Raw genomic sequence first — 72,089 nt, forward strand, 5'->3', positions numbered from 1 at the left:
GTAGAGGCCACTGATCCTCTGCATAGCTTTTCCCCCTATATAGCTTAGATTTGGACCCTATAATGCATTTGTGTTATGGCTCTCAGCTGAGATGCAGCACAATTCAACATGGTGATCTTTGATCATGTGACCCATGGGTCCCATTTTTATTTTTGCCCAGGGCCACACTTAGGCCCTCATTTACTATTGCAAACCTGACATGTTTTGTCGGGTTGTGCGCCAGATTCTGTCGCATTGCGCCAAAAATTCTGTTTGCACCAGAATTTGCACCAAAATTGAAAAAAAAAAAAACCTGACTAACTCCATTTTGCTAAGAAAACCCTAAAAAAGGGGCACGGCCGCTGGGAAAGGGGGCGTGGTCTCCTAAAGGGGTGTGGTCCCGACATTTAAAAAAAAAAAAAAAACATATTTACTAAGGTTTCCACATAAACACTGTTCTAAGCACAAAAATATTTGATTATTTATATATTTGTCAAAGGTGCAATATTGACTCCCTCCGCAATTGAAATATGAATGGTCATTTAGAAACAAAAAAAGCACTCACCCCTATAAAAAAAAAAAAAATGATAACATTTACCATAATACTCCATACCTCAGCTCTAATTTTGAGCTGGATTTGAGCTGAGGAAAACCCGACAGATCAGAGCATGTGTAAAAAAAGCAAAGTGTCAGGAAAGTGGAAAATGTAGGGAAACCTTAGTAAATACCGTGGAAAAAAAATTGTAGGGAATTAAGACCCACAAAGAAACCTACACAACACTCTTAGTGAATAAGGGCAGAATATCCCCATATAAAGAAATGTTGATATGACCTTTTCTGCCCCATGCCAAAATGCATCACTCATCTATCGATAAAGACTTACAATGGATTGTTTACATATGATGTTGTTTTCTTCAAACGATGACCCAATGATACCATATATAACTCATCCACCACAATCTTTAAAGGGGTACTCCGGTGGAAAACTTTTTCTTTTTAAATCAACTGGTACCAGAAAGTTAAACAGATTTGTAAATTATTTCTATAAAAAAAAATAAAAAATCCTTCCAGGACTTATTAGCTGCTGAATACTACAGAGGAAATTATTTTCTTTTTGGAACACAGTGCTCTCTGCTGACATCTCTGTCCATTTTAGGAACTGTCCAGAGCAGCATATGTTTGCTATGGGGATTTTCTCCTACTTCGGACAGCTCTTAAAATGGACAGAGATGTCAGCAAAGAGCACTGTGCTCGTGATTCAGCTCGTGAGAGCTCTGTGTTCCAAAAATAAAATAATTTATTCTGTAGTATTCAGCAGCTAATAAGTACTGTAAGGATTAAGATTTTTTACTATAAGTAATTTACAAATCTGTTTAACTTTCTGGCACAAGTTGATAAAAAAAAATTCCCACCGTAGTACCCATTTAACCCCTTCCCGACCTATGACATACCTGTACGTCATGGGTGGCAAGGTGTTCCCGACCCATGACATACAGGTACATTATGAACATTTTTGCCGCTACTCGCGGCATCCCGCAGCGCCCGGAAAGATGGTGGCTATCATCCCCCCCCAGCGATCGCTGCTATCAGCTGGTCAAATCTGACTAGCTGATAGCAGCGTTTCGCTATGAAAATACTTAGCAGCGCGGTGTGTGAGTCCGGATCACGGGGATTGGGACACACACCGCTCTGCTAAGTGTCCCTGACCCGTCCCCCGGCGTCACTTACCCGTCCGAGCGGTGTCCCGAGCGGTCCCGGCGTCCTCCATGCGGTCCCGGCTGCGCTGCGTCCCGGAGGTGAGTTTCCGGCAGCAGTGCGGCATCTTCATTGGCAGCAGTGAGATCGCCGTAAAGCGATCTCACTGCTGCCTCTGGGAGTTTCAAAACTGCAACTCCCAGCATGCCCAGACAGCCTTTGGCTTTCTGGGCATGCTGGGAGTTGTAGTTTTGCAACATCTGGAGGTCCTCAGTTTGGAGACCACTGTATAATGGTCTCCAATCTGTGCTCTTCCAGATGTTGCAAAACTACAAATCTCAGCATGCTCAGTCTGTCCAGGCATGCTGGGAGTTGTAGTTCTCTAACATCTGGAAGAGCACAGATTGGAGACCATTATACAGTGGTCTCCAAACTGTGGACCTCCAGATGTTGCAAAACTACAACTCCCAGCATGCCCAGACTGCCCAAGCATGCTGGAAGTTGTAGTTCGGCAACATCTGATCCTTCAGATATTGCCGAACTACAACTTCCAGCATGCCTGGGCAGTCTGGGCATGCTGGGAGTTGTAGTTTTGCAACAACTGGAGGCACACTAGTTGGGAAACATTGTCCGTTTCCTACCTCAGTGCCTCCAGCTGTTGCAATTGTTGCAAAACTATAACTCCCAGCATGCACTGACAGACCATGCATGCTGGGAGTTGTAGTTTTGCAACAGCTGGAGGCACACTGGTTTGGAAACACTAAGTTTGGTTGCAAAACACTTGAAAGTTTATTACTTAACTTAGTGTTTCCAAACCAGTGTTCCTCCAGCTGTTGCAAAACTACAACTCCCAGCATGCACGGACAGCCAAAGCTGGATGTTTGCCCCCTCCCCCAAATGTGAATATACAGGGTACACTCACATGGGCGGAGGTTTACAGTGAGTGCTGCAAGTTTGAGATGGCGCAAATTTTGCGCTGCAGCTCAAACTTCCAGTGGCAAACTTGCTGTGAACCTCTGCCCATGTGACTGTACCCTAAAAACACTACACTACACTGACACTAACCTAAAATAAAAAGTTAAAAATAAAGCTACATATAGACATACCCCTACACAGCCCCCCCTCCCCAAAAAAATGAAAAACGTCTGGTACGCTACTGTTTCCAAAACGGAGCCTCCAGCAGTTGCAAAATAATAACTCCCAGTATTGCCGGACAGCCATTGACTGTCCAGGCATGCTGGGAGTTTTGCAACAGCTGGAGGCACCCTGTTTGGGAATCATTGGCATAGAATACCCCTATGTCCACCCCTATGCAAATCCCTAATTCAGGCCTCAAATGCGCATGGCGCTCTCTCACTTTGGAGCCCTGTCGTATTTCAGGGCAACAGTTTTGGGACACATATGGGGTATCGCCGTACTCGGGAGAAATTGCCTTACAAATTTTGGGGGGCTTTTTCTTCTTTAACCCCTTATGAAAAGGTGAAGTTGGGGTCTACACCAGCATGTTAGTGTAAAAAAATAAATTTTTTACACTGACATGCTGGTGTTGCCCTATACTTTTCATTTTCACAAGAGGTAAAAGGGAAAAAAGACCATCTAAATTTGTAATGCAATTTCTCTCAACTACGGAGATACCCCATATGTGGGTGCAAAGTGCTCTGGGGGCGCACAACAAGGCCCAGAAGGGAGAGTGCACCAAGTACATTTGAGGCGATTTGCACAGGGGTGGCTGATTGTTACAGCAGTTCTGACAAACGCAAAACAATAAATATCCATATGTGACCCCATTTTGGAAACTACACCCCTCACGGAATGTAATAAGGGGTGCAGTGAGCATTTACACCACACTGGTGTAGGACAGATTTTTGGAACAGTGGTCTGTGAAAATGAAAAATAAAATTTTTGATTTGCACAGTCCACTGTTTCAAATATCTGTCAAACGCCAGTGGGGTGTAAATGCTCACTGCACCCCCTATTAAATTCCATGAGGGGTATAGTTTCCAAAATGGGGTCACATGTGGGGGGGGTCCACTGTTCTGGCACCATAGGGGCTTCCTAAATGTGACATGCCCCCCAAAAACCCTTTCAGAAAAACTCACTCTCCAAAATCCCATTGTCACTCCTTCCCTTCTGAGCCCTCTACTTCGCCCGCCGAACATTTTACATACGCATATGAGGTATTTCCTTACTCGAGAGAAATTGGGTTACAAATTTTAGGGTGATTTCTCTCCTTTTACCCCTTGTAAAAATTCAAAAATTGGGTCTACAAGAAAATGCGAGTGTAAAAAATGAAGATTTAGAATTTTCTCCTTCACTTTGCTGCTATTCCTGTGAAACACCTAAAGGGTTAAAACACTTACTGAATGTCATTTTGAATACTTTGGGGGTGCAGTTTTTATAATGGGGTCATTTATGGGGTATTTCTAATATGAAGACCCTTAAAATCCACTTCCAACCTGAACTGGGCCCTGAAAAATTACGATTTTGAAAATCTTGAGAAAAATTGGAAAATTGATGCGGAACTTTGAAGCCCTCTGGTGTCTTCCAAAAGTAAAAACTTGTCAATTTTTTTATGTAAACACAAAGTAGACATATTGTATATGTGAATCAATATGTAATTTATTTGGAATATCCATTTTCCTTTCAAGCAGAGGCTTTCAAAGTTAGAAAAATGCTAAATTTTCTAAATTTTCATGACATTTTTAGATTTTTTACCAAGAAAGAATGCAAATATCAGTGAAATTTTACCAATAACATAAAGTAGAATATATGTCACGAAAAAACAATCTCGGAATCAGAATGATAAGTAAAAGCATTCCAGAGTTATTAATGTTTAAAGTGACAGTGGTCAGATTTTCCAAAAATGCCCAGGTCATGAAGGTGAAAATGGGCTGGGTCATGAAGGGGTTAAGTGTAACTTTTATTTATATAAACTTTTCACATGTGGTTCAGACATGTCGAAGGTTTAGATTACACCGAGCCTCGTTCCTGAGACCCACTGCAATCTTTAGTCATAGCTGGGGGGAGCCCCATCTAATCAGACTGATGTGCTCGGTTATAGCCTTTAGGTGCATATCAGTGCATATGGATTGGCCGGCCAGTCAGGGAGTAAAACATTCGGTAGCCAGCTATAACTTACAGGACTGAGACCCAATGCAATGTAAGCTTTTGACATGTCTGGATGACATTTTTGCTAGTTTTGAGACATTTTGTTTTTACACAGTGCACTTTACGGTAAAACTGACCTATTATTGTACTGCTTTGGAGAAAAAAAACATGTTATATATAGTAAAATCTTCTTTCTCACTATGAGACTTTCCTATTGCCAGAAATGATAAGGATATGCAGTTTGAATGGTGTCCCCTGCTGTAGGCGTGATGTCACAGCACCTCTCCGCCAATCACTGGCTGCAGCGGTGTCCCATCCCGGCTAATGATTGGCAAGTGGCCCTGTCAATTCCCCCACTGCAGACATTATGCTCTGTGTTACCGGCCAGATTCCAGGGAGCTGCGAATGAAGCGACGGAAGGTAAGTTAAAGGCCCAGATTTATTAAACTGTGTGAGAGAACAGTGGAGTGATTTTCTCCCAGCAACCAATCACAGCTCAGCTAACAAGCTCTGGTAAAGTGAAAGCTGAGCTGTGATTGGTTGTTGTGGGAAAATCACTACATTTTTTCTCTCACACAGTTTGATAAATCTGGGCCACTGTGTTTATTATTTTTGTAGGCAGCCTGGGGACAATAGTAAGTTAACATTTTCTACTGGACAATCGCTTTTAGATAACAGAAAACCTTTTACTCACCTCTCTGATCCTTTGCCGATCTTATGCAGAAGCTCCTGTGTGCACCCTGGTATCTGTTTACTTGTTGCCAAAAGATGATCGCTGCAGCCAATCAGTGGTCTTAGTGGTCACATACAGTACTACTGGCATCACTGATGCGGACACAGTGGCACGTCAAATGTTTTTTTCCATTATTTATTACAGGGACACATTAAGTAAATTTTGGTATTTATATGCGTTTCCTTACCTTACACTTCTTACATGCAGGAAGAATCTCATACATATGTGTATATTATCTATAGAGATGAGCCAGTCGAGCCTGGTGAACCCACTCTTGCTCAGAACTTTAGGGAAATAGGTTCTTGCCAAACATTCAAACTTTTACAGGGTCAGCTCACACAAGCCTATTAAGAGCGCTATTATAGGGGAAAGGATGAGGAACACATGGGGGGAGATTTATCAAAACCTGTCCAGAGGAAAAGTTTCTGAATTGCCCATAGCAACCAATCAGATCGCTTCTTTCATTTTTCAGATGCCTTTTCACAAATTAAGGAAGCAATCTGATTTGTTGCTATGGGCAACTCAGCAACTTTTCCTCGGAACAGGTTTTGATAAATCTCCCCCATGGTGTTTTGGCATGATAGGATGAAGAAGTAACACTGAGATTATGTCAGGATAGCCCAGCATACTTTGCAGCAAGCAGCAAGCTCACATGACCCCAGGTTAGCCAATCATTACTTGCATTATGTTGCATACAGCTCCCAGGCCAATTAGGAGACAGCATAGAGGTGTGTTTAAGAAAGTGATAACACCCTATGCACTGCATTGCAGCTACCATCTTGGAGATGAAGCTGACAATTAAAGGCGTCATCCAGGAAAACACTTTTTTATATATATCAACTGGCTCCAGAAAGTTAAACAGATTTGTAAATTACTTCTATTAAAAAAAATCTTAATCCTTTCAGTACTTATGAGCTGCTGAAGTTGAGTTGTTCTTTTCTGTCTAACTGCTCTCTGAAGACACTTATCTTGGGAACTGTCCAGAGTAGAAGCAAATCCCCATAGCAAACATATTCTGCTCTGTGCAGTTCCCGAGACAGATGGAGATGTCAGCAGAGAGCACTATTGTCAGAGAGAAAATAACTCAACTTCAGCAGCTGATAATTATTATAAGGATTAAGATTTTTTAATAGACGTAATTTACAAATCTGTTTAACTTTCTGGAGCCAGTTGATGTATAAAAATACATTTTTCCCTGGAATACCCCTTTAAGCAGTGCACAGAGGAACTTACTGTGGAACTACTGATCCCAAAAAGCTATCACACTATAAATCAAAGCAAGTATAGCAAATTACTGTACAGTGGGCTGACCTCAGTGACCCGTCACCTGCTTTTATATCCTAACAATTATCCATAGGTGTCTGCAGCTCTTAGCATGACACATTACATTACACATTACATTACAGCTGACACATTCCTTTTACCAAAAAAATTGATGTATCTGCACTTAGAATTGTATTACATGTAGATGTAAGTTGTATTTGCTCCTGTACTTAAGAACTAAGAATTTAGACTTCAGAATGAGCTTAGTTCATATATAGATCCTTTTTATACTCTTTTACTTTCAATATATATATATATATATATATATATATATATATATATATATATGTGAATACATATTGGTTTGTTTCAAATTCCAATGCCTTCAGTATCGCACTAATTGTAGTATAATACTATTCTTGCGCAGTAAGCAACAAGAGTGGAGGGATTAATGCCTTTCTCTATTCTATTGATATAACCTTCTGAAGGTGAATCCCCTGTCGTCTCTAAGTCAGTGCGGAAAGACTTCTAACAGGAAATCTTTCAACTGTCCCACATTACCCACTAAATACCTAAAACAGTCAGATGTCAAACAAGCCTTTAAATAATGACAGCTAAATGACTTCAGGCACCATGCATCCAGCTGAAGTTGAGCTTTATAGATGCTCTCTTACATTATCTTGGTCTCTTAGCTGCCACTTAAACAATTGGTTTTGCCAAGAAATGCAAACTGCATGTCTTTAGAGACAGATATTTTACAGACAAGATACCCTTAAAGTAACACACCGTACGAAAGTTTTACACCATGTTATGCCTAGTGCAGAACCCTGAGGGAACAGTGCATGATACAGAGATTTATAGGACATCACCGGGAGAGTCCCTGTATCTTGCATGGCTCCCTCAGGTCCTGCAACAGCCATTACACAACACAACACATCTGCTTTACTCAGAATATTGTAGTAAAGCTTTCACAATGAAGTTATGTAGTAAGAGCTGTGGTAATGGTGCTATTTGCCCAAGTTCTTTTCAGTCATCCAAGACTTCAGTTGCTTACAACTGGAAGACATATGTTACATTTCATCAAATAAACCTTTGCCTAACATAAATTGTTATAAAAACCTTTGTCACAAAAATAATCTAGAAACATTATAAATCTATTTCCATCAGTAAAAAAGTCTCAGAACAGGAGACATGCCTTTGCCGTATACCAAATGGCAAACCAACTGAATAATGTTAGGAAAGCATTGGCTCCTAAATGTGACGTGTGCAACTTTATGGGCGCTCCAGCCAACTTACAACACTATTGTATGAACTGGAGACTTTTTCAAACATATTTTATTAAAAGGAATATAAGAATAAAAGGGCATTAGGCGTACAAAGACCAATATCAGCAATATATTATGGTCACAAATTGACAGATCAGAGATAAAAATGAAAATACAGTGCCGCAGTCGAAAGAAGACACAGTATTCATGATTTTTTTCAGTGGAATATTCTACCTTAGATAAGTCCTAGCAGAAGAAGTAGCAGGATCTCTGAACATAAATAGAGTAATGATATAGTCAACCATAACAATAAAGAAATAATAACAAGCAAGCTTTATGCATATAGCAAAAGCACATACTGTAGTATATCAGTATCATGAACTCTGAAAATAAAATTGATCTCATTTCTTGTAAAATGTCAGAGATTGTTGGCATTGTTGGTTGTAGCCATAGGTAAAGGAAACATTCCAGACTTGTTAGGATTAGCATGTGGACTCCTTTAAATAAGCAACTTTGAACAGAAGATTTTTTTCTGGAAAATAATGAAAAACATAGGTCATAGGATGTAAAGGAAGGTCAGCCGCCGAGGTAACAGAAATATAACCATTAAGTTGTTACCATAATAATGCAACCAAATATAATGTCGGCATACCCCTAAGTTCGTAGAGATACTGTATCAATTTAGTATGTCATTTATTAGCAAGATCATCCTCTGGCACAAGAACCAGAATCAGATATCCCTTTTAGATCAATGTCACGTAAAACCTGATAAATGTGTGATAAGGACACTTTAGTAGTGGAGAATCCCATAAGCGTATACATTCTGCTGGGTTTTACCATGGTGGCATACACCTACAGCAGAGAGTGGAAGAAAAAGCATATCTGGTTGTAAGGCCTTTGTTGGCTTGAAGGGAACTCATATTTAAGTTTTAGGTCTGCCTAACTGAGGCGGATCAGATGAAGGATCCATTAGATTTCTGAACTGAATGATCTGGCAGACTGACCAGACTTTCTAGTTAGGATCAATAAAAGGAAGGGGCAATGTCATAGCAGAAGGTACGTAGAGACACAGCAAGGCAATGCAGAAAAGCTTTTGAACCATTTTCCACAAAGCTAGTGTATATCCAATATCATCGCATTTATAAGAGGCCTGATAACTACCACGGCAAACAGCTGACAAAAAAGGATCCAGTCACCCATTCACGAACATGCCTGAAAAGAGTGGCCAAATGGTACAATTGAACATGAGGTATTTGCATACTACCCTCTGCTTTAGGAAAACAGAAAGTATTATATTGGTATTATTCCAGATGAAGTTTGTGAAGAGTGACTGGATAATGTGGCGGGTAATTCAAATCATTAGGAGACAATTGGGTACAACCAATGCTGATGCCCAGGTAAGTAAGATGTTAGTGTGCTACCTGAATTTGTTAATGTGGAAGATATTAGGAAGATCTATTACCAAGATCTAAGAGCTGATTTTTGTCTACATTTACCCGATAACTTTACAAAAATCTGTTGCGTCCAGTTTGTCAGCCAAGTGTGTTTCAGGGAAATCTAAAAACAGTAGGTTTTTTTTTAGCCAAACAGGAAATCTTGACAGTAGGTTGGCCAACTTGATCCCATTATAATGAAAAGATAAAATGAAGAAATGCTCAAGGGGTTATAATGCTAAGTTAAAAAGTAATGGTGAAAGTGAGCATCCTTGCCTTGTTTATTTTATGAAAGGGGGAGATATCAGAAAAAAACCTTACAAAAAAAAATCTACCTTTTATTACATTTAGCAGGTGAATGCAATCCCTTTATATTCCATAAGACAATTCTTATAATAGGTTAATTATGGGTAAGAGATGGGTGGGGGAGATGTGTGGATTCCCCCAGGGCAGCTGTAAGGTCCAGGGCAAACACACACGGCACCAAAATATAACAAGAATACCATGATACCAGTGTAATTCCACATTAGGCAAGCTTTAAAGGGGTACTCCGGTGGTCAAGGCTTTTTTTTGCTTGTGACTTACCCTGTTTGTGTTGGTTGGCCCTTTTTTACGGTGTTTGGCCTAATGTACTTCTGTTCTTTGTTTGCTTTTTATACCCCAGTTTGTTTTCTGGCTGTTGTTTCTATTTCCTTTTTGTAGCTTGCCTTGAAATTACGAATCCCAGCATGCCTCATGTCTTGCACGTTTGTTTGTTTTTTTCTTTGGGATCCGCCCTGCTTTTTTTTTTACCCTTTGGGTAACGCCTTGCACACGCCCACTTGCTATTGCTGCACAAACCCACATGGCTAATTGTGATGTCATGCAGCAGCTGCAAAACTCAAACCAGCAGGCACACGTTACAGGTGCGAAAAAAAAATCCATACACATACATTGCATGATGCATCAGCAAACCAGACACCCACACATATACACACACACGCGCACACACACACAAGCACACACACACACACCGGTACTAAAAACACAGCTGGATGAACAGAATCACCCACGCATCCAGGCCATTTGCCTGGGGATTGGATGGGCAGGCGGAGTGTCAGCTCGAATCCGCGATGAATGACCAGGCTCACACAGGCAACAACGGCTTCATGCAAGGGGATTGGACGAGCGGCAGGAGCGGCATCAAATAAACAGAAAGAAGCACGCATGCGTTACACACCACCGGCAATTAGTTTAGCAACATGGTAGGAGTTACTGAAGGGCTAACAGGGCTAACCAATCAGCAAAGAGGCTGATCGGAGCAACATACATATTCAATAGCTGGCTGTGAAAGAGGCCGCCCACACGCCGAGAGAAAGGACCAGGGAAAAAAAAAAAACAGTGACGTATTGGCCACCATCAACTCTGAACATGGCCGTTGTGGTGGCCGACAATAAAAACTCCTTCAAAAAACTACTGAACTTCCGGGGCCACAATCAGGTAAGAAAAACATACACTTGCAGGCCAAAAAAAAAACACATGCCGATTGCAAAAAGCAAGCACATAAGAAGAAGAGGTAACATAGTTAAAAATATTCACCACCGGAGTACCCCTTTAAATCTATAAACTAGAAAGGAACAAACAAAACATTGCCATCCAACCTGTGATGGCATTATACAAGGGGAAAAAATGGATCTATGGACTTCAATTTTTTCACAAAGAGAGTGCAGGCTTTCTTGAACCCTCCGTAATTGAGAAAAGGAGAGCATTACAATAGAACAGGGGAAGGAAAGCACCCTGGACAGCGCTAGGAAACTAAAGAAGTATATGCACAACCAAATAGTGAATATATAAGTACTCCAGGTAAGTAGGGAGCAGGAAGAAGCAGGAAGGAGAGAAGGAATTAACAAAGCTAAAGTAGAGCAAGTGGTGGGAAAATGAACCTAAAAAGGGGAAAAAGTTGTAGGAAAGGACAAACTAGGATACAAGGAAAGACAGAGAGACAAGGATGAAATCGGGAGAAACAGAAAAAAATAGAATTTGAAATGGAAATTTGACCAGAAAGAATATCAAGAAGGGTACAAAAAAATAAAATAAAAAATAAAATAAAATAAAAAACCCTACCGAAGACTACTTCTCATAGAGAAATACAATGGGAAGCAGTACACCATGCGTGGTGTCCCAAATGGAGAGTCAGGACATCAGTGAGGAAGTCGCCTATAGTGTGCAACTGTGCATCATTAGACAGAGGCAGAGGAGAGTGAAAAAAAAAAGTATCTAATGACAGGTACTCAGCTGTGAGCACATGGGAGCAAAAGCTTTACATTTGTTTTTGTCGAATTCAGCAGAAAAATCATTAAAGATCAATACTTTATGACCCCCCCCCCCCCTATGGTAGGGCTGGCTGAAACCTTTTTGAATTCTGTGATAACAGCCCAAATGAGATGTAGTTGTGCAGGTGGAATGTTTTCTGAGAGCCCTACTAGCCTCAGGTCACTTCTTCTGAATCTGTTTTCGAGTTCACCTGTTTTGTCTTGTAATGCCTTGGTTAATTTCATAAAGTTGTGCTGCTTTATGGCAAATAGTTCATCTTCATCATACATAGACACTTTTCTATTTCAGTGAGTTGAGAAGTATAGTGGGTTTCATCTCCCTGAATGTTCTCGAGAAAGGCTGCAATCATGGCATCCAACAATGCCCTAAATAAGGTGAGAGAATCTTTGTGACTTCTACTGCCAGTGCCTTGCATTATAAATTGAGCTCGAGAATCAAGGATTCTGAATCAGATTGGGGGAGAGCAGTCTCTAATAACTGAGATGAAGAGGAGTCTTCACTCCCCATGGTGCCAGCGCCATCTGGTCTCTCCCCATCTGGCCGTGATTGGCAGTAGGGACTAAAACTCCTGCACATCTCCTGGCCCGGCTGCGAGAGTCCCGGGTGGCTGCAGAGTTATGTCAGCTCCGGATCCCTTTGCTACGGCGCTGCAGAGTTCACTGTCATTTCAAATTTCTCGCCGGGTCCCGGGAAATATGAAATTACAGTGATTTTCTGATCACCGCCGGCCAGGGAGCGGAGTGCATTACCACCCGCTTTCCCTGGCTTGCACGACTACAACTCTCATCATGTCCTTACTGTAAGGGCATGCTGGGAGTTGTAGTAGGGCGGCATGGGAAATGCGTGGGCGGACGACAATAAATGTGTTAACCTATTTTTCTTTGTTTTTTTTCTTCTCATTTCAGATCCGTGTATCCTGTGGACTACTTCGGATTCAGTGGACTGCGTCGATGATCAGCGTTTTTTTTCTTTCTGTTTAATGTTAATAAAATGGTTAACGCGGACTTGTGGGATAGTGTTTTTTTGGAATACATTTTTTTTAAACGTGTTGTGTTTTTTTAAATTTACTTGACAGGCTTAATAGTGGAAGCTGTCTTATAGAAGGAGTTCATCACTAAGTCAGGGCTTAGCGTTAGCCCCAATTACAGCTAGCGCTAACCCCCAATCATTACCCAGGTACCCACCGCCTCAAGCGTGCCTGGAAGAGCGGGTACCACCAGGCCCGGAGTGTCAAAAATGGCGGTCCTGGGCCTAGGCGGTAACAGGCTGGTGTTATATAGGCTGGGGAGGGCCAGTAACAATGATCATCACCCACCCTGATAACGTCAGGCTGTTGCTGCTTGGTTGGTATTTGGCTGAAAATAAAAATAGGGGGGACCCTATGCGTTTTTTTATTTATATTTAATGGTTCCCCCTATTTTTATTTTCACAAATACCAACCAAGCAGCAACAGCCTGACGTTACCAGGGTGGGTGAGGACCATTGTTACTGGCCTTCCCAGCCTAAATAATGTCAGCCTGTTACCTCCTATGCCCAGGAGCACCATTTTTGATGCTCCAGGCCTATTGGTACCGCCTTTTGGTACCCCTGTGGCGGTGGGAGCCAGGGTAATAATTGGAGGTTAGCGCTAGCTGTTTTTGTGGCTAAAACTAAGCCCGGCTTAGTAATGGACTCCCTCTATAAGACGGCTCCCACTACTAAGCCTGTAAAGTACATTTTAAAAAATCACAACACATTTAAAAATATATATATAAATCCACATGTACAAGAAAAGATCAAATCCGGCACTGCTGTTATATTCCTATGTGTTCCAATGTCAAAGAATGCTGAATATGCTGATAGTCACTGACTGCCAAAATGTAGGGTCAATGTGGGCGGTGCTACACGCTTGTCAAGCAAATGCAATCTACACACAAAAAGATAAGAAAGGTTTGGGGAGCAGCTCACCGGATCCTAGTGCTTGGGGTGTCGGATGTCACATCGCAATCAGACGGCAGGAGGACGGGGAGGCTGTGATGGTATGGGGGGAAACACTCCCCCAAAAGCCCTCGTTAACCATTTTATTAACATTAAACAAATTAAAAAAACACTGGTCACCGTAGTCCTCCGAATCTAAAGTAATCCACAGGATACACGGATCTGAAATTAGAAGTAAAAAAACTAAAAAGTAAATAAATTAGTATGTTTAGGGGAAAAAAAGTGGTAAAAAATGTAATAAACACACACACACACACACATATATATATATATATATATATATATATATCACATTTTTTTCAAAGCTGCAAATTGGTGTTCTGAAGTAATTTATTGGTTTTTGCTTATGTGCGCAAAAAAAAATGGTATTCAAAAGTGATTTATGCAAGTATCACGCTCATGTGAAACAAGCCTTACACATAGAAGAGTGAATACATTTACTATTGTCCTGAAAGCTTACCATAAAACAAGAACACTTTTTACAACTGTAACAAATTGCACACACAGAAAATAAATATTAGAAAAAAAGTCTACTCTACTAAGTTACGATAGCATATCAAAAGCATATGACTATTTCTCTTGTTCAGTTACAATTTAATGCTTAGATTACACGCCTATTCAACCTCGTTGATGGAGAACTAAAGAGTTGTAGCACTATCCACTTTTTTTCATACTTTTATTGAAGAACCATCTCAACACATAATGAAAAAAAGTCAAAATCTTTTCTTCCTGCTCATTTAGTGATCTGAAACCTGATAGTTGTGGTGAAATTTCAACATGCTCTTATTTATGTGGGAATATGTTGAGCATGGACAGATAAGGTAACACTATCAGATTTTGCTTTGTCCGCGCAGATAGAAGTGCTATGCATACCTTTTTTGTTTGTGTTTCCATTACTTTTGGCCAGTCACATGAAAAAAAAACTGTTTGCTCTGTAACTTCATCCTACCTGTGATCTCCGAACACATTTCTTACTTTTTTCTTTTGTTGGAAGGCCTATGATTGAAATAAAACCAAAATTATTTTGTTTGACTATGCTGTACAAAAAAGACAACGTGGCACAAAGTGAGTTAGAAAGAACAATGAATCCCTGTTTTCAGGTATCTTCCAATCTTGGTACAAATGAGCTCAATACCTGGAGCAGAAACAGATAATGTATTGAACTAATTGGTTTGGAAAGGAAGTTACATGCCGAAACTATAGAGAATTTATTGTATTGTGCACAATTTGGGGAATCTTTTCTGTGCCTAATCTTCCTATATTATATTGATTGTGCAATATGTTAGTGCTAAAAAAATTATAATTATTAAATCAAGGCAGCATGATGGGGATTGCTAAGGAATTATTTGTAGTGTATTTTGAGGCATGCAAAGGGCACTTTAAGCCTCAAAATATGTGTGTTTTTGCCCATTTTCTGTTTAATTTACAATATAATACATTATTGTAAACACTAGTTCAGTAAAAAAAAAAGTGCCTGGTTGTTATTTTGGACACAATTTGGCTATTCTAAAGAATGTGTGGCCTTCATTGATGGCCATGAGAGTGAAGGGTATCAACACTAAAGCTAGAATCCCCCACCTGATTAACCCACAGACAAAAGAAAAAATACAAAACCCACAAAGTATAGCAGATTCCTTTAGTAAGTATTATGAATCCTTATATAACTTATCAAATGACCCCTTAACAACACAACCAGACCCTGACAAAATAGACCTCTTTTTGAAAAAATGCAACCTCCCTCAACTACCACAGAATTGCATTACAGAACTAAACAACCCTATCTCTCCAAAAGAAATATCAGAAGCCATTACCTCCATGAAACTAAATAAATCCCCTGGGCCAGATGGTTTTACGTCAGAATATTACAAAACGTTTGAGTCCATACTTCTCCCCTATTTGGAACAATTCTTCAATGAATCAAAATTGAATGGACATTTCCCTAACGAATCTTTAGAGGCGACTATAGTGACTCTTCCGAAACCAGGGAAAGATCCGTCATGGCCATCTAATTTTAGACCCATATCCTTACTAAATAATGATGTGAAAATTTATGCTAGGATATTAGCTAATAGAATTTCGCTAGTCCTGTCCCACATTATACACGATGACCAAGTAGGATTTATGATTAATAGACAAGCAAATGATGGAGTCAGGAAAATAATTGATTTAATTCACTGGTCAAACAAAAATAAACATCCATCCATATATTTATCATTAGATGCAGAGAAAGCTTTCGATAGGATCCACTGGACTTATGCGTCTAAAGCAATGAAATCATTCGGCTTTCCTGATGAAATTATAAAATCCGTCTTTGCCCTATACAGCAACCCGAGCGCCTCAGTCCTGGTCAATGGCATTCTTTCAGTCCCTTTTCAGATAACAAATGGAACTAGGCAAGGTTGCCCCCTATCTCCATTATTATTCCTTATCTCATTAGAACCATTAGCAAAAATGATAAGAGACAATCTTTCCATCAAAGGCATCCCTATATCTAAAGAAAGCCAGAAAATAGGATTATTCGCAGATGACATAATCTTATCTCTATCTGAACCTCTCACTTCTCTCCCGATAGTACAAAATATTCTACACAGATTCGGCGAACTCACATATTACAAAGTCAATGAACCTAAATCTAATATTTTAAGCATTCATATTGACCCACCCACCAAGGAGCAATTAATGAGACGCTTCTTATACCAATGGGACCCACCGAAAATGAAATATTTAGGCATAATCTTAAACAAAAACATTTCGTGCATGGTGAAAACAAATTTCTCCACCCTAAAGTCAGATCTCCAATCCTCTCTAGATAAATATACGAAAGGTGAATGGAGTTGGATGGGTCGTTCCATCATATACAAAATGTTTATTATGCCCAGGGTTTTATATGTTATGCGATCCCTTCCAGTTTACGTGCCAGCCAACATACTAAACAGTCTTAATAAACAAATGACATCATTTATATGGGGTCAGTCTAAACCCAGAGTCTCCCTAGTGGCATTACAAAAATCTTTTAAACATGGAGGAATGGGACTACCCAATTATCATGCCTATTATAAATCTATTATTATCAGGCAATCCCTGGAATGGCTAATACCCCTAGAACAACAGAAACCATGGGTTAAGCTTGAATCAAATATTACTAAAATAGAGAACTGGAGCACTACCCTATTAAATAAATCACGCTTCCAATTACTTAATAGACCTGGAATTCCCCCAACCCTCTCAATAGCGGGAAAAGTGTGGAGTTCGAGTATTATAAACATTGACAAAATTGAGGGTACCATGGACTCCCCGATACCACTCCAATCTCTCCAGGTCTTTCTCCCTAAACTGAACATTCTACATTGGGAGGATCTGGGCATTAAATACATCTCTGATGTACTTAGGAACAACAAAATGCTATCATTTGATGAATTACAGTCAAACTACAAAATACCCGAATCCGATAAAAAATATTACAACATTCTACAGAAGCACTTGCAAAAATTCCCTGAATCCTATTCTTCGCTCCCAAAAAGCCTCCATACTTGGTTCCTTGATCCTGTAAAGGAGAAAGAAAAGGGACTTAAAAACTTTTATTCCTATTTTAATGAAGACAAATGGTTAAACAAAAATTCGGGGATGGTACGATGGGAATCCGACTTGGGACAATCCTTCTCTGAATCTAAATGGCTGAATACATCCTTAAAGATAAAAAAAAGCAACAGTATGTGCTAATTTATGGGAACATCATTGCAAGTTTGTCAATAGATGGTACTACACACCTAAAAAATTATCTTTGATTTTTCCTCACCTGTCGCCACTATGTTGGAGGGATTGTGGGGAACAAGGCTCCCTAAAACATATCTTCCTCACTTGTCCGGCCATAGTTACTGTTACGCCGAGCGCTCCGGGTCCCCGCTCCTCCCCGGAGCGCTCGCTACACTTCCCTCACTGCAGCGCCCCGGTCGGTTCCACGGACCCGGGGCGCTGCGTTACCACCTCCGGCCGGGATGCGATTCGCGATGCGGGTAGCGCCCGCTCGCGATGCGCACCCCGGCTCCCGTACCTTACTCGCTCCCCGTCAGTTCTGTCCCGGCGCGCGCGGCCCCGCTCCCTAGGGCGCGCGCGCGCCGGGTCTTTGCGATTTAAAGGGCCACTGCACCGCTGATTGGTGCAGTGGTTCCAATTAGTGTTTACACCTGTGCACTTCCCTATATCACCTCACTTCCCCTTCACTCCCTCGCCGGATCTTGTTGCCCTAGTGCCAGTGAAAGCGTTCCTTGTGTGTTCCTTGCCTGTGATTCCAGACCTTCTGCCGTTGCCCCTGACTACGATCCTTGCTGCCTGCCCCGACCTTCTGCTACGTCCGACCTTGCTTCTGTCTACTCCCTTGTACCGCGCCTATCTTCAGCAGCCAGAGAGGTTGAGCCGTTGCTAGGGGATACGACCTGGTCACTACCGCCGCAGCAAGACCATCCCGCTTTGCGGCGGGCTCTGGTGAAAACCAGTAGTGACTTAGAACCGATCCTCTAGCACGGTCCACGCCAATCCCTCTCTGGCACAGAGGATCCACTACCTGCCAGCCGGCATCGTGACAGTAGATCCGGCCATGGATCCCGCTGAAGTTCCTCTGCCAGTTGTCGCTGACCTCACCACGGTGGTCGCCCAGCAGTCACAACAGATTGCGCAACAAGGCCAACAGCTGTCTCAACTGACTGTTATGCTACAACAGTTACTACCACAGCTCCAGCAATCATCTCCTCCGCCAGCTCCTGTACCTCCTCCGCAGCGAGTGGCCGCTTCTGGAATACGACTATCCTTGCCGGATAAATTTGATGGGGACTCTAAGTTTTGCCGTGGCTTTCTTTCCCAATGTTCATTACACTTGGAGATGATGTCGGACCAGTTCCCCACTGAAAGGTCTAAGGTGGCTTTCGTAGTCAGCCTGCTGTCTGGAAAAGCCCTGGCTTGGGCCACACCGCTCTGGGACCGCAATGACCCCGTCACTGCCTCTGTACACTCCTTCTTCTCGGAAATTCGAAGTGTCTTTGAGGAACCTGCCCGAGCCTCTTCTGCTGAGACTGCCCTGTTGAACCTGGTCCAGGGTAATTCTTCCGTTGGCGAGTATGCCGTACAGTTCCGTACCCTTGCTTCAGAATTATCCTGGAATAATGAGGCACTCTGCGCGACCTTTAAAAAAGGCCTATCCAGCAACATTAAAGATGTTCTGGCCGCACGAGAAATCCCTGCTAACCTACATGAACTCATCCATCTTGCCACTCGCATTGACATGCGTTTTTCCGAACGGCGTCAGGAGCTCCGCCAGGATATGGACTCTGTTCGCACGAGGCGTTTCTTCTCCCCGGCTCCTCTCTCCTCTGGTCCCCTGCAATCTGTTCCTGTGCCTCCCGCCGTGGAGGCTATGCAGGTCGACCGGTCTCGCCTGACACCCCAAGAGAGGACACGACGCCGCATGGAGAATCTCTGCCTGTACTGTGCTAGTACCGAACACTTCCTGAAGGATTGTCCTATCCGTCCTCCCCGCCTGGAAAGACGTCCGCTGACTCCGCACAAAGGTGAGACAGTCCTTGATGTCTACTCTGCTTCTCCACGTCTTACTGTGCCTGTGCGGATGTCTGCCTCTGCCTTCTCCTTCTCTGCTGTGGCCTTCTTGGACTCTGGATCTGCAGGAAATTTCATCTTAGCCTCTCTCGTCAACAAGTTCAACATCCCGGTGACCAGTCTCGCCAGACCCCTCTACATCAATTGTGTAAACAATGAAAGATTGGACTGTACTATACGTTTCCGCACGGAGCCCCTTCTAATGTGCATCGGATCTCATCACGAGAGGATTGAACTGTTGGTCCTCCCCAATTGCACTTCTGAAATCCTTCTTGGACTTCCCTGGCTTCAACTCCATTCCCCAATCCTGGATTGGTCCACTGGGGAGATCAAGAGTTGGGGGCCCTCTTGTTCCAAGGACTGCTTAAAACCGGTTCCCAGTAAACCTTGCCGTGTCCCTGTGCTTCCTCATGTAACCGGTCTCCCTAAGGCCTATATGGACTTTGCGGACGTTTTTTGCAAAAAACAAGCTGAGACTCTACCTCCTCACAGGCCTTATGATTGTCCCATTGACCTCCTCCCGGGCACTACTCCACCCCGGGGCAGAATCTATCCTCTGTCCGTCCCAGAGACTCTTGCCATGTCTGAATACGTCCAAGAAAATTTAAAAAAGGGCTTTATCCGTAAATCCTCCTCTCCTGCCGGAGCCGGATTTTTCTTTGTGTCCAAAAAAGATGGCTCTCTACGTCCTTGCATTGACTACCGCGGTCTTAATAAAATCACGGTTAAGAACCGCTACCCCCTACCCCTCATCTCTGAACTCTTTGATCGTCTCCAAGGTGCCCATATTTTTACCAAACTGGACTTAAGAGGTGCTTATAATCTCATCCGCATCAGAGAGGGGGATGAATGGAAAACGGCATTTAACACCAGAGATGGACACTTTGAGTATCTGGTCATGCCCTTTGGTCTATGCAACGCCCCTGCCGTCTTCCAAGACTTTGTTAATGAAATTTTTCGTGATCTACTATACTCCTGTGTTGTTGTATATCTGGACGATATCCTGATTTTTTCTGCCAATCTAGAAGAACACCGCCAGCATGTCCGTATGGTTCTTCAGAGACTTCGTGATAATCAACTCTATGCCAAAATAGAGAAATGTCTGTTTGAATGCCAATCTCTTCCTTTTCTAGGATACTTGGTCTCTGGCCAGGGACTACAAATGGACCCAGATAAACTCTCTGCCGTCTTAGATTGGCCACGCCCCTCCGGACTCCGTGCCATCCAACGTTTTTTGGGGTTCGCCAATTATTACAGGCAATTTATTCCACATTTTTCTACCATTGTGGCTCCTATTGTGGCTTTAACAAAAAAAAATGCCGATCCCAAGTCCTGGCCTCCTCAAGCGGAAGACGCCTTTAAACGACTCAAGTCTGCCTTTTCTTCGGCTCCCGTGCTCTCCAGACCTGACCCATCTAAACCCTTCCTATTGGAGGTTGATGCCTCCTCAGTGGGAGCTGGAGCTGTCCTTCTACAAAAAAACTCTTCCGGGCATGCTGTTACTTGTGGTTTTTTTTCCAGGACCTTCTCTCCGGCGGAGAGGAACTACTCCATCGGGGATCGAGAGCTTCTAGCCATTAAATTAGCACTTGAGGAATGGAGGCATCTGCTGGAGGGATCAAGATTTCCAGTTATTATTTACACCGATCACAAGAACCTCTCCTACCTCCAGTCTGCCCAACGGCTGAATCCTCGTCAGGCCAGGTGGTCTCTGTTCTTTGCCCGATTTAATTTTGAAATTCACTTTCGGCCTGCTGATAAAAACATTAGGGCCGATGCTCTCTCTCGTTCCTCAGATGCCTCTGAAATTGAACTCTCTCCTCAACACATCATTCCTCCTGACTGCCTGATTTCCACTTCTCCAGCCTCCATCAGGCAAACTCCTCCAGGAAAGACCTTTGTTTCTCCACGCCAACGCCTTGGGATCCTCAAATGGGGTCACTCCTCCCATCTCGCAGGTCATGCGGGCATCAAGAAATCTGTGCAACTCATCTCTCGCTTCTATTGGTGGCCGACTCTAGAGACTGATGTGGTGGACTTTGTGCGAGCCTGCACTATCTGTGCCCGGGATAAGACTCCTCGCCAGAAGCCCGCTGGTTTTCTTCATCCTCTACCTGTCCCCGAACAACCTTGGTCTCTGATTGGTATGGATTTTATTACTGACTTACCCCCATCCCATGGCAACACTGTTATTTGGGTGGTCGTTGATCGATTCTCCAAAATGGCACATTTCATCCCTCTTCCTGGCCTTCCTTCAGCGCCTCAGTTGGCTAAACAATTTTTTGTACACATTTTTCGTCTTCACGGGTTGCCTACACAGATCGTCTCGGATAGAGGCGTCCAATTTGTGTCTAAATTCTGGAGGGCTCTCTGTAAACAACTCAAGATTAAATTAAATTTTTCTTCTGCATACCATCCTCAATCCAATGGACAAGTAGAGAGAATTAACCAGATCTTGGGTGACTATTTACGACATTTTGTTTCCTCCCGCCAGGATGACTGGGCAGATCTTCTACCTTGGGCCGAATTCTCGTATAATTTCAGAATCTCTGAATCTTCCTCCAAATCTCCGTTTTTCGTGGTGTACGGCCGTCACCCTCTTCCCCCCCTCCCTACCCCCTTGCCCTCTGGTCTGCCCGCTGTGGATGAAATTTCTCGTGATCTTTCCACCATATGGAAAGAGACCCAAAATTCTCTCTTACAGGCTTCTTCTCGCATGAAGAGATTCGCAGATAAGAAAAGAAGAGCTCCTCCCATTTTTTCCCCTGGAGACAAGGTATGGCTCTCCGCTAAATATGTCCGTTTCCGTGTCCCGAGCTATAAGTTGGGACCACGCTATCTTGGTCCTTTTAAAGTTTTGTGTCAAATTAATCCTGTCTCTTACAAACTTCTTCTTCCTCCTTCTCTTCGTATCCCTAATGCCTTTCACGTCTCTCTTCTTAAACCTCTCATCCTCAACCGTTTTTCTCCTAAATCTGTTCCTCCCACTCCTGTTTCCGGCTCCTCGGACATCTTCTCTGTCAAAGAGATTTTGGCCTCTAAAAAGGTCAGGGGAAGAACTTTTTTTTTAGTGGATTGGGAGGGTTGTGGTCCAGAAGAGAGGTCCTGGGAACCTGAGGACAATATCCTGGACAAAAGTCTGATCCTCAGGTTCTCAGGCCCCAAGAAGAGGGGGAGACCCAAGGGGGGGGGTACTGTTACGCCGAGCGCTCCGGGTCCCCGCTCCTCCCCGGAGCGCTCGCTACACTTCCCTCACTGCAGCGCCCCGGTCGGTTCCACGGACCCGGGGCGCTGCGTTACCACCTCCGGCCGGGATGCGATTCGCGATGCGGGTAGCGCCCGCTCGCGATGCGCACCCCGGCTCCCGTACCTTACTCGCTCCCCGTCAGTTCTGTCCCGGCGCGCGCGGCCCCGCTCCCTAGGGCGCGCGCGCGCCGGGTCTTTGCGATTTAAAGGGCCACTGCACCGCTGATTGGTGCAGTGGTTCCAATTAGTGTTTACACCTGTGCACTTCCCTATATCACCTCACTTCCCCTTCACTCCCTCGCCGGATCTTGTTGCCCTAGTGCCAGTGAAAGCGTTCCTTGTGTGTTCCTTGCCTGTGATTCCAGACCTTCTGCCGTTGCCCCTGACTACGATCCTTGCTGCCTGCCCCGACCTTCTGCTACGTCCGACCTTGCTTCTGTCTACTCCCTTGTACCGCGCCTATCTTCAGCAGCCAGAGAGGTTGAGCCGTTGCTAGGGGATACGACCTGGTCACTACCGCCGCAGCAAGACCATCCCGCTTTGCGGCGGGCTCTGGTGAAAACCAGTAGTGACTTAGAACCGATCCTCTAGCACGGTCCACGCCAATCCCTCTCTGGCACAGAGGATCCACTACCTGCCAGCCGGCATCGTGACAGTTACCTTTGTTTCAGAAGTAAAAAGTATGATTTTGAAATTGATCCCTCATTGCTCACAACCTAAAGATGAATTACTTCTATTACTTCTGGGTCTGGAAGATCTCCCAAAAAACATACAAACTCCGATTGTACACATATGTTTGTCATATAAAATGTTACTAGCCTCCAAATGGAAATCAAAAGAGATTCCACACATTAACGAATTAATAAATACACTGCTATCTCATTATAACTATGAGCTAATATTTTTTGGTCAAAAGGGAAAAAGAGATGAGTGTACAGCCTCATGGGAATCCTGGATTAAGCTTTATAAACCCCCATAGACCCTTACTATCTAAACTAAGTTATGATACAATTTAGCTTACTACACACAAAAGAGCGGTTCTTCGAGTGTATAAGACGGCTGACCCTTGTGACACCTCGATTCTGAATTCTACCAAATACCAGACAACTGCCTGATTCAGCAATTTTGATTGATTTTGTAGAAGTTATGGAGACTCACTATTTTATTGTTTTATTGTTTTCCTTCTTATTGTTATTTTCTTGCTCTCAAATTTCAATTAAGGTCCCTTTGGACCTGATAGATCCTTTGTGAATATGCATGACACTGTTTGGATGAACAATTATGCTCCACCGGTCAAGGTTGTTATGCATGTTCATATGTAAACTCTGACACATCTGATGTCATAATATGTTATATGTTACATTTCTTATGTTTATAAAATTCAATAAAAACATTGTGAAACTAAAGAATGTGTGGCTTCATGTGTTTTGACACAATTTCTGCATGTAAATGTTAAAAACATTGCAAGAAAAGACTTAAAGGGATGCTCCACTGCTCAGCGTCACGAGCTCCCGGCACCGGCTCCAGCGTTCGGAACAGTTTGTTCCGAACGCTGAGCAGCGGAGTACCCCCTTAAGTTATATATAATGTAAGTACAATACCCCTAAAATGTGAGAAAAAAAATTATATATATATATATATATATATATATATATATATATATATATGGAAGAAAATGGCGCAGCACTCAAAAATTTTTATTAAAAACATAAATTTATTCTTTCATGTACAACAGAAAAAAAGCTAAGTTTCAGCTCCTCAATGGAGCTTTTTTGAAGCATGCTTTTTTCTGTTGGACATGAAGGAATAAATTTATAATTTTTTCTAAATTTTTTTGAGTGCTGCGCCATTTTCTTCTATTGCACGGACTGTGATCTGGTCAGGGCGCTGGCACTGTGCATCTGTGGTATAATAGTGCTGCATTGACCTTTGCAATTATATATATATATATATATATATATATATATATATCCAACAAAGAAATGGCGCAGCACTCCAACAAAATATCCAAAAGAAACTGTGAGTTTATTCACCACATGTTACCAACAGCAACGTTTCAGCTCAACACTAGAGCCTTTTTCAAGCATCGTGACAATCATCAAGTAAGGGGATTTTTATACCCAATCACAAATCATTTCCAATACAATCAATAAACATCAATAAAGTGCAAAATATCAAAATTACATACATACAGTGCAATACAAAGTGCATATACAATTCTTAATTTAAGAGTACTCATAAGTACATATGGTGTAAAGTGCTTATACAGACAAAATTTTAAAACCAGCGCTTGAAAATTCATATTACAATATAATTGAGCTTTAATATTTATCAATATCACCTGTAAAAATATTCATTTGTACCATGTGTGTGAAGAGAAGACTTACATGCTCCGTAAGTATCATGGTGCCGTCGGCCTGTGGCAAATCGCCGTGCGCATGCGCCAGATCCTGTGTTCACGTGACACAGTCACGTCAGCATCTGGTCACATGACTCATCTCTTAGGAAACCGCCGACACCCACTGGCATCAGCGTATTTCCAAAGATGTATAAAGGAGACTTGTTTACATCATGTGACCTGTTATCTGGATACCATTGACGCTTGTAGGTTTGTCAGTGGTAGACTAAGGTTTCTATCACTGCCTAAACTAAACAAAGATTCTTGGTCACTGGCTGGGCAAACAAGCTTACTCCTATCTCATACAATATATTATTTACACCAATCAATAATTATATTATATTCAACAAGGTATACTTAAAAACTCCCAAATTAACAACAATTAATAGGGGGTCTCCAAGTATGTGCACCACCGTCTCTCATTATACGGATATTGTGATGAAATTAATCAAAATTAAATCAAGAAAAATATAAAAAATAAAAACATTTTTTTATAAATGAATGAAAAAATAAAAAAATAAAAAAAAATAAAAAATACAAAAAAATTTTTTTTTATATTATTTATTAAATAAACATAAAAAATATAAATAAAAAATAAAAAGTAAAACAATGAAAGAATGAAAATAAAAAATAAAAATAATATTAAATAATAAGAAAGACTAAAGCATTTTTTTTTTTTAAAGAAAATATTCATTACCAATGAAACCAAAAAATTAATAATAATAAAAATTAAATTAAATATAAATATAGGGATCTTGCCTGTGTCGTGGTACTGGTCCGGGCATATGTGTCTAAACCTACCTGGTTTGTAGGACCGTGTTTGCATCCTTCCGTTAAGAGGATACCCACTACCGTCACTGGTGCAATACCACGTCTGATATCACATATGTACATCTCAGCAGGATTGCAACCAACTACAGCCTAAACGGGAGTGCGCTCGCTTTCCAGCAGCGCCAACAGACATTAGCATCACATACCCATCCCTATTAAGTGCACACACAATAGGCTTCATTTCCCAAAACATAAACAATAAATGAAAACTCAAAAAAAAATGTTAATAAAGGAACTATCTCCATATTAAAGAAACGGTAGTGAACTAATTAGTGACCTCCAAACTATTACAATATTATTAAGAAATGTATAATTACCACCCCTATCTATAATCTTGTGAAGAAATATCCAAAATTAGCCTGTGCCCCCAATGCCAGTGACACAAATCGTATTACATTGATGCATTAATATTTAATTCATTTCAGTGTTGTATAAAATTACAGACAATATCCAGAAAAGCTTTGGAGCGTACAAGTCCTCTCCCTTCTCAACCACTTGGCACACCAGACCAATCTGAAAAAATAAAAAAATACAAAACAGAATCAAAAACTTAAAACAGACAATTGTCACATATTATGCATCCATCAAGATAAATCTAAATACTTGGTCAGTTCAAATGGGAGAGTCAACAACCATATACAACATTAAATTCTACATTTAGGCCATTGGGCCGCAAGGAGTTTAATCTATGAATCCACCATAATTCTCTCTTACGTAATATAGATAATCTATCACCCCCATGTTTAGGAATGGGTACATGGTCAATAGCTAAAAAGTGGAGATCTTTCTCGCTATGACCTTTACCACTTTTTGTATTTTTTTTTTTTTTTCAGATTGGTCTGGTGTGCCAAGTGGTTGAGAAGGGAGAGGACTTGTACGCTCCAAAGCTTTTCTGGATATTGGCTGTAATTTTACACAACACTGAAATGAATACAATATTAATGCATCAAGGTAATACGATTTGTGTCACTGGCATTGGGGGCACAGGCTAATTTTGGATATTTCTTCACAAGATTATAGATAGGGGGTGGTAATTATACATTTCTTAATAATGTTGTAATAGTTTGGAGGTCACTAATTAGTTCACTAGCGTCTCTTTAATATGGAGATAGTTCCTTTATTAAATTTTTTTTTTGAGTTTTCATTTATTGTTTATGTTTTGGGAAATGAAGCCTATTGTGTGTGCACATAATAGGGATGGGTATGTGATGCTAATGTCTGTTGGCGCTGCTGGAAAGCGAGCGCACTCCCGTTTAGGCTGTAGTTGGTTGCAATCCTGCTGAGATGTACATATGTGATATCAGACGTGGTATTGCACCAGTGACGGTAGTGGGTATCCTCTTAACGGAAGGATGCAAACACGGTCCTACAAACCAGGGAGGTTTAGACACATATGCCCGGACCAGTACCACGACACAGGCAAGATCCCTATATTTATATTTAATTAAATTTTTATTATTATGAATTTTTTGGTTTTATTGGTAATGAATATTTTCTTTAAAAAAAAAATGCTTTAGTCTTTTTTATTATTTAATATTATTTTTATTTTTTATTTTCATTCTTTCATTGTTTTACTTTTTATTTTTTATTTATATTTCTATTTTTTATGTTTATTTAATAAATGATATAAAAAAAATTATTTTGTATTTTTTTATCTTTTTTTATTTTTTCATTAATTTATAAAAAAATTTTTTTTTTTTATATTTTTGTCGATTTAATTTTGATTAATTTAATCACAATATCCGTATAATGAGAGACGGTGGTGCACATACTTGGAGACCCCCTATTAATTGTTGTTAATTTGGGAGTTTTTAAGTATACCTTGTTGAATATAATATAATTATTGTTTGGTGTAAATAATATATTGTATGAGATAGGAGTAAGCTTGTTTGCCCAGCCAGTGACCAAGAATCTTTGTTTAGTTTAGGCAGTGATAGAAACCTTAGTCTACCACTGACAACCTACAAGCGTCAATGGTATCCAGATAACAGGTCACATGATGTAAACAAGTCTCCTTTATACATCTTTGGAAAAACGCTGATGCCAGTGGGTGTCGGCGGTTTCCTAAGAGACGAGTCATGTGACCAGATGCTGATGTGACTGTGTCACGTGAACACAGGATCTGGCGCATGCGCACGGCGATTTGCCACAAGCCGACGGTGCCATGATAGCTACGGAGCATGTAAGTCTTCTCTTCACACACATGGTACAAATGAATATTTTTACAGGTGATATTGATAAATATTAAAGATCAATTATATTGTAATCTGAATTTTCAAGCGCTGGTTTTAAAATTTTGTCTGTATAAGCACTTTACACCATATGTACTTATGAGTACTCTTAAATTAAGAATTGTATATGCACTTTGTATTTCACTGTATGTATATAATTTTGATATTTTGCACTTTATTGATGTTTATTGATTGTATTGGAAATGATTTGTGATTGGGTATAAAATCCCCTTACTTGATGATTGTCACTATGCTTGAAAAAGGCTCTAGTGTTGAGCTGAAACGTTGCTGTTGGTAACATGTGGTGAATAAACTCACAGTTTCTTTTGGATATTTCGTTGGAGTGCTGCGCCATTTCTTTGTTGGATATCTTAAGGGGTCCCGATCAGACCTAGGGCGCTTGGCACCCACATGCATTGTTTTGGAAGTGCTGCAACCACTCTGGTATATATATATATATATATATATATATATATATATATATATATAAAACTTTCAAAGGTATTTTGCTGTAAAACAAGTATAACTTTGAGTCTTAAATTGCACTCAAAATATACTTTGCAAATATAGCTTTAGATGTTTCTTTCACATGTATTTAGATCAGGGCCATCTATACAATAGGTTTTTTTTAGAGCATAACCTAGGGTGGCAGGAAAGACAAAACAGCATGTATCCAGTTAATTTTTTTTCATGTATAGATACTGCTACTAGATCATTGTTTCTGATTCTGGCAGCTGACAAGGGTGGTATGGCAATCGGGTACAGGGGCCCAAATGGCACACAGAAGAATGCATGAATTAGATGTTGCTGAGAGGGACCACTGGGCTGTTGTCTAATACATATGAAGCTAGCTCAGAGTACATAATGTAAGAGTGGTCTTGCTTTGCCACAGTTTTCATAGGCATTAGTTATACATGTTGTGCACACATACCATGTACAGCTGTTGTCTGGGGATCTTTTTAGCTCTCTTCTTAGCTCTTCTTCACTCTTAACTGTTTAGTGCCACCCATTTTGTCTTGTAGGCTTTTCTTTTATTTTGTTTATCTGTGACATAAAACCTTAAAAATGTTGTCCAAAAGTTTTCTAACATATCTGCAAATCACATAATTTGCCAAAAAAATTATTCCTCGCCCCAGAAAAAAGCATTCAAATATTGCCACTAGGTATCTTTCTTTCCTGCAAACTGCAGTCTAATACCTGTTGTTAGGGGAATTCTGTCTCTAACAACAAAGCAGAGAGACCAAGACTGAGCATAGGATGTAGAGGTGAAACTTAGCTAATGTTATCCAGGGGAGAAAGCTTGAAATATGTGCTGTGTATGCAAGCTGAGTTTGTCTGCCAAAGGTTTCATGCTGTGCCTGACATGTAAATCAAGGCTTTCCTCTTATATGTTCTCACCCATAAAGTTCTAGGCAGTTGCCCCTTAATGTGTAAATATTTGTGTTGTTACTATGGACACAATGCTGCCTCCTGAATGTAATCCCCCTCATTCCCCTTTTAGTCATCATCATTATCAGCAGCACTGCTGAGAACAGGTATGTTGTGGTAATGTAACCCCCTTCCTTGCTGTAATGCTGTTGCAGTTTTCTTTGTTTATCACATAACACCTTCCTTGCAAACCCAGTACATCAATAACCCTTTTATTGCCCCAGCATGTCACACAAAGTATTCTTTGGTTCAGTCCTGGGCACTTTCTTTGGTACAAACTATATTATAGTACAACAGGGAGCAGTGAGTGCTGTCCTTTGATTGGTCAGAGAAGTAAAGAAAAGGAAGTCCAGGTATGGGTATTGCAGGCAACTAGTCCAGTTCTGGTTCTGCTTCCTGAAATGTAGAGAACGAAAAATAGCTGTGCCTCATGAAGGGGGCTCTTAGTGGCTCAATAACTTGCTAAATCAACTTGCTAAATAATTTGCTAAATCAACTACAACTCCTGAGCCAATGCTTCCTTAGCAGGGATGCTGGTAAGTAATGCACGTGACAGCTAAAGCTTTTGATTGACTGAAGAATTCAAGTGCCAATATGGCACATTATTGCAGCTGACATGTCAATAAAAGACTGATGAAAGACCATGGGAGTATTTGCACTGGCATGACAGGTTGTTTTTCATACTCTATTTAAGTTGCTTGTAAACAGAAAAGCGTTTATCGATTTAACATCAAATGTCCCAAAAAAAAAAAAAAATCACTAAATATGTAAGCCTGGCCTAAAAAAATCTGAATGTCTAAGGACAAGTGGTTGGCACCTAGGGTAGCATCAGCTTAAATACAACCCTGACTTATCAAACAGAGAGAAGTTCTGAAACAATCTTAAGGTTCACATTCTTCATCTTTGGACAGTCGGTATAGTATGTTATATTGCGGCTCTATAACTGTGGTCCTTAGAATTTATTCTTTAAAACCCAATTGCTACAGGACATTATAAAGTGTGGATAAATACAGTGCTGTCTTCATTGGAGGGAAAACACAAGGAGCTGCCAGACAAAAAGACTTATATAACTAGACAAAAAATCTTGTGCACGGTTAAACCTACAATAGCAGGTCTTTACTATTAAACCTGATTTCTCTTAAAACAATATTTACCCTTTATCAACATTTTTCAATATTTATACATTTTTTTATGTTTATTTTTTACTTATTTTTTAATTATGAAGAGAGAAAGATTTTTCTTTGTCAATATGCTCTAAACTTGCATATAAAAATAAAACAACACATATTTAAATGGAACAGTTTTGCTTATCTTACATATTTAGGCCAAGTAAACATCTGAACCCTGCAGACATTACCTTAGCCCATTTGATCATTACATTGTGAAATGTAGAAACTCTTGTTGTTGAGGTGTGGCATAAACAGTTGTGATCTAGAACTGATCATATAAACACCCTTATTTGTTAGGCATTTGTTCACGTTTCATCCAAGTTATCATTCTGCTTTTTGGTGATTGAGATCTATACACTCAGGAAACATATGGGTCTGTTTACACACAGAGGAAGCAATTTGATCCTCCTCTATGTGATATTTCATTGCTTCCTACCCTTTCAGTTTAACTAGACCAAAAAGACAGCTCAAAGAGAATTAATAGTCCCTTTATGAGTAATTCCCCCACAAAACTGCTCTTTTCTCCTCTGACAGAACCTCATATATTATCATCTTTTATCCACTTATCTTCATTCGATCACCTAGTTCAAGCATAAGTCACCTTTCATAATGACAAGTTAACACTGTGTTTGGGCAGGCATACATTGAGATACTAGTGTGCTGTCCCTGTACAGGACCTTGTCCTGTACCTTCCCTAAGTCCCCTCAGGAAGAGTCCCTTGAGTCCATAGGGCTCTCCTGCAGGGCTCACTCCTTGCTCACCCTTCACTGTCGTATCTGAATGCACTGTATATCTATATTGTGTACATATTGTTCTTGTGTATAAAGTTGTACAGTTTGTATAAAATGTATAGGACCTTCCTTGGTCATGTGACCTACTGTCATGTGATATACCCAGAGTTCCAAGGACACAGGAACCCCAGGAATTAGGAACCAATGGGCTTTAGTCCAGCCCCCTAGTACATAAGGGGCTGTAGTCTCTCAGTTAGGTCTCTTGTTCCTTCACTCTCTTATCTCCTGGACCTAAAGAAAACATAAAGTCCTACATACTGCAAATTCATCTATGCCAAAGACTAAAGAAATGCAGCCACTTCTAAAACGTGAGTTACAATTCTCTCTACAAATCAAGTGACTGCTACTCAGCTAAGGAATATATTAGTAGCACAGTGGCCTGCCTAAATATCTCAATAACTACAAGTCCAAGCAAGCCTGCGAGGTATCCTGTGTCCCGGTTGCCTCTGAAGGAACTGCATAATTGTAAAGACTGTTCCCTAAGCATTTCAAGTAAAAGTTCCAGTTTATTCAGAATCCTTGCTGTGGATATCCCTTTATTACAAACCGTTTTGGGGTTACCATACCGGAATAACCACTTCCTGGCGTCACGAACACTAAGGGGTTAACAACATCTTGCCCCCAGGGTTTATACCACCAGACCCTGCTACCTACTGCAACACCCCAGTCACCACACCAGCAAAAAAGCAGGTTGTTGTATACCTTAGTGTACTGACAGCAGGCCAATTGAGCTTGACAGGCCGTGTGTAGTCTACTAGTGATTAGTGACTACATCCAGTCTAATTCCCAAATATATACTTTTATTTCACATTACTTACACATGATCTGCTGTAATAATGAGTTCCACAAAATGAATGTATACATTTGGGAAAATGACAGAACACCAGCAGACACCAGTAAACTACATTTGGATCTTCAAACTCAATAGGCCCACTGTGAGTTGGCCGCAGTACATATTGGCGTGTCTTTTGCATATATTCCAACATATACAATACCTCCAACATAATGTAAGATACTGTACTTCCAACATACTGTACTGATGTACTGTACTGAATGGATGCCCATAGCAATGTAAGCAAAGCGGAAAGATGGATTTTGGGGTTTGCAATAGCTCAGTAGGGTTTAATCTTGACACTGAAGAGCCAGATGTGGGACAAAGTACCGGTTCGGTATTACAACGCCAGCAGAGATTATTGGTAAATAGATTGAGGGAGAAAGCCATGTAGGTGTACGGTGCCACCTAGTTAGAAACTTGAAACAGTCTTCTTGTACCCGAACGCACCAGGAAAAACCGTGAGAGCGAGCTAGTATGAGATTGGTTTCTTCCTTAGAAAAGGTGATGCCCAGTTCGGAGCACCGAGCAAGCACGTAACTAGATGTCTGAGGGGAAGAGCTAGTTAGGAGTTCCTAATATATTCGTGAGGTGATGCCATCAAGTTGTCAAGGAAGCACTGAGCACTTATTGAGCCAAGAAAGAGGGGGAGCAAGGAAATGTTGGATTTCAAGCTTCTGGCGATTTCAAGCTTCTAGCGACCTGGAAATGTAGGTTGGCATGGGAGGGAGATGGTAGTAGAATTTGTGGATCTACCAACCCTTCAGCATATATGTCTTTTAGTGTAAGGTCCCGTAAACCTTTCCACGTGTCCGCAAAGTTTTTTTTAAACCCAAATATAGGGAAAGGTTTTGGTAAGGGGGTGATGAGAGAGATATGGCGAGGGTTGAGTGACTTTGGCAGTTTGCAGCTCATGAGAGTGGACCTGAGAGCCCCATATATCTTATCATCTAGTAGACATCTTTTCACCTCGACAAATAAAAGTGTAGGTGGAGCACATGTCAAGTGCAACCATCTTGAAAGATGAATAGCTTTGTAATATTTATGGAGGTCTGGGAGATCCATACCTCCACGGGGTGGTTTTAATATTAAGAGTCTATAGGACAGTCTAGGTTTCCTTCTGGACCACAAAAAGTGTGTAAACACCCCTCGTAAGTCAGACTTTTCAATATAAAATCCATGTAATAAAATGAAACTGTACATTTGAAAACTTACATATTGGAAATCAACCAGGTGTGCAATAAGGGGATCTTTTTTTAATTAAAATCAAATACAGGAAAATAGAAATTGGGAAATACAGAATTCCCCTATAGTTTTTTCTTACATTATTATAAATATTGTTTTTATTTAATCGGGATATTTTAAATATTTGCATAAGGAAAATATCTGGCAAAATTCCACAAGTCAAATCAGGCATTATCTTTTAGGATATCTGACTACTTGGACAATCCACCTCCTTTCAGCCATGGGTTTCCTAACACTCCTATACATTTACCATGAATGCATGTTTATGTGACATCTACATTTCTGTGCTGAGTAGATTAACCTCTATATCTAGCACTTGTCATGTATAATATATATGTAGAAGATACTCATGAGTGCGATATTGTTGTTGTCCATTGAGAATAAAGATCATTTATTCAGCTTTGGACATCTTTTCTGAAGACCAATGGAGCGTATCAGATTGTGGAAATGTTTAAAAAGCAAAACTGCCATTCAAATAGAATGCAAAAGTTCTTCCCGTGCAATAAATCTCTTCCTTTGTGTTTTTCCATTCTTCCCATGAAGTTCATTTTCTTGTGCACATTGGCTCTATTTTGTATACTATTAGATGCATGATATGTGTATTAGCATATTTTGAAGCAACAGACCCTACTCCCATGCTTAATCTTCAATTCTAACAACCAAAAACAGATAAAATGCCTCAGTCTCAAGTTCTATTTGCATATGTTACACCATTCATAATGATAGACATTGCAGCTGTGATAATGTTTATAGCTTTGTATCTGCAAATCATTGGTTGACTGCCCTAACCAGATCTACATTGATAAATACTCATTTTGGAAGCTTTTTACGCAAATGTCAGTTTTTATTATCATTTACTTTTGAAAAAGGTAAATGTTTGTGTCATTCACCTAATAGCATTTCTCCAGCTGCATAGATGTATGGGCCTTTGTTAGATCCCACATGCATGTGTCCTGCACACTTTATCCAGTTAACCCTTCAGTAATAGAACACTACGCTAGTGTAATAAACAGAATGTCCAAACTAATAACCTGCTAATCTAATAATCCACATGTTGTCTGCTGTATGCACACAATCCTGTCATGCATAGGTTAGTTTCCTATACACAAGAAAATGTTTTGTACCTAAGGCTATGTCTGTCATGCTCTATGCAAATGTGCTCACTGGTAAACTAAGAGGAAACAAGAATGTTAAAGATGTGTAGGTTCAACCTTTCAGTGGTTATGTATCTTTAAAAAGGGAATGGTTTGATAAGACTTGTTTGATTATCCTCACCAATAGCAATATGCTGTCATAGGCCTGATCACAAAAGGCCTATGTTAGTAAATCTCCGCTTCTTATGTTGTTTATTCTTATCTATTAGATACTAGCAGAGTACCAGGAGTTGCCCGGTCTTCCTACTTAAACCTTGTCCTCATATCCCATTCCCTTTCTTGAATTCATATGCCATCCTTATATACCATCCTCATATCCCATCTTCCTATCCTGTCCTTATATCCCGTCCTCATATCTCATTCTCTTATTCCATCCATATATTTTATCCTCATTCACCCTGAGATAAGGTGGAGCTGAGTTGTAATAAAGAGATTGTGATTGAAGGATCTGTGTTATGCATAGGGTGAAAATGGTGCAAAACGGCTGTAGGTCGGCATGGCTTGCAAGCTGGACTGGCACACTTACCAGGAGATGTAGAGCAGAGCTTGTGGAGTAAAGTACTGAAAGTCCCACAGATTTGCATGGCACTTTAGACAAAAACCCAACTCTCACAAATTGGGGTGGGTTGGGCTTAATTTAAAGGAGATCTGCAGCCCTAGACGCTTATCCCCCACCTGCAGGGTCTAAACGCTGGGACCTAGAGTTAGTGCATCATGTAAAAAAAAAGTTAGAAATGTTTTAAAAGCAGTACAATAATACAAATATATGTAACCATGGGTATCATTTTAATTGCATTGGCCCAGAGAATAAAGAAAGCATGTCATTTTTACTGTAAAGTGTACGGGGTGAAAATGACCCCCCCCCCCCCCCCCAAATTTGCTAAATTATGATTTTAGGTCAAATCTCCTTACACAAAAATTTTTTGGGGGGGTTTACCATTCATTTTAGGGTATGATGAGTGATGTCTTACAAAGTACAACTGGTTACACAAAAAAAAGGCCTCATATGGGTCTGTGAATGGAAATATAAAAGAGAGATGGATGTTAGAAGGTGAGGAGGAAAAAACTAAAAAAAAAATAAAAATAAAATAAAATTGGCTGTGTCCTTAAGGTCAAAATGGGCTGTGTCCAAGCGGCAGAATCATTGATCAATGTTATCCTATGAGATAACAATGATCAATGTAAAATCATGTGTTATAGCCCCCCTGAAAAAAAAAGTTAATAAAGATTATCTAACCGCTTCCTTAATAAAATTAAGAAACACCCCCCTTTTTCCATTAAAAAAAAAAACTGTGTAAGAGCACGTTCCCACTTGGCGTATACACAGCGTATTTCACGCTGCACAAAATCTGCAGAAGCAGCGGGAAATACGCTGCGTATCCCTCGCTCAGCATTCACACAGGGCTTTCCGGCGGCAGCCCTATGTGTGCAGTGAGTTTTGGAGGCGGGGCCGTGTGTCGGCATGACTGTGACGTGCGGATCCGCTTCCAAAACTCATTGCACACTTAGGACTGGAGCCAGAAAGCCCTTGTGTGAATGGTGAGCGAGGCAGACTTTGCGCAGCATGAAATACGCTGTGTATATACGCCAAGTGAGAATGTGCCCTAAATAAAAATAAACATATGGGGTATTGCCGTGTGCAGAAATGTCTGAATTATAAAAATATATTGTTAAATAATCCGCACGGTCAATGGCATATGCGCAAAAAAATTCCAAAGTCCAAAATTGCTTATTTTTGGTCACTTTTTATATCATGAAAAAATGAATAAAAAGCAAGCAAAAAGTCCAATCAATACAAAAGAAACTTTTAAAGACTTCAGATCACGGTGCAAAAATGAGCCCTCATATCGCCCCGTAAGTGGAAAAATAAAAAAAAGTTATAGGGGTCAGAACATGTCAATTTTAAACGTATAAATTTACCTGCATGAAGTTATGATTTTTTCCTGAAGTACGACAAATTCAAACCTATATAAGTAGGGTATCATTTTAATTGTATGGATCTTACAGAAAAAAGAGGTGTCCTTTTTACTGAAAAATGTACTGCATCGAAACGGAAGCCCCCAAAATTTACAAAATTGTGTTTCTTCAATTTTGTCGCACAATGATTTTTTTTCTCCATTTTGTCATAAACTTTTGGGTAAAATTACTGATGTCATTACAAAGTAGAATTGGTGGTGCATCATATGGATTTTTAGGTGCAAAATTGAAAGAGTTATGCTTTTTTAAGTGTAAGGAGGAAGAAAATGAAAGTGCAAAAACTGGAAAACCCCTGGTCCTTAAGGGGTTAAGGACACAGACAATTTTGGCCTTTTGGACACAGGCCCATTTTTCTAACCTGACCTTTTCCCCTTTGTAATGGTTTTTAGGGAATTAATTTCTGAAGTGGATTATATTTATTACTAATTCTTATTTTTATTTTTTTCTGTAACATAGCAGGTATGAAGAGAAACATTCAACTTCATATTTATTACCCCAATTCCGCAGTTTAAAAAAATATCCCATGTATGACCCTAGTGTGCTGCTTGATAGTGTTGAGCGTGAATATTCGCAATTGGAATATTTATTGCGAATTACGCATATTCGTGAATATGGCGAATATATCGCTATATATTCGTATTTACGAATATTCGTAATTTTTTTTCACACAGAACACATTACAGTGATCTCATCCCTCCCTGCTTCCAGCTTTTGGTCTAAAGAAGGCTCCTATACTATTTACTGTATTAGGCTGCATCCGGTTTCAGTGTAAAAACCATATGGATCCGTATTGCAAACCATATGTATAGACATGTCATTGAAAACCTATGCCAAACGTAGCATCCGGTTGTGTACATTTTGCACCATTTACGGTTTAATCCGTTTCTCCCCGCACTCAAAACTGTAGTCTACTACGGTTTTATGTCCGGGTGAAAAAACGGATACAACCCATATACGTTTTTTTTAAAATGGCGTTCAATGGGAACCGTACAGAACCGTATGTGTGTACGGTTCCATCCGGTTTGCACCATATGGTTTTGCAGTTTGCACATGCGCAGTGCAATGCGCATTCGACAAATAGAACAAGAAGAATTTTATTTAATTAAGGACAAACATAAAGCCATATCCTTTTTTCTTTCTTTCAAAAAATTTATTAAACCGTATGCAACCGGACATCGTTTTCAAACCGTGTACCGTTGTACACGGTTGTATACAGTTCGGTCCGGTTTTGAGACATAAGTCTTTTTACAAAAAACCTGACACGGGAACCGTATTGCAAAAACGAGATGTGATTGCAGCCTTAGACTGGAGAGCGAATATTCGCGAATATGCGAATATGAGAATATGCGAATATGAGAATATTCACGAATATGAGAATATTCACGAATATCCTCATTCGCGAATATCGTCACTAAAATCGTCACTGGTGCCACCTCACAATCGCCCTGATTCCTCGGCCGGTTTACCGGCCGACCAATCAGGGCACCTGCTGCGGTTGTCACTCCCACAACCCGCTCCGCCCCTCTTCCGGAGGACGTGAGCGGGTGCGGGACAGGGACCCAGGCAGCTGGGGACCCCGATCCCCGGTGTCAATGTTGGGATCGGGGCCCCAGGAGCCATGGCGGAGGCGGTGAGGGACTGACATGTATGCGGCAGCTTGAAGCAGTTAGAGATGAGTGACAGCCTCCTGCTGTTGCTTAGCAACAGCTCCCAGCATGCAAAAAGGGCATGCTGGGAGCTGTAGTTATGCAACAGCAGGAGGCAGACCACCACAACTCCCAGCATTCCCTTATGGGTGTTTTTTTTTTTTTTTGCTGTTCTGGCACCATAGGGGCTTCCTAAATGCGGCATGCCCCCAGAGAAAAATTTGCTTCCAAAAAGCCAAATGTGACCACTCTTCTTCCGAGATCTGTAGTGCGCCAGCAGAGCACTTTTCACCCCCATATGGGGTGTTTTCTGAATCGGGAGAAATTGGGCTTCAAATTTTGGGGGGCATTTTCTGCTATTACCCTTTTTAAAAATGTGAAATTTTTGGGAAAACAAGCATTTTAGGTCAATTTGTTTTTTTTTTTTACATTTGTAAAAGTCATGAAACACCTGTGGGGTATTAAGGCTCACTTTATCCCATGTTACATTCCCCGAGGGGTCTAGTTCCCAAAATGGTATGCTATGTATTTTTTTTTTTTTTTTTTGCTGTTTTGACACCCTAGGGGCTTCCTAAAGGTGACATGCCCCCCAAAAACCATTTCAGAAAAATGTTCTCTCCAAAATCCCCTTGTCACTCCTTCCCTTCTGAGCCCTCTACTTCGCCCGCCCAACACTTTACATAGATATATGAGGTATGTCCTTACTCGAGAGAAATTGGGTTACAAATACAAGTAAAAATGTTCTCCTTTTACCACTTGCAAAAATTCAAAATTGGGTCTACAAGAACATGTGAGTGTAAAAAATGAAGATTTTGAATTTTCTTCTTCACTTTGCTGCTATTCCTGTGAAACACCTAAAGGGTTAAAACACTGACTGAATGTCATTTTGAATACTTTGGGGGTGCAGTTTTTATATTGGGGTGATTTGTGGGGTATTTCTAATATGAAGGCCCTTCAAATCCACTTCAAAACTGAACTGGTCCCTGAAAAATAGCGAGTTTGAAAATGTTGTGAAAAATTGGAAAATTGCTGCTAAACTTTGAAGCCCTCTGATGTCTTCCAAAAGTAAAAATTCATCAATTTTATGATGCAAACATAAAGTGGACATATTGTATATGTGAATAATAAAAAAAAATTGGAATATCCATTTTCCTTACAAGCAGAGAGCTTCAAAGTTTGAAAAATGCTAAATTTTAAATGTTTTCATGAAATTTGGGGATTTTTCAACAAGAAAGGATGCAAGTTACCACAAAATTTTACCACAATGTTAAAGTAGAATATGTCACAAAAAAATAATCTCAGAATCAGAATGATAGATAAAAGCATTCCAGAGTTATTAATGTTTAAAATGACAGTGGTCAGATGTTCAAAAAATGCTCTGGTCCTTAAGGCCAAAATGGGCTTGGTCCTTAAGGGGTTAAAAACCCATATTAGGTTTGTAAAAGAGTTGCGGTAGCAAAGGAAAAGAAACAGCCTGAGGGTGCGTTCATACGCTTTTTGTTTTTGCGGGTTTTCCGCTGCGTATTTGAAAGGGGGCAGGCTCTTCTCGGCTGTCCGCAGCAGATTTTCCACGGAGGAAAATCCGCCGCAAGCCCCGTTGAAGTCAATAGGGACTGTGGCGGTTTTTCCGCTGCATAAATTCTGCCACGGAAAATCTGCTTCGGACAGCCGAGAAGAGCCTGCCCACTTTCAAATATGCAGCGGAAAACCCGCAAAAACTAAAAGCATGTGAACGCACCCTTAAAAAGACTACATTTGGGAAACTACACCCATCAAAGAATTTATCTTGGGGTGTAAGTGTGCTTTTGAGTCAGATCCCCACCAATTACTTGTCATCTATCCCATAGGGGGCTTTTTGTGGTATATGCCCTTTTTGATCATTTTAATTTCACTTAAGATGATGTTGTAAACAGTGATGCCCCTTATGTATGGGTCTTTCTTTATTTTTCTATTTTATTTCCATTTTTTTTATTTTGAAAGGGATGGGTTTTTTATTTACTTACTCATCACTGATGTCCGTAAGGTCCTGAGTGTGATTGTTTCAAAGTCGAATTGCCGACTTTAGGACATAAATGTGCGTTCTGTTGTGTTAAAGGGGTATTCCAGGCCAAAACTTTTTTTTATATATCAACTGGCTCCAGAAAGTTAAACAGATTTGTAAATTACTTCTATTAAAAAATCTTAATCCTTCCAATAGTTATTAGCTTTTGAAGTTGTCTAACTGCTCTCTGATGACTCACGTCCTGGGAGCTGTGCAGTTCCTATGGGGATATTCTCCCATCATGCACAGCTCCCAGGACGTGACATCATCATTGAGCAGTTATACAGAAAACTTCAGAAGCAAAAACTATTGGGAGGATTAAGATTTTTTAATAGAAGTAATTTACAAATCTGTTTAACTTTCCGGAGCCAGTTGATATATATAAAAAAAAGGTTTTGCCTGGAATACCCCTTTAAGTGTCAGGGCACCAGGGGAATACATTCAGGTACCATGGGGGAGATTTATCAAAACCTGTGCAGAGAAAAAGTTGATCAGCTGCCCATAGCAACCAACCAAAAGTTGATCAGCTGCCCAATCAGACAACCATCAATTTTATTGTTCAGGGTTCTTTTTAAAAATGAAAGAAGCAATATGATTGGTTGCTACGGGCAACTGGTCATCTTTTCTTCTTGACAGGTTTTGATAAATCTCCCCCAATGCCCTTAGGAGGTAAATTCTTATTTTATTTAAGCTTATAAAGATCTTCTCTGCTCAGACTTCTGCTTTTGGTATTGCAAAATCTCACATTGTATTCAGCTAGACAAGAACTTCTGTGTTATGGGATACAGGAATAAGGGAATGTCACTGTACTTATCTCATCTGTATCCTTCCTGTTTTTTCAATGGGAAATTTTAATTCCTAAAGGATATAATGCTGGATTGTGTTCTGCCTTTTTGTGAATTGTCACCCTCTTAGAATGTAAGCTTATTTGTGAGTAAGTAATTGACTATCTAGGTACTCCATAAAACCTAATTGATGCTGAGAGTACACCTACAGTCATGACCCCTAGGCCTCACCTTTGACCTTAAGTATACCAAGGATAAGGGTGATGAAAAGCCACCACCAACCAAAACCTTTGTTATGGCTCATGTAGTTAAAAAGGACCTTTCACCACTGCTTACCTGTCTGTTTTAGCAAATACTTGTATTTCTCATGAAATAACAATTGTGGAGGCTATTTTCTTAGAACTTTCCATTATGCCAATTCTCTGTAAGTGGACCTGTATGAAAAAACTGACCTCTGGGTGTTACCATTCCCAATGTCAAAGCAATATGGCCCGCACAATTCTGTTCAATCACTGGTGACAGTGCCAGACTGTATATGGACGTACAGTACCCTACTGACAAGTAAAACAGTGACACCCTAGTTTTAGTTTATTGATACTTTTCCAGAAGTATAAACAAAAGAAAGGCACAATGCAGAGTTCTAAGTCTCAGAAAGCAAAAGAAGCTATGATGGCAGCACCAGACCCATTGAGTGACAGACAACAATTGTGTTTAATGGTCCCCATTGACTTATATTATACTGTGGTCTGTAGGATTCCAACAAAGTGTCCATTAGATATGAGCAAACATAAAACCCAGGACTGATCAGAACTTAAAATTTCAGTTCAGTGCAAGCTCAAACTTTGGACACATGACAGAAAGCTGAAGAAGGAAGGATCACATGATAGGGTAGCCCATAATGCTTTGCAAACATCGCATCCAGCTGATCAGGAGGCAGTATAGGGGTGATATATAGCCTGTACACATAGCTTCAGCAGCCATTTCAGAGATAGCAAGTGTTAGGTGATGTTCTCTGTGAGGGACACTAAGCAGTGAACAACACAGATATGAGTAGGACCACACATATAATAATTGTAGTAAAGCAGCAGAGAGTGTTCTGCATCTGCCACTTCAAAATTTGTTTCAATTGCAAGCTAAGTGTGACTTTCAAGGACACAAATCCTATTGATGCGTCCCAAAATGGGAATTATTTTTCACAGCTTGTAAAAAGCCATTGTTTCTCAACTTTCTAAGTGTAAAACCTTTTGCTATTTCCAAAATGGGAGAATTCGGAAAAGCCACTGCTTTATTACTTTCTAGTTGCAAAACCTGTTGCTTCTCCCAAACATATTTAATTTGTAGACCAATTGAAGAAACACATGCTTCTTCCGATACCACTGTGTGCATATAAACAACGGCAGGCATCTACCTTTGAAAAGGAATAACTTTTTATACTTAAATAATAAATAAATAAATAATACTTTTATACTGTTTTATTTTAAAAAGCAAAAAATTGGGAGTGCAGTGTGTTTTTATAAACAAGCTGTTATTTACCACCAGAAACTATCCATTTACTCATAGTCACATATGTTGCTGTAACATTGAAATTAACTTTGCCTTAAAGGGGTATTCCAGGCCAAAACTTTTTTTTATATATCAACTGTCTCCGGAAAGTTAAACAGATTTGTAAATTACTTCTATTAAAAAATCTTAATCCTTCCAATAGTTATTAGCTTCTGAAGTTGAGTTGTTGTTTTCTGTCTAACTGCTCTCTGATGACTCACGTCCCGGGAGCTGTGCAGCTCCTATAGGGATATTCTCCCATCATGCACAACTCCTGGGATGTGACATCATCATAAAGCAGTTAGACAGAAAACTTCAGAAGCTAATAACTATTGGAAGGATTAAGATTTTTTAATAGAAGTAATTTACAAATCTGTTTAACTTTCCGGAGACAGTTGATATATATATATATATATATATATATATATATATATATATATATATATATATATATATATATATATATAAAGGTTTTGCCTGGAATACCCCTTTAAAACAGAAATACATAGATTCACTCCTAGGTGACATAACAGTGTTATACAGGACTTGTAAAGGGGTACTCCGGTGGAAAACAGGTTTGTAAATTACTTCTATTTAAAAATCTTAATCCTTCCAGTACTTATCAGCTGCTGTATGCTCCACAGGTAGCTCTTTTATTTTTGAATTCCTTTTCTGTCTGACCACAGTGCTCTCAGTGCTGAAACCTCTGTCTGTATAAGGAACTGTCCAGAGCAGGATACGTTTGCTATGAGGATTTGCTCCTGCTCTGGACAGTTACTGACATGGACAGAGGTGTCAGCAGAGAGCACTGTGGTCAGACAGAAAAGAAATTCAAAAAGAAAAGAAAGAACTTCCTGTTGAGCATACAGCAGCTGATAAGTACTGGAAGGATTACGTTTTGAAATAGAAGTAAATTACAAATCTGTTTAACTTTCTGGCACCAGTTGATTTAAAAACAATAGTTTTCCACCAGAGTACCTCTTAAGACAGTGTTATACACACATTTTGGGTTATTTTTTCATGACAGCAGCAAACCTGACAAATGTTTGAAAAGTTCCCTTATCTCTAGTGTCCATGATATTAACATGAAGACATATCATGCCACATATTTTCCATTGGAGACTGCATGCCTCAAGCTTTGTCCACAATATGGTCAGAACTTTCACCAGTGGTTCTGACAGATTTGGTGGGAAGAATAAGCACTGAATTCTATGCTATTCTTCCCGTCTAATATAACGGACACCACTGCATAACTTGACAGATATTATAAGTCAATGGGGTCTGTCGATCACAATAGGTGTCAGTCATCTCACCATGACAGTGGTGTAAACAGAGCCTAAGCCAATGGGGTCATAAGGCATCTTTGATGTTTGTCATGTAATGGAAGTGATACACGATACAATGGTATTGATGAAGCAAATGTGAGCAAAGCCTAAGAAAATATGCTCACTTTAGAATTGTTATTTTACTGGCTCATAAAACAAAATAGATATGTAAATAACAAAAAAGTTAAACGTAAGTCGAAGACTGAAAAACGGTAGAAGTTTTGAATACAACTTTTATGTAAACTCCATGAAGGACCCCAGGACCAAATATTGAAGAGGAAATGCATATGTGTTCTTTTGTTCCATTTATGTAAATTACAGCTTCCTCTATGTGCCATCCTAGGGCTATAATCCAGCATGTATCTAATTACACATAATCTTGATGAAAGATTTCCTCACATGGATGTTACTTCATTACAAGAGATTTGGAAAAGCCAAGTGTCAGAAGAAAACAAATGCACATAACAATTTTAATACATTGATTCATGAAGACAGTGAACATTACATCATGTTATTATTGCTCTGGCTTAAAGCATAAGATATATACTTTACATGGCAACAGCAAGCTAGTTCATGTTCTACAGGGGATCTTGCTATACACAATGTTTGATGCTACATGAACATGCCATAGAAAACGTGCCTAAAATTGATTTTTACTTTTTTATTTTTGCCTTTTAAAATGTTGCCTTTTGATAGGACCTTTTTTTAATGAGTTATTACAACTTGTATTAAAAGTTACATTTCACAGAACTTTGTTGTAGTCACTTTTGGACAATCCCCAATAATGAACAATGAGGTGGAAATAGGATAGAAATATTTAGCATATGTAGACTCCATACATCTTTTTGTACATGTATCAAGCATATAAAACATTGCAATCCATGTTATATAGCATGTATATTTCCTGTACACCAGACTCTAATGATCCTAGTGCATTGTGCAGCCAATTACAGCACAGCAAAATTGTATATGATTTACCAAAAGTTGCTGTGTTTTTTGTTTTGTTTTTTTACCATCGTTTTCTCATAGCAAAAATTATTATATATATTTTTTTAAATATATACACTAGGTGCATCAGGGAACATTGATGAGTTGGCAGTTCTGACCTTTGACATCTGTGTTTGGACAGTTAAGAAAACCTGTACCCCTATACAGTAGGTAGGTAGGAAGGTACGCAAAACTCCCATTACACTATTAAGTAGGTATCTCTTCTCTTCCCTTAATTTTGCCTTTTCTTTTCCAGAATCTCACCCCTATTAGGTAAGCATGCCCCTTAAAGTGTACCTGTTGTCAACAAAAACTTTTTTATATAATGTAGATAATACAATTATATGTATATTTGTAATATACATTTGTTAAAAAATGTGTATATTTATGGCTGAACAAGTGCTGTCAATGCAGCTATTGCCTGTGAGGAGCCCAAATACAGGAAGTGAGGACAGGACAAGCAGGGTTCTGTGCAGGATCCGGGCTTGTCAATCATCCTCATGTGTGAGCCCGTAGCATGTCACAGAGCCTCACTGCACAGAGCCCCGCTTTTCCTCACTGCACAGAGCCCTGCTTGTCCTCACTGCACAGAGCCCTGCTTGTCCTCACTGCACAGAGCCCCGCTTGTCCACCCTCACTTCCTGTTTTTGGACTCCTCATAGAGACACACAGGCAATAGCTGCAGGGACAAAAATATACATATTATAATATTTTTTGACCTATGTATATTACAAATATACGTATATTGGTATTTTTATGTTATATAAAAAGTTTTTGTTGATGACAGGTACACTTTAATTAAGTTTGTAGGCATATTTCCCCCATTAGGAAGATAGGCAGACTGCCCCTATTAGGTAAATAGGCAGACTCCTCTCCATTAGTTAACAGGTACACCCCTCCCCCCCCCCCCATAAAGCAGACCACAGGGCTGAGGAGCTACAATATTACAGCATTTCTATGCTCCTAGTAAGGGCATCTGTTACAGGCAGGGCCGGCGTTAGGGCGGGGCATCCTAGGCAATTGCCTAGGGCCCCCATCCAAAAGGGGGCTCCTGAAAAGCTTTAGGGCATTACTAACACTACTCCATTTTGCGTAAAATCGCGGCATTTTTTGCCGCGTTTTTACCGCGAATTTGTGCAAAATGCAGTATTCAGGGCCTAAGGCACTAACACTCCTCCCCCTGTCCAGAGCATTCGGGAGGAATGTGGCAGGCAGCGCTCCACTAGTAAATCCCCCTCACATCCTGCTTGCGCTCCACTGTTCGGGGGCCCAGGCGATCGCTGCCAGCACTTTTTTTCCCCCTTCTACTATGTGCGACCCTGCAGGGCTGAGGAGGCCAGGGGCTGCTGGGAGCTCCTACTGACGTGACCCTGGCGTAGAAGCAACACAGCCTCAGCCAACCCGATCTCCAGCAATCATCTCCTGGGGGTAAGGAGAGGCTTTGGGTCGGGGATGTGAATTGTATGTGTATGATTTTGTATGATATATGTATTATGTGTGCATGATAGATTTATGTGTATGTATGATGTGTGTATGAGGTTTGTCACAGTGTGTCACCCCAGTAGTAAGGAGATTACATGAGGAGGAGGTTTGTTACAGTGTGTCACCCCAGTAGTAAGGAGATTACATGAGGAGGAGGTTTGTTACAGTGTGTCACCCCAGTAGTAAGGAGATTACGTGAGGAGAAGGTTTTGTTACAGTGTATCACCCCATTAGTATGCTTATTACCTGTGAAGGGAGCTTGTTACAGTGTGTCAACCCAGTAGTAAGGTGGGAGTGAAGGGGTGGCAAAATTAGCTTTTGCCTAGGGTTGCAAAAATGGGGAGGAGGGGTCAGTGCAAAAAAAATTGCTTCCAATCAAATTTAAAGATGGCCCTGGCAGTATTGGTAGTGTAAGTATCAGTGGTAGATCCAGGAGGGGGGGCCGCAACAATTGCCCCCCCCCCCAGATAAATGTCCCCCATCACTAATAAGGACATCCCTATGACCCATTAACTTTCTGTGGCCCTGCATTAACTTTAAAAACGCTGGGGCCGTGCGTGTGCCCATAGGAACGGAGGCACGGAGCATCGAGCCGGAGGAAGCCAGCTGGCCAGCATGGTAAGTTGCCAGCAGCACGTCATCTTCAGTGCTCCGACCACTGCTCCTCCAGTCCAGGGACCTACTGCTGTGGCCTAAAAGCAAGGGGGAGCAGTGGTCGGAGCACTGAAGCAGGGCAATACATAGACAAACAGCCTCCAGCCATACACTGTATATGGTTGTAGGCTGTATGTCTGTGGGGGTATATACTGCCAGCCTAATGTGGGGGAACATACTGCCAAGCTAATGTGGGGGAACTATTTTGCCAACCAAATGTGGGGGAACTATTCTGCCAACCTAAAGTGGGGGAACTATACTGCCAACCTAAGGTGGGGGAACTATACTGCCAACCTAAGGTGGGGGAACTATACTGCCAACCTAATGTGGGGGAACTATACTGCCTACCTAATGTGGGGGAACTATACTGCCAACCTAATGTGGGGGAACTATACTGCCAACCTAATGTGGGGGGAACTATACTGCCAACCTAATGTGGGGGAACTATACTGCCAAACTAATGTTGGGGGGAACTATACTGCCAAACTAATGTTGGGGGGAACTATATTGCCAAACTAATGTGGGGGGGAACTGTGCTGCCAACTTAATATGGGGGGGAACTATGCTGCGTACTTAAAGGAGTAGTCCACTGCCCCAGCGTTCTGAACATTTTCAGCAGGCCAGGGGTGGGTGAGGCAGGGGAAGGGGCGTGGCAACAGCTGGAGGCACAAAATTGGTTGGGTCACCGGCGGATCCACAGATGTTTCTGGCACGGAAATTCCATTTTCTGTGTCCGCACAGAATGCATGGCTGTCTATGAGACGTTGCATTCCTGTGCAGTCCTAGTGGCAGCATATTATGTCGTATCCTGCAGTTTGCGGAATATCTGCACGGAGATTCTCCATGTGGACATTCTGTCTGTGAACTTAGCCTTATAGTATTTGTGGGCGCTATTACTGAGAGGTAGCATTGAGAAGATCACTTTTTATCTGTGTGCAGTGACTATTACTGTATAAAGAACAAGGTTACAATATAAGGTTAGGGCTACATGGCAAAAATGGGTTGCATAGTCAAAGATTGCCATGTTGTTCTCCTTGAATCGTGCTGAATCTCGAATAATGTAAGTAAATGTGGTCACACATAGAGAAATCTAGCACAAATCAGTTCTTGCTTTAGGTGGTTTATTAAACCCTTAAAACAGCATCATAAAATGTATGGCTTTCTGTGACCCTGTGGTTTCCTCTGACCATACATTTTATGATGCCGTTTTGTGCTGGATTTCTCTATGTGTGTACTTACAAGTTGCTGTTGCTTCACAGCTGTCCGTGCACTTCTCTCTTGCAAAGGGGGAGCTGATCTGCACTAAATGGGGTCACATTGCGACCCCAAATTACCACAGCCACAAATTCATCCTGGATGGAATTATTACGTTTCTCATGTTGTAGTCACAGCCATTTGTGGTTTGCTGCTCAATCTCATTTACTCACATTAGATGCAGCACAATTCAGGGGGCACAACATAGTGATCTTTGGTCACGCAATCTGGGGCCCCCCCATTTTTCATTTTTGCCCAGGGCCACACTTAGTCTAACCCGTCCCTGGTTACAGGCACTCTAAACCATATAAAGCAGAAACTGGATCAGGACATTTGTGATAGGAGTCACTATTTTGGGACATCTGTCACATCGGTGTCGTATGGATGTTTCTGTTTCCATTTACTTTTAATAAAAAAAAACTCAGTGCTTTTATTAATGTAATATGCCTATATCCTATGACATAGAACATTTCACTTTTTTTTCATTATTTTCATTCTGAAATTCATACAAAATTTCACCTCACAGCAGTCCATGGTATGTATATCAGATTTTTAAAGCATTAACCCCCTCCCCCCCTCAACAAACCTCCCTCTCCAATCAGTGCAAAAAGAATAAATAAATAAATAAATAAATAAATAAAGAGGGAGATATATCAAAACCTGTTCTGAACAAAAGTTGTGGAGTTGTCTATAGCAACCAATCAGATCACTTCTTTTATTTTTCAGAGGACTTAAAAAAAATATATAAAAATGTATATACCGTATTTATCGGGGTATACCACGCACCGGCCTATAACATGCACCCTCATTTTACCAAGGATATTTGGGTAAAAAAATTTTTACCCAAATATCCATGGTAAAATGAGGGTGCGTATGTGCGCGTGTATTCCCCGATATACCCCCAGGAAAGGCAGGGGGAGAGAGGCCGTCGCTGCCCGCTTCTCTCCCCCTGCCTTTCCTGGGGTCTAGAGCGCTGCTGTCGGCCCTTCTCTCCCCCTGGCTATCGGCGCCGCTGCCCGTTCTGTCCCCTTGACTATCGGTGCCGGCGCCGATAGCCAGGGAGAGAGAAGCGGCGCCGATAGCCAGGGAGAGAGAAGCGGCGCCGCTGCCCCGTTGCCTCCCCCCATCCCCGGTGGCATAATTATCTGAGTCGGGTCCACGCTGCTGCAGGCCTCCGGCGTGCGTCCCCTGCGTAGTTGCTATGCACGGCGCGGGGCACTGACGTCATGCGCCGCGCCGTTCAGAGCATAGCAACGACGCCGGGGACGCACGCCGGAGGCCTGCAGCAGCGCGGACCCGACTCAAGTAATTATGCCACCGGGGATGGGGGGAGGCAACGGGGCAGCGGCGCCGGCAATGGGTGCCGCTGCCCCTTCTCTCCCCCTGGCTGTCGGAGCCGCTTCTCTCCCCCTGGCTATCGGCGCCGGCACCGATAGTCAGGGGGACAGAACGGGCAGCGGCGCCGATAGCCAGGGGGTGAGAAGGGCCGACAGCAGCGCTCTAGACCCCAGGAAAGGCAGGGGGAGAGAAGCGGGCAGCGACGGCCTCTCTCCCCCTGCCTTTCCTGGGGGTGTATCGGCGTATAACACGCACACAGACTTTAGGCTAAAAATTTTAGCCTAAAAAGTGCGTGTTATACGCCGATAAATACGGTATGTATATATATATATATATATATATATATATAAAATCTGATTGGTTGCTAATGGCAGCAGAGCAACTTTTCCTCTGGACAGGTTTTGGTAAATTGATAAATCCCCCCCCCCCCCCCCCAAATATAAATACATTTCTCTCTCTAATGTCAATTTACCCAGACATTTATGAATTTGTTAATATTTTTCTTTGATTTTCCTGACAATATCTCTTTATGCTTCTTTTCTTCACCAATCCCTCCCATGCTTCTACTTTTGGAATCTTTTCAGCAAACCATAATAATAATGAATAATAATAGCTTTTGATGTATTACCTTCCACTAATCCTAATCAATTACCTCCAAAAATCTTTTTTCCTAGGGAAGCCCCACATCAAATGAAAAAAGATAGCTCCTTCCACTTCACATATTGGATACTTGAAATCTACCCTACAGTTCTTTTTTCCAAAAAGACAGAGTGGACATAAAACATTTAGCATTACATCTGATCCATAGGGGGGCAGGCAAGGATGGGGTTGTTCTACATTTTCCACATTCTTATGAGGTAACATAAAAAAAAGTCCCATTTTAAATTAGAACTGTTATTTAAATAAACGTCCAAAGTTTTGATCAGTCAGGGTCTCAGTGCGGAGGTCCCCACTGTCCAGGGGAACAAGGGGGGACAAGTGCAGTAGACAAACATAGCTGAGATCTAGGGAGTAAAGTGTGCTACTGAGACCGATCAAAACTTTTGACAGGTCTCTGTGAGATGTCATATATTTTTTTAAATGACAGGGACACTTTAAATAGTAACTCTGAGTTCTGTCAATGTCACTAGACTCACCACTAAAGACAGTTATGTGCATAATGTCCATCAAATGTAAAGCACAATCTTTTAGGACTTTCAAATATAGACCCAAGGTCTCAAGGCACTCCTCTTAAAAGCTGCGCTATCTTTAAGAACAGCACTTAGCATTTCTGTAACCAGTATTGCCATGTCTTACAATATTTCCTTGTCGACTGTGTGACGTCTTGTATCTGTGCAGACAAGAAGTATGCTAGTGCCTATCATGTTGTCAAAGGAAAAATTGCTATAAATGGAACCGTCATGGAGACGGATTTTAACAGGAATAGCCATATTAAGGTGGAGTTTGCCTTAGATATTCAATGAAAATAACAATACAGACAACCTTTTTAAGCAAATCTTGTAGTGCATTAAACTAGCAGATTTAATAAATTAAAGTGAAGCACCATCTTTAGAATGTTTCATTCTAGTGCAAAAAAAAGTATAATTGTAGTATATTGAAAAGTCCTCAACATTTCCATAATAATTTAAGGACCCAGCCATTTTACACCTTAGGACCTGGCCATTTTTTGCACATCTGACCACTGTCACTTTAAACATTAATAACTCTGGAATGCTTTTAGTTATCATTCTGATTCCGAGATTGTTTTTTTCTTGACATATTCTACTTTAACATAGTGGTAAAATTTTGTGGTAACTTGCATCCTTTCTTGGTGAAAAATCCCAAAATTTGATGAAAGATTTGAAAATTTAGCATTTTTCTAACTTTGAAGCTCTCTGCTTGTAAGGAAAATGGATATTCCAAATAAATTTTTTAAATTCACATATACAATATGTCTACTTCATGTTTGCCTCATAAAATTGACGAGTTTTTACTTTTGGAAGATACCAGAGGGCTTCAAAGTTCAGCAGCAATTTTCAAATTTTTCACAAAATTTCCAAACTCACAATTTTTCAGGGACCAGTTCAGGTTTGAAGTAAATTTGAAGGGTCTTCTTATTAGAAATACCCCACAAATGACCCCATTATAAAAACTGCACCCCCAAAGTATTCAAAATGACATTCAGTAACCGTTTTAACCCTTTAGGTGTTTCACAGGAATAGCAGCAAAGTGAAGGAGTAAATTCACAATCTTCATTTTTTACACTCGCATGTTCTTGTAGACCCAATTTTTGAATTTTTACAAGGGGTAAAAGGAGAAAATTTATACTTATATTTGTAACCCAATTTCTCTCGAGTAAGCACATACCTCATATGTCTATGTAAAGTGTTCAGCGGGCGCAGTAGAGGGCTCAGAAGGGGAGGAGCGACAAGGGGATTTTGGAGAGTATGTTTTTCTGAAATGTTTTTTGGGGGGCATGTTGCATTTAGGAAGCCCCTATGGTGCCAGAACAGCAAAAAATAAATAAAGTGAGCCTCAATACCCCACAGGTGTTTCACGACTTTTGCATATGTAAAAAATGTAAAAAAAAATTCACTAAAATGTGTGTTTCCCCCCAAATTTCAAATTTTTGCAAGGGTTAATAGCAGAAAATATCCCCCAAAATTTGTAACCCCATCTCTTCTGAGTATGGAGGTACCTCATAAGTTGACCTGAAGTGCACTACGGGCGAACTACAATGCTCAGAAGAGAAGGAGTCATATTTGGCTTTTTGAGGGCAAAGTTTGCTCGGGGGGCATGTCGCATTTAGGAAGCCCCTATGGTGCCAGGACAGCAAAAAATACCCACATGGCCTACCATTTTAGAAACTAGACCCCTTGAGGAACGTAACAAGGAATAAAGTGAGCCTTAATACCCCACAGGGGTTTCACGACTTTTGCATACGTAAAAAAAAAAAAAAATGTCACTAAAATGTGTGTTTCCCCCCAAATTTCACATTTTTGCAAGCGTTACTGGCAGAAAAATTTGTAACCCCATCTCTTCCGAGTATGGAGGTACCTCATAAGTTGACCTGAAGTGCACTACTGGCGAACTACAATGCTCAGAAGAGAAGGAGTCATTTTTGGCTTTTTGAGGGCAAATTTTGCTCGGGGGGCATGTCGCATTTAGGAAGCCCCTATGGTGACAGGACAGCTACAAAAAAAAAAAAAAAAACATGGCATACCATTTTGGAAACTAGACTCCTTGAGTAACGTAACAAGGGGTACAGTGAGCATTTACCCCCCACTGGAGTCTGTCAGATCTTTGGAACAGTGGGCTGTACAAAATTTTTAATTTGCACAGCCCACTGTTCCAAAGATCTGTCAGACACCAGTGGGGGGTAAATTCTCACTGCACCCCTTATTACAATCCGTGAGGGGTGTAGTTTCTGAAATGGAGTCACATGTGGGTTTTTTTTTTTGCGTTTGTCAAAACCGCTGTAACAATCAGCTGAATAAGAAATAAAGTTCTCTCAGCTCACCTCCTCCACGGTCTGCAAGGACCCGAGCCCGGCCAGGCTTGAAACTTGTAGGTAAATGAAGGAAAGTAGTCCAGCAGTCTCTTAAAACGTAGATCCTTTATTTCACTTTTCTTTAAAAGTACAGAGCACACACCATCCACCTTCACCTGGTCAGCAAACAACTCCTATGGACGCGTTTCGAACGCATGCGCGTTCTTGATCACCACCAACAATCAGCCACCCCTGTGCAAATCACCTCAAATGTACATGGTGCACTCTCCCTTCTGGGCCTTGTTGTGCGCCCCCAGAGCACTTTGAGCCCACATATGGGGTATCTCTGTAGTCGGGAAAAATTGCATTACAAATTTTGGGGGACTTTTTTCCCTTTTATCTCTTGTCAAAATGAAAAGTATAGGGCAACACCAGCATGTTAGTGTAAAAATTTTTTTTTTTTTTTACACTAACATGCTGGTGTAGACCCCAACTTCATCTTTTCATAAGGGGTGAAAGGAGAAAAAGCCCCCCAAAATTTGTTAGGCAATTTCTCCAGAGTACGGCAATACCCCATATGTGGCCCTAAACTGTTGCCTTGATATACGACAGGGCTCCAAAGTGAGAGCGCCATGCGCATTTGAGGCCTGAATTAGGGATTTTCATAGGGGTCGACATAGGGGTATTCTACGCTAGTGATTCCCAAACAGGGTGCCTCCAGCTGTTGCAAAACTCCCAGCATTCTTGGACAGTCAACGGCTGTCCGGCAATACTGGGAGTTGTTGTTTTGCAACAGCTGGAGGCTCCATTTTGGAAACAGTGGAGTACCAGACATTTTTCATTTTTATTGGGCAGAGGGGCTGTGTAGGGGTATATGTATATGTAGTGTTTTTTACTTTTTATTTTATTTTGTGTTAGTGTAGTGTAGTGTTTTTAGGGTACAGTCACACGGGCGGGGGATTACAGCGAGTTTCCCGCTGCGAGTTTGAGCTGCTCCGCAAAATTTGCTGCATCGCAAACTTGCAGTCTGAAACTCACTGTAAGCCCCTTGCTCATGTGAATGTACCCTGTACCCTTGTAAGTGAGGATTTGGACTGTATTCTGGACTGAATGGATAACCAGTGTAGTGACTGGCACAAGGGGAAGGATCAGTGTAATGACTGGAGAGGAAGAGTCTGGCTGCGGCATTTAGGATGGACTGGAGAGGATAGAATTTAGAGAAAAGAAGGCCTATTAGTAAAGAGTTACAATAGTCAAGGCGGGAATGAATCAAAGCAACAACCTGAGTTTTAGTTGTATCTACATAAGTGACTGGCCACATGAACAATCACTGGATCTTTTATGCAGCCATTCACTTCCATAATCATTTACATAGGCAATGTGCTGCTGACTAATCAGGAATTTTACGGCTGCAAAATGCCAGCTATCAGCCATCAGAAAAGTTTTTGCTTGTTCATTGCTTTTACAAGGGGCAATATTCGTCCGGTTCAGGTAATAGTCACCCTGTGTAAAAGGTCTTTTATATAGATCATACAGACACTCACACAGTTGCAGTTATACACCACGCACATAATGTTTTGGAGATTGTTTTACTTGTTGGCTCATTCAAGGCTACTACAACAAGCTAAAGTAGTAATCAGCCTTGCAAAATGCTCTTTAGACTAAGATATAATAGCATAAAGCTAGACTGGATGTCTTAATCATAATAACGACATACTCATTAATAAATAGTGCAATGCATAGTGCCTGCTTTTAAGATGACGGACTTTGGTTTTTAATAAACTGCTATTTAATGATGAAGTGTATAATTACAGATCAAATATTGCTGCTGCCTCTTAAAGAAGGATGGGGGCTTTAGTAAGACATAAGGTAAGATATAGTATATTGGAGTGGCTTTTTTTTTTTTTCCTGCCTTAGTTGAAGCATTGTTTAGTCTTTGGCAGACTCAAATAGTATGCAGTCCGCCAATGGTCTGAAACTTATGTCTGAGTTTGCAAATGTTCCCCTCACTTCTTTGAAGTTACTTCCATGACTGAATTGGTGTTTCCTATCCTTGGTTTCCACAATGAAAAAATCTGCTGAACACGTGTCTCGAAAGAAAAAAAAAAAAAGCCTGGCTAATGGAATTTTTTCCTTTCTTAATCTATTTTTTTATATCACTAATCTTTGTTTTCCCTTTTGTTTTCTAGACAGAAATTCAAGCCAGAAAAAATAAACAAAGACGAATCATTGAAGCTATAGAGTAGTAGAAATAAATCAAAGATGAAGATAGGATTCTGACCCAAGGAAAGTTTGTTCTCAGCAAACCCTTTTCATGCAGTCTGAACACAAAGCATATGGCATCCTCTCATTTATAGATAATCACAGGTCTTCAGGAGAGGAGACCACTACAACCCATGTGTTTGCTATTATACTTTGCATCTGTAAAATCAAAACAGTCGCTAATACTCCATCTTAAGTGGCATGGCTGCCTCTCCTTACAGAAGCTTTACGGATTTTTACATTAGTACTGTTATGTAACTGTCTGGCTTCATAAGGAATAGCTTGAAGACTGCTTTATTGAAGTCACAGTGACATTTACAGATACTTGGATTAGACAGTTGTGAAATATGAGTTAAGTTAATGATATGCAGAAGGTCCAGGCCGGAATCCATATTAACACAATTTCTAGAGAAACAAAATATGTCCACTATATATTAGTATATTTACACATTCTTAGCTCTTCTTTTTTTTTCAAGTCAATGAAATCCAAATTGGCTTCTTCCCACTCGAACATCTTTGAATGTCTCTTCCTGTTTGATAATAAGGAGAAATCTATGTATTAAGGCCACCACGGTGAGGAGAAGGCACCAGGAACCACCCTAATGTGTTTGAGGCAGAATTAAAATTATGACAGGTTCCCTTTAATATAATTTATGATAATAAACACAAAGTGTTCTGTAAAGTGAAGGACAATGTTTCGATACAGTTGTTATGGCTGTTTACTATGATGAACAGGATTGAATCCATTATGAACTGTCATGATGCATTGTTATCCTTTATGATTAGTTAGGATTTCTTTTTATTCCAGGGACTGAAAGTGAATTGGGCAAGTAAAATTTTTTCACTATTGGATAGATCGATAGATGCATGCTATGTATGCTAAATATGTCTGAAACTACGGCAAATGAGATTAAAGCCTGTTCTCCTTGACCTATACATAGTGATAGAAAAGGGACAAAGGGGAAATTTTTAAGCTCTCGGCCTGGTACAAATTGGTCAAAAGTCATGGAATTTTGTGATTTTTGATAGATCTGCGTCTGCCAGGTGTTTGAGGCTAGTCAAGGAGAGGCCATGGCTTCTTGTGAAAGGAACAGGGACACTCTACATGCTGAATTTACTACAATTTACACAAACTAGCAGGTGGAAGGTGAAATGAAAATATATGCCAGCTCTAAGCTAGTATTGATTTGTGAGGCTGCCACATGCACCTAGCTTTATTAAGAGTTATACACTGTTTTGATAAATCAAGTGCAAGAGTACACTGGCAAGGGTAAGACATCCTAATAGCCTAGGGTGCCTTGAAAATTAAGCAACGGAGCTTATGTGATCGTCCATAATATATCAGAGATGCAGAGCCGCTCTATAAAGCACTCGCATCTCTACTCCGACCGGCCAGTGACGTGAATAGAAATTCCCCTCACTCATTTATATTTTCTGCCCAGAGTGGAGATTGACCAGATGGCTGCAGCCAATCCCCGCTCTCAGCGGGAAATATGAATCAGTGATGTTCTATTCATATCACTGGCCGGCGTATAGTGCAGAGATGCGAGCGCTGTATAGAGCCGCTCCGCATCTCTGCAATAGGAGTGACACCCGCTGTGATCTGTCCTTAACTACAGGTACTACTACTCCCAACATGGAGCACACTGCTCCCAACATGGAGCACACTCTGCTCTATGCTGGGAACTGTAGTACCTGCATTAATAGACAGATTGCAACAGGTGTCAGAAGTGACACTCGCTGCGATCTATCTATTAATGCAGGTACTACAGCTCCCAGCATGGAGCAGAGTGTGCTCCATGTTGGGAGTAGTAGTACCTGCAGTTAAGGACAGATCACAGCAGGTGTCACTCCTGACACCTGATGAGATCGTCCTATCTATTGCAGAGATGCAGAGCAGCTCTCTACAGCCCTCGCATCTCTGCACTATACTCCAGCCAGTGATATGAATAGAACATCACTCATTCATATTTCCCTCTGAGAGTGGGGAATGGCTGCAACCATCCGGCCAATCCCCACTCTGGGCGGAAAATATGAATGAGGGATGTGAATTTCTATTCACATCACTGGCCGGCCCAGAGTATAGTGCAGAGATGCGAATGCTGTATAGAGCCGCTCCGCATCTCTGCTATATTATTGACAATTGTATCGGGTGTCGGCAGTGACACCAGGGGCAATATGTCTATTCGTACAGCTACTACTACTCCCATCATGGAACACTCTGTTCCATGCTGGGAGTAATCGTACTACCTAAAAAATGAAAAAATAGAGAGAAAAAGTGAAACACACACACTTTTTAAAAAATTTATTACAATTTTGTTATAAAAAATAAAAATTTCGTCAAGTAAATTTTTTTCCATCCCCATTGCATCCTTTCTGTGAAAAAAACGCAGGAAATTGAACAAAGTGGAATCCTAGCCTCATAGCATAGCATGCTGTGCAAAAGATTTATCATGCACCAACTATAAAGTTGAGGCTGGCTTCTATTGTATAGACAATTTCAAATATCCAGATACTTACAGAACCATAAGGTTGACTATTAAGCCAAACCAGTGAGATGTAACCATGTCTGCATTGAAAGACTAGGTGTTCATTTCAGGTCCTAATTAATATCCAATAACATTAACAGATATGCTTCTATTTATGTTAGGATGTTAGAGCCCTAGATTTGGTCTGTTAATGTTCTATGTAAATAAAATGTCAGAAATCATTTATAGTTATGCAGATAATATATATATATATATATATATATATATATATATATATATATATATATAGAAGAACAAGCAAGTGGAGCTGCACATCAGTCCTTTAGACACAAGGGGTGCAAGCGGAGATAAGCCCAGGTCAGGAGCTCTTCCTAGATCCAGATCACAAACATGAACCGCAGCACACCAGATTAACGTGAAGTGGTCTTTTATTCCAACGGAGCAATGTTTCAGACGCCCATGCTTGAGAAAGGACACATGGGCGTCTGAAACGTTGCTCCGTTGTTTGGAATAAAAGACCACTTTACGTTAATCTGGTGTGCTGCGGTTCATGTTTGTGATCTATATATATATATATCTATATATATATATATATACACAGTGACCCCCCGACCTACGATGGCCCCGACATACGATAATTTCAATATGCAATGGCCTCTCAGAGGCCATCGCATGTTGAAGGCAGCGTCAACATACGATGCTTTTGTATGTCGGGGCCATCGCATAAACGGCTATCTGGCAGCGCAGACTGCTTCAGCTGCCGCCGGATAGCCATTTACGGTGCCCCGTGTGGTCCGGTGATGGTCACTCACCTGTCCTCGGGGCTCCGGCGCATCCTCTTCGGGATCCCCTGCATCGTTGGCGCTCTACATCAACGTCATCACATCGCTGCGCACGCCGTCCCATCATCCAATAGGAGCGGCGTGCGTAGCGACGTGATTGCGGTGACGGAGAGCGAGGATGCCGTGGAAGCAGAGGCCTTGCCGGAGCGTGGGGACACCCCGGGGACGCGGTGACAGCGATGGACGGCGACATCCCGGGCAGCGGTGACGAGCGGTGACGGTCCGGAGCAGCGGGGACAGGTGAGCCAACGGCTGTCCGGGCATGCTAGGTGTTGTAGTTTTGCAACATCTGGAGGTCCGCAGGTTGTAGACCACTGTCCTATTCTTTACATTGCACGGATCCTTCAACATACGATGGTTTCAACAAACGATGGTCCGTTTTGAACTGATTACCATCGTATGTTGGGGGACCACTATATATATATATATATATATATACATGCCGTACATATATATACATATATATATTTATATGCCATATATATATATATATATAGAGAGAGAGAGAGAGAGAGAGAGAGAGAGAGAGAGAGAGAGAGAGAGCAAAGAACTGTTGTTTACTGTGTTTACTGTAGCATGTTTACTCTTCTGCAGGTGCAGCCACAATTATGGGCCCATATGGTGCCTTCATGAGGGTACAGATGTACCAGCTGAGGGAACTGACTAGGAGATTCCTGGCCAATCTAGTGTATGAAAGGATTTGTGCTCCCAGGTGCATGGTTATAAGGTGTGAACTGCAGCCATATTTTGTTATAACTAACCAGGGCAGTGATGTCATGTTTTAGACTATCTTAGAGTATTGTTTTCTGGTTTTATGAAATAGGAAAAATGTCAATGTTTTACTCTGTCTGCTAAGAAAAGTGTGCAGTGTTCTCTTACACCTTGCATGAGTAACTTCTACACTTTTATATAGTTACCATAACTTTAGAGACAACAACTATTGGGCTAGGTTTTCACTTTTTTTTCTTTTTTCTTTTTTTCTTTTTCAAAAAGACAATAAAAATGCCTATTCTGCCACATGGCATTTTTTTTTTTAAACGCTGCAGCCAGATGTTAGCTACAAGTCAATAGGGAACTGCAAAATGCCATATCCACGTTTTTTTTAATCCTTGTGGCGTTTTTTGTAATTTTGGACTCCTTGGCAGTTTTTGAAAAACGACCTCATGTTGAGACCTTGGCATTTTTTTCAAGAAAATCTTGGCGTTTTTCTCTCATAGAAGTCAATGGGAGTGAAAAAACGCCCCAAGAAAAGCTATGTGGGTTTTAACATTTGCGTTTTTGCAGGCTATTTTTATACTTTTTTTTACTTTAGCGATCCAAAAAAGGGATAAAGTTAGCATTTTTTATTAAATTTCGAAATTTTGTAGGATATCATTGGAGAAAAAATATAGTAGGGATGGAAAAAATGTAGGGAACAAAATTTATATTTTTTAAAACCAATTTATGCAGATGGCAATATAAAAAATGGATAAAGGGGCAATGTTACTGTAAAAATATTATATTTTTTTAATTCATTTTGTGAAACTTCTTATTAATTATGTATTTTAATAATGTATTTTATAAAGTGGGTTGTCTTTTTTACTACTTTTCAACTAAATTTTCTTTATTTTTGACATTATTTAGGTACTACTACTCCCAGCATGGAACAGACGGTTCGATGCTGGGAGCTGTAGTATCTGCACTAATAGACAGATCGCAGTGGGTTGTATCAAGGGTTACCCTTATTGAGGCAAGGCAGAATAGCATCACTCAGAAAACCCTCAAATAGTTTCCCCATATAAAATAAGTCATTGGATTAGTTAAACTCACATGCCTAAGTTTCTAGAATAACTTTTTAACCCCCTTTTGAACATTGGCACTACATTTGCTGTATGCCAGTTTTATATACCACCAATGAAGAAGGTGATCTTTAAAGCCACAAAGAAAAACAGGGCCAGCAATATTATAGAAAATGTCATGTATACTTTATTAATACAAAAATGTTTGAAAAGCTAAAAAAAAAAAAGCAAAAAAATAAAAAATAAAAACAACACATATAATAGTAATGGCACCACATTGAACACATGAATAAATGTACAGGAAGGGTAGATAAACTATGGCTACCATGGTGTGGTACAAATAACAATAAATAAACAAAGGGTGTGATAAACTATAAGCAAAATTTAACTTACCATCTGTCAGACATCACCCTATCCACCCTCCAGGAACAACCACTCAACCCATGCCGTACCATGTGATGACACGTACCGGAAGCCACGGGGGAACGGATCAGGGATATCAACTGTTCCCCACTACAGGGGCGTCACAAGGATAAAACATTCGGGACCCATGCCCTGAATGTAAAGCCAGGTGCCCTGAATGTAATGCAGGTTCTGGTCAAGCAGTCACTAAGAAGCAGAGATCTCCACACACAACACAGTGCCTGCCCAATTAGGACCTGCTCTGCATCTGCTAGATCACTGGTTCCCAACTAGAGATAAGCAAATTGAATCCGACGAAGTGTAATTGGTTCCAAACTTCATGAAAAATTCGATTCGGACCGAATCCGAACTTTGACTAGATTCTAAATAACAAATTTCTTCATTAGCGACCCCCTGTGATCTTCCTGTATAATGGATAGATTAGAGTGGCTTTCTCCTGCGCTCGCATCTCTGCAATGGATAGGACGATCGCAGCGGGTGTCAGGAGTGACACTTGCTGTGATCTGTCCTCAACTGCAGGTTCTGCTACTCCCAACATGGAGCACACTGCTCCATGCTGGGAGCTGTAGTACCTACATTAATAAACAGATCACAGCTAGTGTCACTTCTGACACCTGATGCAACTGTCCTGTATAATGTATAGATGCGGGCGGCCGTCCGCTCTTCTCTGGTCCCACTGTAGTATGAGTATATGCAGTACAGTGGTCCCTCAACATACGATGGTAATTGGACCCATCGTTTGTCGAATCCATCGTATGCTGAGGGATCCGTGCAATGTAAAGTATAGGAAGCTGTACTTACCTGTCCCCGCCGCTCCGGACCAGGTCCTCACCGCTCCCGCTGCTGTTCCAGGGGCTCCCGATGCTGTCCCGCTGCTCCGGTGTCTTCTTCGCGATCCTCTGGTGTCTTGCGCATCTTCTGCAGGGTCCGGGCCTCGCTTTCTGGTGACGTTATTACACTGCTGCGCCGGTGCGGCGTACGTAGTGACGTAATAACGACGCCGGAAAGCAAGGCCCGGACCCTGGAGAAGATGCGCAAGACACCGGAGGATCGCGAAGTGGACCCGGAGCAGCGGGAATAGGTAAGCAAACCTGCCAGGGATGCTTAAACTGCTATCCGACAGCAGCTTAAGCATTTTGCGCTGTCGGATAGCAGTTAATGCGATGGCCCCGACATATAAAAGCATTGTATGTCGATGCTGACATCGACATGCGATGGCCTCTGAGAGGCCATCGTATGTCGATTTTATCATATGTTGGGGCCATCGTAGGTCGGGGGGTTACTGTATATATACCTATTATTCATATTATCCGCAGAAAGCTGTGAGTTGCTGGAACCATCTGGCCAATCACAGCTCTCTGCAGGAAATATGAATAGGTGTATATATACGGCAGTGCAGGGGACCATAGAAGAGCGGCTGGCCGCATCTATACATTATACAGGAGGATCGCAACGGGTGTCAGAAGTGACATGGGCGATCTGTCAATTAGTACATTTACTACTACTCCCATACTGGAACAGTGTGTTCCATGCTGGGAGTAGTAATACTACCTAAAAAAAAAAAAAATTAAAGTGAAAAACACACACACACACACACTACATTTTTATTATTGTCGGCTACATTTTTAGTGCTCTGCCTGCCCACATAAATTGATCCCTGTTTAAAAATTAATACAAATTTTGTTATAATAAAGATACATTTTGCTAACCTCTTCAGGACGCTGGGCGTATGCATACGCCCTGCATCCCGAGTCCTTAAGGATGTAAGGCGAATGTATAAGCCCGTGGGGATTCCGGTCCCCGCTGCTAGCCGGTTGGGGACCGGGATGCCTGCTGAAATCATTCAGTAGGCATCCCGGCACATCGCCGTGGGGGGTCCTGAGACCCCCCCATGTCGGCGATCGCAGAAAATTTTCTGCTATTCCGGGCTGATCGGCCCGATCATCCTGAGGGATAGGAGCGAGGTCGCAGTGCTGCGATCTACTCCTATCCCCTGCCATTGGTCAGAACTGATTCTGACCAATGGCAGCGCAGGACAGTGGGTTGCCATGGCAACCCCCATTCTGCCCACCCCTGGATGTCGGGCAGAACGGGGGGAGAAGATGGAGACCGGTACCTTACCTGAAATGGCGTGGGGACCGAAGATCATCCTGGAGACAGCGGAGATCCCGACTCAGGTAGGGAAACGAAGGTGGGAGCGGGGGGTTTGGCTTGGGAATGAAAGTGAAAGTAAAGCGATCTTTACTGCGGCAACCACTAGGAAGGCAGAACTGGGCATGCTGGGAGTTGTAGTTTTGCAACATCTGGAGGGTCACAGTTTGGAGACCACTGTTACAGTGGCGCCCAAACGGTAGCCTTCCAGATGTTGTCAAACTACAACTCTCAGCATGCCTGGACTGCCCAGACATGCTGGGAGTTGTAGTTCTGTAACATCTGTCCCTTCAGATTTAGCAATTTTCAAGAAACTTTTGAAAATTGCTGCTCTACTTTGAAGCTCTCAATTTTTTTTCAAAAAGTAAAAATATGTCCATTTTATGATGCCAACATAAAGTGGACATATTGTATTTGTGAATAAAAATAAAATGTGGAATATCCATTTTCCTTACAAGTAGAGAGCTTCAAAGTTAGAAAAATGCAAAATTTTGAAAAATTTCATGAAATTTGGGGATTTTTCACCAAAAAAGGATGCAAGTAACGACAAAAATTTACCACCAAAATAAAGTAGAATATGTCACGAAAAAACAATCTCAGAATCAGAAGATTCGGTAAAAGCGTTATTAATGCGTAAAGCAACGGTGGTCAGAATTGCGAAAAAGGGCTCAGTCCTTAAGGTGAAAAAGGGCTGCGTCCTTAACACCTTAAGGACCAAGGATGTACAGGTACGTCCTTGGTCCTGCTCTCGTGATATAACGCGGGGTTACACGGTCATAGTGAAGCCGGGACCCGCCGCTAATAGTGCGCAGCGCCGATCGCGGTGCCGTGCGCTATTAACCCTTTAGCCGCGCGCTCAGAGCTGATAAGTGAAAGTAAAAGCGGCTAAAAGTGAAAGTAAAAGCTGCCAGTTAACTCAGTGGGCTGTTCGGGATAGCCGCGGCGAAATCGCGGCATCCCGAACAGCTTATAGGACAGCTGGAGGGCCCCTACCTGCCTCCTCGCTCTCCGATCGCCGAATGACTGCTCAGTGCCTGAGATCCAGGCATGAGCAGTCAAGCGGCAGAATCATCGATCACTGGTTTCCTATGAGAAACCAGTGATCAATGATAAAGATCAGTGTGTGCAGTGTTCTAGGTCCCTATGGGAGCTATAACACTGCAAAAAAAAGGGGAAAAAAAAAGTGAATGAATATCATTTAACCCCTCCCCTATTAAAAGTTTGAATCACCCCCCTTTTCCCATAAAAAAAAAACACAGTATAAATAAAAATAAAAATAAACATATATGGTATCACCGTGTGCGGAAATGTCCGAATTATAAAAACATATCGTTAATTAAACCGCTCGGTCAATGGCGTGCGCGCAAAAAAATTCCAAAATCCAAAATAGTGCATTTTTGGTCACTTTTTATTTCATTTAAAAATGAATAAAAAGCGATCAATAAGTCCTATCAATGGAAAAATGGTACCGTTAAAAACTCGGATCACGGTGCAAAAAATGAGCCCTCATACCGCCCAACACGGAAAAAAAAAAAAGTTATAGGGGTCAGAAGATGACAATTTTAAACGTATTAATTTTCCTGCATGTAGTTATGATTTTTTCCAGAAGTACGACAAAATCAAACCTATATAAGTAGGGTATCATTTTAATCGTATGGACCTACAGAATAAAGATAAGGTGTAATTTTTACCGAAAAATTTACTACGTAGAAACGGAAGCCCCCAAAATTTACAAAACGGCGTTTTTTTTTTCAATTTTGTCGCACAATGATTTTTTTTTCCGTTTCACCGTAGATTTTTGGGCAAAATGACTGATGTCATTACAAAGTAGAATTGGTGGCGCAAAAAATAAGCAATCATATGGATTTTTAGGTGCAAAATTGAAAGAGTTATGATTTTTTAAAGGCAAGGAGAAAAAACGAAAATGCAAAAAAGGAAAAAACCCCGGTCCTTAAGGGGTTAAGGGGTTAAATACAATTTTTCACTACTGTATCTTTTTTAATATTTTTTTTCAATTGTACCCTACAAAATTTTGTTAAAAAAGGTATCTCCATCACTTTTTTGAAGTTCATATTTTTTCTGTTACTTCCTCCTAAACAGACCATTCTAATTATGGATGCAAACTGATGCAAAGGGATGCCATTTAGTGGCATCCATTTACATCAATTTTTCATCCTATATTATCAGCCATCGGCAGACTCCTGTAGCCGGGACTACTACTACTCCTTTCATGTAATATACTTCTTTCCATGAAAGGAATAGAAGTTCCCTAGCTGCAGGAGTCTGCTGCCAGCTGGGGAGGCTACATTAGTGTTTGTACTACTACTGCCATCATGAGTCTGTTCCATGTTGGGGGTAGTAGTACAGAGGATAGGGATTGATCACACCGGGTCTCACATCTGAGACCCAATGCGATCAGCAGTTATAAAGCAGGGGAGCAATCGGCATTGTCCGCTCTCCTGCGATGTATATACGACTGTGTAAACTTTCATTTTTAAATCCCCAGCCAGGAGCCCTGAATGGCTGGCACTGAGGAGCCATTCAGGTATCCCGGCAGGGTTTTAAACTACTACTTTGTCCCCCAAATGTATGCCCCCAATGTGTTTATAATAATTCATTGGCCCCAGTGTGCTTATTATAATCCATTGGCCCCAGTGTGCTTATATGCATTGGCCCCAGTGTGCTTATTCCCCCTCCCGCTGCCTGCTTCTCATCTTCTTGGAGCAGGGCAGCAGCGAGATATGTCGGGAACCGGGGCGGCATGTAGGCTTCATTAATTCATTCGCCGCTGCCGACATGTCCCCGCTGCTGCCCTGTTCCTAGCGCAATCAGTGCACCGCCGGGACATGTCTATTCTCTGCTGCTCATTTCTGTACCCGACGGTGTCCCGCTGCTAACCTGCTCCAAGAAGATGAGGAGCAGGCAGCGGGAGGGGGAATAAGCACACTGGGGCCAATGCATTATTATAAGCACACTGGGACCAATTAATTATTATAAGCACCTGGGGCCAATGAATTATTATAAACACACTGGGGCAAATTAATTGTTCTAAACATGCATGGGGGCATAAATTTGGGGGACAAAGTAGTGGTTTAACCCCATTTTCACCTTAAGGACCAGGCCAATTTTATTTTTGCATTTTTGTTTTTTCCTCCTTGCCTTCTAAAATCCATAACTCTTTTATATTTCCATCTACAGACCCATATAAGGGCTTGTTTTTTGCGTGACCAATTGTACTTTGTTATTAAACCTCTCATTTTACCATAAAATGTACGGAGAACCCAAAACAATTTTTTTTAGGGAGGAAATTTAAATGAAAACTACAATTTTGCACATTTTGGAGGGTTTTGTTTTCACACTATACACTTTACAGTAAAAATGACATGTTCTTTATTATGTGGGTCAATACAATTAAAATGATACCCATGACTAGATACTTTTATATTGTTGTACCGCTTAAAAAAATATAAAACTTTTTGTACAAAATCACTGAATGGCATCCCTTTGCAACAGTTTGCATCTGTTATTAGAATGGTCTGTTTAAGAGACAATAACGGAAAAATATGAACTTTAGTGATCCAAATAAGTGATGGAGATACCTTTTTCAATAAAATTTTGTAGGGTACCATTGAAAAAAAAATATTAAAAAAGATATAGTAGTGATGGAAAAAATAGTATTTAACAAAACTTTTCTTTATTATAACGAAATTTTTATTAATTTTTAAACAGGGATCAATTTATGTGTGCAGGCAGGGCACAAAAATGTAGCCGACAATAATAATAATGTAGTGTGTGTGTTTATTTACTTTTTTTTTTTTTTACATTTTTTAGATAGTACTACTACTCGCAGCATGGAACACACTGTTCCATGATGGGAGTAGTAGTACCTGTACTAATTGACAGATTGCCTGTGTCACTTCTGACACCCATTGCGATCCTTCTGTATAATGTATAGATGCGGCTGGCTGCTCTTCTATTCATATTTACCACAGAGAGCTGTGATTGGCTAGATGGTGTATATATACGTAAGTGCAGGGGACCATAGAGGAGCAGCCAGCTGCATCTATACATTATACAGGAAGATCAGAGCAAGTGTCAGGAGTGACACTCGCTGCCATCTGTCTATTTATGCAGGTACTACAACTCTAAGCATGGAGCAGAATGTGCTCCATGTTGGTGTAGTAGTACCTGCAGTTAAGGACAGATCACAGCGTGTGTCACTCCTGACACCCGCTGTGATCATCCTTCATCCCTGAGATGCGGAGCGGCTTTCTCCTGTGCTCGCATCTCTGCTCTGTACTCCGGCCGACCAATCACCATTCATATTTCCCGCTGAGAGTGGTAATTTGCTGCCACCATCCGGCCAATCTCCACTCTGGGCGAAAAATCTGAATTAGTGATCTGAATTTCTATTCACAACACTGGCTGGCCCAGAGTATAGTGCGCTGTAAAGAACTGCTCCGCATCTCTGCTATATTATGGACGATCGCATCGGGTGTCAGGAGTGACACTGGGGCGATTTGTCTATTAGTACAGGAACTCCTACTCCCATCACGGAACTTAAAAAGAAAAAAGTGAAAAACACACACACTACATTTTTATTATTGTCGGCTACATTTTAAGGTCCCTGCCCGCCCACATAAATTGATCCCTGTTTAAAAATGAACATTAACAGGGACCAGAAAATTCAGCGCTTAATTTTTTTTAATTTTCACTTTACTCTTTTAGCCCCATTTTTAATATTGAGCCCCGAATTTTCTGGTCCCTGCCCACTCCCGAAAATTGAAAGACAAAAAAATAAAACATTAATGATAATTTGTTAATTTTTAAACAGGGATCAATTTATGTGGGCGGGCAGGGACCTAAAAATTTTGTCGACAATAATAAAAATGTAGAAACGGGCCATTTAAATGTAAAAACAATATATTTTTTATAGTAAATTTTTTTATAAGTAATGTATTTTAATATGGTGTTTAACCCCTTAAGGACACAGGGCGTATCCATATGCCCCCGTTTCCAAGTCCTTAAGGACACAGGGCGTATGGATACGCCCTGCGCATTTCCGGCCCCAGCCGCTAGCTGGAGCGGAGCCAGTGCCGGATGCCTGCTGAAATCGTTCAGCAAGCATCCCGGAATATCGGCCAGGGGGGTCATTATGTCCCCCCATGTCGGCGATGGCGGATTCCGGGTCAATTGGGTCTCCAGTGACCCAGAATTACTGGCTGATCGGGGCCGTCTCTGGCGGCCCCGAACAGCCATAGCCAGCAGGGGTGAGGTGGCACTGGTGCCACCTCACGATCGCCCTGATTCATCGGCCGGTTTCCCAGCCAACCAATCAGGGCGCATGCTGCGGGTGTCACTCCCGCAACCCGCTCCGCCCCTCTTCCGGAGGACGTGAGCGGGTGCGGGAAGAAGACCCCGGGAGCTGGGGACCCCGATCCCCGGCGTCCCTGTTGGGATCGGGGCCCCAGGAGAGACGGCGGCGGCGGCAGGACTGACCTGCGCGGCGGCGTGGAGTAGCAGTTGGAGGTGAGTGACAGCCTCCTGCTATTGCTTAGCAACAGCTCCCAGCATGCAAAAAGGGCATGTTGGGAGCTGTAGTTATGCAACAGCAGGAGGCAGACCACCACAACTCCCAGCATTCCCTTATGGGCATGCTGGGACTTCTAGTTTTGCAACAGCTGGAGGCACATTTTTCTATGCAAAAGTGTAACTTCAGCTGTTGTATAACTACAACTTCCAGCTTGCAGAAACAGCTAAAGTGCATGCTGGGAGTTGTAGTGGTGCATCTGCTGGTTGCATAACTACAACTCCCAGCATGCCCGTTGGCTGTCGGTGACTGCTGAGAGTTGTAGTTTTGCAGCAGCTGTAGGCACACTGGTTGTGAAATGCTGAGTTAAGTAGCAAACCAGTGTGTCTCCAGCTGTTGAATAAATACAATCCCCAGCCAAAGTAGTATGCCTCCAGCTGTTGCTAACTATAAGTCCCAGCATGCCCTTCCGCTGTCCGTACATGCTGGGGGTTGTAGCTTTTGCAACAGCTGAAGGCACACTGGTTGCAAAACACTGAGTTTGTTACCAAACTCGGTGTTTCACAACCAGTGTGCCTCCAGCTTTTGCAAAACTACAACTCCCAGCATGCACTGATAGACCGTACATGCTGGGAGTTGTAGTTTTGCAACAGCTGGAGGTATTCCCCCCCCCCCCCCCCAAAATGAATGTGCAGGGTACACTCACATGGGTGGAGGTTTACAGTAAGTATCCGGGTGCAAGTTTGAGCTACGGCAAATTTTCTGCCGCAGCTCAAACTGCCAGCGAGAAACTACTGTGAACCCCCGCCCGTGCGACTGTACCCTAAAAACACTACACTACACTAACACAAAATAAAATAAAAAGTAAAAAACACTACATATACACATACCCCTACACAGCCCCCCTCCCCTCCCCTCCCCAATAAAAATTAAAAACGGCTGGTACGCCACGGTTTCCAAAACGGAGCCTCCAGCTGTTGCAAAACAACTACTCCCAGTATTGCCAGATAGCCACTGACTGTCCAGGCATGCTGGGAGTTTTACAACAGCTGGAGGCCCCCTGTTTGGGAATCACTGGCATAGAATACCCCTATGTCCACCCCTATGCAAATCTCTAATTAAGGCCTCAAATGCACATGGCGCTCTCACTTTGGAGCCCTGTCGTATTTCAAGGCAACAGTTTAGGGTCACATATGGGGTATCGCCGTACTCGGGAGAAATTGTGTTACAAATTTTGGGGGGTATTTAATGCTTTAACCCTTTTTAAAAATGTAAAATTATTGGGAAACCAAGCATTTTAGGTAAAAAATTTTTTTTTTACATATGCAAAAGTCGGGAATCACCTGTGGGGTATTAAGGTTCACATTACCCCTTGTTACGTTCCCCAAGGGGTCTAGTTTCCAAAATGGTATGCGATGTGTTTTTTTTTTTGCTGTTCTGGCACCATAGGGGCTTCCTAAATGCGGCATGCCCCCAGAGCAAAATTTGCTTTCAAAAAGCCAAATGTGACTCCTTCTCTTCTGAGACCTGTAGTGCGCCAGCAGAGCTCTTTTCACCCCCATATGGGGTGTTTTCTGAATTGAGAGAAATTGCCTTCAAATTTTGGGGGGTATTTTCTGCTATTACCCTTTTTAAAAATGTAAAATTTTTGGGAAACCAAGCATTTTAGGTTAAAAAAATATATTTTTTTACATATGCAAAAGTCGTGAATCACCTGTGGAGTATTAAGGCTCACTTTACCCCTTGTTACGTTCCCTGAGGGGTCTAGTTTCCAAAATGGTATGCCATGTGGTTTGTTTTTGCTGTTCTGGCACCATAGGGGCTTCCTAAATGCGGCATGCCCCCAGAGCAAAATTTGCTTTCAAAAAGCCAAATGTGACTCCTTCTCTTCTGAGACCTGTAGTGCACCAGCAGAGCACTATTCACCCCCATATGGGGTGTTTTCTGAATCGGGAGAAATTGGGCTTCACATTTTGGGGGGTATTTTCTGCTATTACCCTTTTTAAAATGTAACATTTTTGGGAAACCAAGCATTTTAGGTAAAAAAAATATTTTTGTTTTACATATACAAAAGTCGTGAATCACCTGTGGGGTATTAAGGTTCACTTTTCCCCTTGTTATGTTCCCCGAGGGGTCTAGTTTCCAAAATGGTATGCCATGTGTTTTTTTTTGTTGCTGTTCTGGCACCATAGGGGCTTTCTAAAGGTGACATGCCCCCAAAAACCATTTGTCGCTCCTTCCCTTCTGAGCCCTCCACTGCGCCCGCCGAACACTTTACATGGACATATGAGGTATGCGCTTACTCGAGAGAAATTGGGTTTCAAATACAAGTAAAAATTTTCTCCTTTTTACCCCTTGCAAAAATTCAAAAATTGGGTCTACAAGAACATGCGAGTGTAAAAAATGAAGATTTTGAATCTTCTCCTTCACTTTGCTGCTATTCCTGTGAAACACCTAGGGGGGCATGTACTAATCTTTTACTATGTAGTCTGGTTTTTACCCTGTTTTTTTCGACTTCATTTTTGACAATGTGCGACAAATGTACTAAATTGTTGCACGGCATTAATAAATTTGGCACACATAGGCAAAAGTGGGAAATTTACTTCATGTAGTAGAAAAAATAGTCTGTTCCTTTTTCCTGCTGTCTGAATAGGTTTGGCTGCTAGGTTTCCTTCTGGATCTTTTGTTTTTGAGATTTTTTTTAGCTTTTTCACCACATCTAAATAATTCAATAACTAAATTGTAGTCATGGCTCAGAATAGTGGTAAACGGCGTTTAGTGTGTGTGTGTGTTTATTACATTTTTTTAACACAGTTTTTTTCTCCCTAAATGTACTTACACTTTTTTTTTTTTTTTGTTACTTCTACAGATCTGTGTATCCTGTGGACTCCTTCGGATTCGGTGGACTACTTCGACGACCAGGGTTTTTCTTTGCTTGATGTTAATAAAATGGTTAACGAGGGCTTGTGGGGGAGTGTTTTTTTTGTAGTAAATTTTTTTTTAAACCTGTTGTGTTTTTTTTTTTTTTTACTTTACTAGACAGGCTTAGTAGTGGAAGCTGTTTTACAGACGGAGTCCATTACTAAGCCGGGCTTAGCGTTAGCCACAAAAACAGCTAGCGTTAACCCCCAATTAATACCCCGGTACCCAACACGATAGGGGTGGCGGGAAGAGCCGGTGCCAACAGGCCGGGAGCATCAAAAATGGCGCTCCTGGGCCTAGACGGTAACAGGCTGGCGTTATTTAGGCTGGGGAGGGCAAGTAACAATGGTCCTCGCCCACCCTGGTAACGTCAGGCTGTTACTGTTTGGTTGGTATTTGGCTGAGAATAAAAATAGGGGGGACCCTATGTGTTTTTTTTTAAATATTTAATTATTTATTTAAAAAAAAAACGCATAGGGTCCCCCCTATTTTCA

General features: G+C 41.2%; 1 long non-coding RNA gene across 1 annotated transcript; it reads left to right on the forward strand.

Moving 5' to 3' along the window:
• The first annotated feature begins 5,343 nt into the window (after positions 1-5,343).
• On the forward strand, positions 5,344-55,617 carry LOC130273526 (uncharacterized). The gene is made up of 4 exons (XR_008844021.1): positions 5,344-5,417; positions 12,078-12,163; positions 55,013-55,067; positions 55,388-55,617. It is a non-coding gene; the product is annotated as an uncharacterized LOC130273526 (long non-coding RNA).
• Positions 55,618-72,089: the final 16,472 nt, after the last annotated feature.

The sequence above is a fragment of the Hyla sarda genome, chromosome 5 (assembly GCF_029499605.1).
Source record: "Hyla sarda isolate aHylSar1 chromosome 5, aHylSar1.hap1, whole genome shotgun sequence".
Taxonomy (NCBI): Eukaryota; Metazoa; Chordata; class Amphibia; order Anura; family Hylidae; genus Hyla; species Hyla sarda.